We start from the raw sequence: 72,089 nt of genomic DNA on the forward strand, positions 1-72,089 counted from the left end.
AATTCCCTGGAACCAAGCCCCATATTGGGCTCCCTGCTCTGCAGAGGGCCTGCTTCTTCCCTTCCCTCTGATGGCTGCTCTGCCTATTTGTGATCTCTCTCTATCTCTCTGTCAAGTAAATAAATAAATAACATTGTTGCTATAAATTGTAGTTCAGACATCTTACTATATCTGTATTGATTAAAGCCCTTAGTCATCACTTCTTCCTGGTCTTTCTTTTGGGATGAATTCTTCTGTCTTGTCATTTGGAGGTCAAAAAATAAAGTAAAATAAGATAAAAATAGAAAAAAATTAAAAAAGGAAGCTAGGTGTGTTTTGGTTGCTTGTTAAGAGATGCTTGACAGAAAAAAAGAAAGAGTAAAAGAGAAAAAAATTAAAAATTTAAAAATTGTTCTTTCTGTATCCAAACAAAAGAAAACAAACCTGAGTAACAACAATAAAAAGCAAAGGAAGCTATATCCTGCTTCTCCTAGAGCTTAGGGTTTCAAGGACTCTATAATCAGTGGACTTGGTGTGGGTGAGAGGTTTGTGCTGGTCTTCTGGGGGAGGACATTGCAGTTCTGAGTCTCAGATGGATTTGCCCTCATAGAGATGTGTCCGAGGGGTGGGGGGTGGGGTCGGATTTGGTGTAGTGGCTCTCTCCACCTGGTGGCACTGTTTAGCTCATGAGGTTTGATCAGTGCTGGCAGGAGAGCGTGAAAATGTCTTTGACTCACTTTTTTGTCACTGGAGTGGGAAGTTCACACCACCACTCTTCAGGATGCACTCACAGTTGTGCAAACAATCACCCCTCCTGTGTCCCCAGCTTCTGTCAGATCCCTGCATTCACCCTGTCCTTGCCTGAGTTGTCCACCTGTCAAGTGACATAGCGCTCCTGTGTTTTATCTCAGAAATGGCCATGTTTCAAAACCCCAAACTTCAGAGACCCCCCATGGCATAGACCTGAACTGGTCTTCTGAGGGAGGGTCCCCCTAGGTTGTGGCCAGTGCAAGCTTGTCCCAGAAAATAGTCCCATGGCCACACAGCTGTTTGGAGTTTATGGTAAATCACAACACACAGCTGGCACTGGGTCTGCTACCCTCAGCCGGCATCTTTGTTCCTATACTGGTGAGCTGGGCAGCTAACTGGTGCCCACAGGGTCTGTTGCCTGTAGAAAGGCCATATGACTTCTAGCAGATGCACTCCAAGCAGGGTAAGTGCTTCTCTCTGTGGGACCTAGGGGATCATCAGACCATGCTGTCTGCTCCTGGGGCTCTGCCCTGCTTCCCCATTGGAGCACCACCAAGGATGACCCTGGCTATGACACTGACCTCCAAAACCTCAGACTTGGCACTCTGTTGTTTATAGAAAACTGGTGGTATTGAAACCCTCTCCTTTTTCTCAGTTAGTGGTTTTGAGGATCAGTTTTCTTGTGCAGTCCCCTTGCTTGTGTTTTCACTCTTCTTTTTATTTTTTCTTCACTCTTTCTCTCTCACTCTGTGATCAGCCCCCACCCCCATGCAATGCCCATTGCTCTTTTCTCCCACAAATCAACTTACCACTGTTCCTACCTTCCATGGGTTGTTTTTCTGCTTGTAGATGGGCAGCATTGTTCTCTAAGACTGCCAATCAATATCTTGGTTGTTCAAAAAGATTTGATATTTATGTAGTTGTGTTTGAGGGAAGAGACAAGCTATGCCATCAGCCATCTTAGCCTGCTCTCTCTTTTTTCTAGCTTTTTGTTCTGGGAATTTAATTTATTTGTTTAAAGTCTTTTATTTTTATTGATAAAAGTGTTTCAGATTATGGGATTTTCTATGATCATGGCTTTAAATGTATGTCATATATTCTGGTACATTGTTCTTAACTGTCGTTACGTTTTACAAAATTTTAATTTTAGTTTATTTTAAAAATTATTTATTTATTTATTTATTTAACATAGAGAGAGAGGGAGAGAGGAAGCACAAGCAGGGGGAATGGTAGGCAGGGGAGAAGAAGGCTCCCGCTCATCAAGGAACCTGATGTGGGGTTCAATCCCTGGACCTGGGATCATGACCTGAGCCGAAAGAAGATGCTCAACCAACTGAGCCACCCAGGCACCCCTTAGTTTTAGTTTATATTTCTCTTTTCATTCCCAAACGCTTCTTTGTTTTTACTGGAGTTAATAAGTTTTAATTTTATTCCCTTGTGAGCAGAAACTGTAATAGATCTTTTTTTAAAATTCAGTAATGGAAATTAGGAAAATAATAACATTTACACTCAAATATGCCACATCAATCCTCTTATACTATTATAGTTAATTATGAGACTGCTTGGCATTCAACTTGATATGCCTTGAAATTACCTTTCTCTTGGCCCCTTCTTGTTAGTCTTCAAATATCTGAATGTCTTAGATTTTTTATTATGCCCTGGACATTTGTTGATACCTTCGTTGCTTTACTCACAAGTGTGTATGCATTTGCCAGCTTCATGAGTCCTTTCATTTTTATGATTACTGCTGAGACACTTAATAACCCACTTATGATTCCCAGACTCATCTGTAATTAAACCCTTCTGATTGGATACACTGGGTTAATGATCCATTCTCCCTCATTATTTAAGCCTGTTTTAGGTCTTCTGAAAACTGGGCTTATACATAATAATATTCAAAACAACCTTTGTATTCTACAACTGATTCAGTTTTTTGTTATTTTGTTTAATTGAATAAATTTGACATGTAACATTGTATAAATTTGAGGTATACAATGTGTTACTTTGATACATTTACATGTTGTAGTATGATTGCTATTGTAGTAATATTTATCACATTATATAATCATAGTACAATATTATTATGTGCATTCATTAAACTGTACATTCGATCTTTATCACAAGGTTGCACCCTTAAACACTATCCATCTTATCCCCCATTCCACAGCCCCCAGTAACTACCATTTAACTGTCTCTCTCTCTCTCTCTTTTTTTTTTTTTTTACTGTTTTTGTTGTTGTTGTTTACTTTCTCTATTTTATGGGTTAGATTTTATTTTTTAGATTCCACATATAAGTGGTAACATATAGTACTTGTCTTTCTCTGTCTGACTTATCTCACTTAGCATGTAATATTTCTACTTTATGGAGTTTGCTAATATTTTCTTTGTGACTTGATATATGATTCACTCTGTGAATGATCCTTATACCTTGAGAAGGAGTTGTCTTTTCCATTATCATGGTGAAAAGTTTAATATATAGCCATAAGTTATACCTTATTGATTATGTTATTTAGCTCTTATATATTCATTTTTTATTTTTTATTTTTAAAGATTTTATTTATTTATTTGACAGAGAGAAATCACAAGTGGGCAGAGAGGCAGAGAGAGAGAGGAGGAAGCAGGCTCCCTGCTGAGCAGAGAGAGCCCGATGCGGGACTCGATCCCAGGACCCCGAGATCATGACCTGAGCCGAAGGCAGCGGCTTAACCCACTGAGCCACCCAGGCGCCCCTATATTCATTTTTTAAAAAAAGATTTTATTTATTTGACAGAGAGAGACCACAAAGAGGCAAAGAGGTAGGTAGAGAGAGAGGGGGGGGGGAAGCAGGTTCCCTACTGAGCCGAGAGCCCAACATGGGACTCCATCCCAGGGCCCTGAGATCATGACCTGAGCCGAAGGCAGAGGCTTAAATCTGAGCCACCTAGGAACACCCTTCATTTATTTTTGATTCACTGGATTTGTCTTGTTCTGAGTGGTATATTAAAGTCTTCCATTATTAGTGTGATTTTTATCTATGCCTTATTGCATCTCTTGTAATTATTGCTTTGTAAGTATGAGGTTTTTGTTGCACTATTTGTTTTGTAGATATTCATAATAGAAATAGCTTTATTGTGATTTGTGACTTTTAGCTGTATATATATACATATATATGTATATATATACACGTACATACATATGCACATATAGTGTATTTTATATATATATATATAAAATAGAACATTATTATTTAATACAAGTACAAAAATAAAAATGTATGCAGCCTTGCCATTTGCAACAACCTAGATGTGGCTAGAGATTAAGATGTTAAGAGAAACATGCCAGTCAGAGAAAGGCAAATATCATATGATTTCACTCATATGTGGAATTTAAAAAACAATACTAATGAGCAAAGGGATGAAAAAGAGAGAGAAGTTTAAACCATAAAACAGACTTTGAGTACAGAGAACAAACAGATGGTTACCAGAGGGGAAGTGGGTGAGAGGGTGGGTTAAACAGGTGATGAGGAGGGCACTTGGGTGGCTCAGTTGTTAAGAGTCTGCCTTCAGCTGAGGTCATGATCCCAGGGTCCTGGGATCAAGCCCCACATCAGGCTCCCTGCGGGCAGAAAGCCTGCCTCTCCCTCTCCTGCTCTCCATTCTTGTGCCCCCTCTTTCCCTCTGTCTCTCTCTGTCAAATAAAGGAATAAAATCTTAAAAAAATAGGTGATGAGGACTAAGGAGTGCACTTATGCATTGAGGACAAGGTGTTGTTTGGAAGTGTTGAATCACCATATTATACAAATGAAACTAAGGTTGCACTGTATGGTAACTGGAATGAAAGTAAAACCTTAAAAAAAAACTGTGTAGACTTTCTTAAAGCCCATTTAACTTTCTTTCTGCAATGCTTTTCTGTATCCCATCCACTTCATGTGGGTAATTCCAGCTTTACCTTTCTCATTAGTATTTATATGTCATACCTTTCCCTGACTCTCCTCCACAGTTTAAGCTTTCTATCTATTATAAATTCTTCATGAATAATATACAAACCCATCAAACCCATTACTGTATACACAGTAAGCTTCTACTCTGTGCCAACCATGAGGTCATGTATTAGGGAAGCTGTTGTAAATAAGAAAGCCAGGAACTGTCACCATGTATCTTTCTTTCCTAACATTTAATACTCTTTAACACACGTTTAATGATATTCAACATTTGTAGTATAATATTGTCTGGATTTTTCTTTTTAAGATTTTTATTTATTTACTTGACAGAGACCATAAGTAGGCAGAGAGGTAGGCAGAGAGAGAGGAGGAAGCAGACTCCCCGCTGAGCAGGGACCCAGATGCGGGGCTCAATCCAAGGACCCTGGGATCATGACTTGAGCCAATGGCAGAGGTTTTAATCTACTGAGCCACCCAGGTGCCCCTGTATGACTGTTTATTGTCCATATTTATTCATGAACAAAAGGACCATGTTAGTTTTGTTCACTGTTGAACCCTTCAGCACTTAATACAGCAGCTATCATACTGCTGGCAGTCAATAAGTATATATTAAATGAGTCTACAGATCCATCTATATTTATTTTTATATTTTATACTCCAGAGTAATGGAAATTAGTTATTATTATACACGTAAAAACTTTTTTTCCAGTTCAACTGTAAATTCTTTTTCACACAGGTGTTGTCTGAAATCCATTGTGAGGGAATATCATGAAAGATAGGGAGGGCTTCATATCCTATTCAGGCACACATTTCAGGTTTTTAACTTTTGAATAAGTGAGTTACTTTTTTTTCCTAAAGAGTTTTTTTTATTATTTATTTGACAGACAGATCACAAGTAGGCAGAGAGGCAGGCAGAGAATGAGAGGGAAGCAGGATCCCCATTGAGCAGAGAGCCTGATGCGGGGCTGCATCCCAGGACCCTGGGATCATGACCTGAGCCAAAGGCAGAGGCTTTAATCCACTGAGCCACCCAGGCGCCCCAAGTGAGTTACTTTTTATTTTCATATCTTGGGATTAGAAAGCTTGAAAGCAGGTACTCTCACATGGCTGGCCTGTGGCCCATTAGGGGTCCTGTGCTGAGGACGTGCTATTGGAGTCTGCAACAGCGATGGAAAGAACTAGAGTTAAGGGTTAGGCTTTTCATGACACTGAAACAAAAGCATTGTCTTTCCCCAGGAGGATTTTAGAAGAACAAAACATTTCACATCTTTAAAACCATCTAAAAGGGTATTTTTGATATACCTACTTTGAAAGGATGCCTGGAATCACTCCCCTTGTTCTTTGTTCTTATAATAACATTGTGGGTCGGTCACCTGTCTGCCGAAAAGCACAGAGCACTTCACAAGGACAGAGGCAGAGGGTCTCAGAACTCAGTCTGTATAAGCAGCAGCTTCCTCAGAACTGAAATGACCTCTTTCTGCCTCTGGGCCCCTGTGGTATTTAGCATCACTCCAGTGCAGATTCCTAGAGGTTAGGGAGCATATCTGCCACCTGTGACCATATACCCCCTGAGGATATATTTAGTTCCATCATGGAGGGGGCCAGGTAGAGTAGGGAGAAGGGTATCTTTATCATTTACCACCTTGATCCATTATTGTGAAAAACCTTTGCCAAGGTGAGCTACTGTTATAGAATGATGCTGGACACATGCCTTCTGGCATCTTGGTATAGGAGAAAGTTGAGATCAACTTTAGTGAAATGATCTTATCGGAAATGATATTTGCTTACTGGCCAGCCATCTCCATTAATGAGAGAAGTGTCCTAGTCTCTTGTCAGTGTAGTCCATTTTGTGTTCTGGGACCCAACATAGCACCCTTGAATCCAGCGAGTTATTGAAAAAATTTATTCTGGATCAGAAGAAGAGACAAGTGGGACTCCTGGGTGGCTCAGTTGGTTAAGCAGCTGCCTTCGGCTCAGGTCATGATCCCAGCATCCTGGGATCGAGTCCCGCATCGGGCTCCTTGCTCCGCGGGGAACCTGCTTCTCCCTCTGACTCTGCCTTCCACTCTGTCTGCCTGTGCTCGCTCTCGCTCGCTCTCTCTCTGACAAAAAAAAAAAAAAAAAGAGAGAAGAAGAGACAAGTGAAGGATCAGGATCACTCCAAGCCCCTCATGAACACATTTGATTAACAGGATAGTGTCATGTCTGAACATAGGACATACCTATAGATCTTTTCTTTTTTTTTTCCCCGTTTTTAAAAAAGATTTTATTTATTTGACTGAGAGAGAGAAAGATCACAAGCAGACAGAGAGGCAGGCAGAGAGAGGGGGGAAACAGGTGCCCCGCTGAGCAGAGAGCCCAATGCGGAGCTCGATCCCAGGACCCTGAGATCACGACCCAAGCTGAAGGCAGAGGCTTAACCCACTGAGCCATCCAGGGGTCCCCCTATAGATCATTTCACCTGGATGGACTTCCTTTGTGAAATTATGTTTGTTCTTATTCTATATGTAAAATATTGACTGTATACTACAGTAAAGGTGATTTGGCATTCAAAAAATGGTATTCCCAAAGACCATTTTCTTGAGGTCATTTACATAAAAATTGACACATGAACCTGGGACAGTGAGAGTACAGCGGGCTCCCTCACCTTCTACAAAAATGTTTATGCATTCACGAGTTTCTAATAAATGGGCTAAGAGGAAACAGAACTTTGAAACAGAAACAGTCAAGAGTTTTCTTCTAGACATGAGGAAATGTCAGGGTGATGCAAATAAGTTTCAAGGACAGATGGTTAAGGCCTGAAGCAGTTTAAGAGGTTTACCAGTTATCTATTGCCAGCTAACAAATTAACCCAGAACATAGCTTAAAACATTTATTATCTCCTAGTCTAAGGACAAGAATTTGGGAGCAGCTTAGTTGGATGATTCTTGCTTGTGAGATTGTGGTTGAGGTATTGGCTGAGGCTGCAGTCTTCAGAAGGTTTCCTTGATTTTAAGATGGTGCACTCCCATGGTTGTTGACAGGAGGCCGCCATTCTTTGTCATGTGGCCCTCTCTGTGTGTCTGCTTGGTGCTGTCATGACATGGTAGCCAGTTTTGTAAGACAGTGTAAGACACTCCTTCATTTCTGCAATAGCCTATGAATAGTATGACTATGAGTCATCCCTACTCAGTGTGGGAAAGGACTGCACAGAGTGTGACACCACTGGGGACCAACTACCACAAGAAGTTATGCCAGGTCCCAGCTTAGGAGAGTGTAGAACAAGCTGCACTTCATTGAAAGTAAGAAATGACTTATCAATTGGATGAAGAAATGGCTTGGGACAAGTATTAGATGGTCTTAGGGAACATTAGGAGTGGAGGGAAGGGCAGAATATGCAAAGGGGTCTTAAATCTCAGATGTAGAATATTTGGGAGATGTTAGAAAACTGCCTTTCTTACCGGAAACCTAGAAACTAAAGTATACTTGGGGAAGATTAGAATGGTCGTAGTGGGATGTGAACATCTCTTCCTGGGACATGCCCCAGGAATGACCATACTGCAGAAGACCTTGGAAGCCTAATGTGAGAGTGATTGAGTCTTTTTTCTTTTTAAGATTTTATTTATTTGACAGAGATCACAAGTAGGCAGAAAGGCAGGCAGACAGAGAGGAGGAAGCAGGTTCCCTGCCGAGCAGAGAGCCCAATGCGGGGCTTGACCCTGGGATCATGACCGGAGCGGAAGGCAGAGGCTTTAACCCACTGTGCTCTGGGATTGAGTCTTTTACTAGATGGGGAAGCAGGTTTTGAGAGGGAGCAAGCATTATACCAGACCTGGTAGCAAGGCCAACCTAAATCAGCTTCAGCTAGGTGGCCAAGAGAACAAAAGGCAGCGTGATTTTAAAACGAAGTATAACTTTATGTACGTATGTAGGTACATACGTATATAATTTCTGCACCCAAAGTGGGGCTCAAACTCACAACCCTGAGATCAAGAGTTGCATGTTCTTCCAACTGAGCCAGCCAGAAACTCCAAAATATAGCCTTTAATAGCATCAGTTCCACAGCATCTACTTTGAGGGGATAAGGGAGAGTAGCAGGGGGAGGAGTGAGATCTCCTGCTGGCCTCATGTGTGATGTCAGTATTTGGCTAGAGTTTAGGTCAAGTAAGACTCAAAAAAATCTTCATAGGTCTTGTATTATTTTACTTATCTATCCACCCAATATTTATTGATCGCTTACTTTATGCCTTGATTCGCTAGAGAAAAAACAAAATTGTTGAATTTTTAATTCATAAAATTATATGTTTCCCAAAAATCATTATCACAATACTGTGCCTCTGGAGCAAGTTACCACACTAGTCAAAGAGAAGGGAGCTAAAATTTGCTGGGAATGAAAGTCACACAGTTAACAAATGGTAAAACTGCAACTAAATTTTTCAGGTTGACCAGTCTGTTTATGCCCTTTGGATCACATCTCCAAAAAATGATTTATCCTAATTTTTCTTAAAATGATAGTACTCTCTCCTCTAATGCCTCACCAAGAAACTTTGGCTATTAGTTTCTGCTTTGCTTTGTTTTGTTTTGAGAGAGAGAGAGAGTGCAAGAGGGCAGGGGGAGGGGTGTTAGGGGCAGAAGGAGAAAGGGAGAGAGAATCTTAAGCAGCCTCCATGCCCAGCATGAAGCTTGATATGGGCCTCTTCTCATGCTGCTGAGATCATGACCTAAGCCAAAACCAAGAGTCAGATGTTTAACTGACTGAGCCATCCAGGTGCCCCAGTTATTGTGTCTTTTGAGAAGAGCCTTATTGTTCCAAAGGACACCTGAAGTAACCCTAAAGAAAATTACATTAAAATATTACCATACCTTACAAAAGTTAGACTTAAGTCTGCTTTTGTAAACATCTATTCTGGTGTTACATTGTAATAGTGAGGCTTCCTAGTAGATTGTGGGTACTTAAGCAAAAAAAAATTTTTTGTGTACACAAAAAAACCAGTTAAAAGACAGAGCTTTGATTATCAGACATAATTCTCAGTAAGATAATATATGTTGTTATGTATATATAATATATACTCAAAACAGAATATAATACTGTCTACAAGTAGATTGTCCGCATTGTTATGGGCTGGATTGTGTCTCCCAAATTCATATGCTGAAGCCCTAACCCCATGCACCTCAGAATGTGACAGTATTTGAAGATAAGTTCTTTAAAGAGGTAACTAGAGGAAATGAGGTCATTAGGGAGAGCCCTAATCCAATACAATTATTGTCCTTACAAGAAGAGGAGAGGAGGACAAGGGCAAGTGCAAAGGGAAGACCATGTGAAGACAGGAAGAAACAGCCAGAGGGGAGTCGAGAAGCCTCTGAAGGAATAACTCTGTTGATACCTTGATCTTGGCCCTCTAGCCTCCAGATCTGTGAGAAAATATATTCCTGTTATTGAAGTCGCCCAGTCTGTGGTACTTTGTTATAGCAACTCCAGCAAAATAATCCACACATTTCACAAACCAGGGGATTCAAAGTTGGAGAAGTAAAATGACGTGCACAGGTGTGTGACACTATTGGGCTCAAATGTGGGTTCATCTGACCAGAAAGCTGTCTCCTGCACCCCACCCCCAACAGAACATGCTCTGGGGAAATAATAAATAGTAACTATTGCTCCCCACTAATGAAGTAACTTTACATCCCTCCATCCCCTGCCACCCAAATGTTCTCCACAGTCCTTTGCAGAGCAAGTAAGGGATGCCTCCATGGTTTCCAACTTCCACTATGGACTATGAGAATTTGTTACCTTGTTTCCAAAACATGACTATAAAAGCTTCACACATTTCAGAGGATCCAAGAGAACATTTTTGTTCCTAAGATAAACAAACATGTTGACTGGAGTTTCATTTTTAGTGAAAGTGGAGCCCCAAACTCCCTATTGCCATGCCTTTAATGAGCTTGGAACGCACATGGATTTTATCAGGCAGAATGAACTCTGGGCAGGTCTGTTTACTGGAACAACCAGATCAATGTGCTGATCCAGCGGGTGTGCTGGACAAAGAAAAGCAGACTGTTTGGTTCCAGGCTGTGTGTTGAGGACACTCCCCCATGATTGGCCCAGACTTTGTCTCAACGTTGGTAATCCCTTCCTTCCCTGACATTCAACCCAGAACCAGAAATCAATGAAGCAATTAGATTGTAAATAGGGTAGGTAGCCACAGTGCCATATTGTGTTTATTATTGGCTGCCTTATAAATAAAGGAGACAAGGAGTGTTTCAAATTCAAAAGGGGCCAAATGATTTCCCATGCAAGGAGATGGTAGGCACCCATGTAGATAAGCTCTTACTCATGTAGGTGGTGCCCTTAGCATTTACTTTTCCATTTCTCCCTTCCCAGCTTCTGGTATTTGGTCTTACTTAATATTTATAGCTTTTAAAATTCATCTTTTTTTTTTTTTTTTTTTAAAAACCACCAAACCAAATTGATTGCCTAATGCCCTCTTATCCTTCATCCATGTGCTGTTGAAACTCTCCAACATCTCTAGACAGCACTTCTCTCTGAACTCCAGCCTTACATATTCAACAGTCTACTTAATATGTGTGCTCGGACATCTCATAAGCAACTCAACGTCATAGGTACAAATCAAATTCCTAATCTTTCTCCTTGAACCAGCCACATGGAGTCTCCTTATCTTAGTTAATGACAACTTCAGTTCATCAGGCTATGATCCTTGAAATTGTCTTGCCTCCTTGTGTACCCTCAAACCCAAGACCCAATGCACCAGGAAGATCATGCTGGCCCTACGTTCAAGGCATGTCCAAAACCTTCCCTCCACCGCCTCTGCACTTCTGGTCAAGTCCTTCATCTCCTAATTGGTCTCCCCACTCCCTTTGCCTTTGACAGTTGCTTTTCATCTGTAGCCCCAGGGGTCCTGGGAGCCTAAGTCAGATGAGGCTACTACCCATCTCAGTTCCAGGAGCTCCCAGGCTCATGCAGACTTGATACCACATCTACTATGGCCCATGTGTGTTTCCCTTTTTTCATTTCTTCTATGTCCTGGTCATGGAAGATGATCGCTAACATTTTCCTAGGCACATGAAGCTCCTTGCTGCTTCTCTGTCCGGCTGACAGAGTCCCTGGTAGCAGGGGTTTTGCTCTTTGTTATTCCTTTGCCTAGAATTCTCCTTCCCCATTCCATGATGACTCAAACTAGCTCACTAAGACTCACACGATAAAATGTTCCTTCCCCAGACACCCAAACACTTAGTGACATCCATCCTTCAAAGTCTGCTCAGATATAACCTGTGTGAGGCATTTTCTGACTACCTGATTAAAACACTCCCCGTCCCATTCCCTTTCCCTGTTTTTCCACCTCTACGGTGCTTCTCATCCTCTGACATGATACACAATTCACCTATTTTGGTTGCAGCTCTGTGAAGGAGTGGTTTGTGTCTCTTGTGCTGATTGACATATCCTCAACCACTATAAGCCTTGCATGCAGTGGGTGCTTAATAAATACTTGCTACATGAGTGAATTAATGTAATTCCACCTATGCAATTTCTCTTAGATAGGAAAGTCCCAACTGCCTGGGAAGAAAGGATACACCCATGGTGGCTTGAGAAAATTCCCTTTGAATTCATCTAAATCTAGTGGGTGTTGTTTTTGAAGTTCCCTCTGAAGATAAGGTAAAGTTTTCATTTCTATCAAATATGTATGATTTGGAGGCTCTTCCTTCACTAGGTTGATCTCCATTCTTTTAGACATTAAATATACCCCTTGATACATGGAAGCATTCAGCAGATAGAGACCAAAGTCCACCAAACCAAATTGATTGCCTTCATTTCCTTTCCCGGAACAAAGCAAAGTTACCCATTTTTGGTTGGTAGTTTTTGAGTCTCTTCTTCTTTGATAGTCTTTCTCTGCATTTTATTTGATTTCATTTTATTTTATTTTAGTTGCTTTTGAACTCTCAGGACTACCATTATAAGGATTAAGGGAAAAGAAAACTAATATTTTTAATCAGTCAAATCCTTCCTGCTGCTCCTATCCATCTTTTGGGTTATTTCAGATTGATGACTTTGAAGACACTCCCTTAGGATATGTGATAGGAATTCACTCTGCATTCTCAAGTCCCTAAGGGCAGAGTTCAAATTCTTTAGAAAGGAGATTCCCAATAGCAACTGGGCCCAGTCTGTATTCCTAGGAAGGAAGAGCCCAGAAGCCTTTCTCACCTAGTTCTCCCCAAATCCGGTTCACTGCTATGCTTGGTCAGGTGCAGAGCTCTGGGAGTCAGATTTGGAATCCTTCCCAGTGAAACTGTGCACCTTTCTTTGCCCTTTATGTCTGTGGAGCCCGTGGGAGCTAAGAGCTATCTGTGAGGGATGAGAATACCAAGGAAGGCTCTTCCCAAGGTGGTGAGCTCAGAGGCCAGAATTATAGCAACACCTCGAGCTGTACCTACAAAGAACCTTATGATTTAATTAGGTAAAGATTTAATTAGTGGAAAGGGCTCTCCAGACAGGGATAACTCTATAAAATACATTTTTGTAAAAAATTTATTTTTTATTTGAGAGGAGGGAGCACAAGCAGGAGGGAAGGGTCAGAGGGACAAGTAGACCCCTCACTGAGCACAGAGCCCATGGATGGGCTCCATTCCAGGACCCTGAGATCATGGCCTGAGGCAAAGTCCTAAGTTTAACTGACTGAGCCACCCAGATGCCCCTAAAATATTTTTTTAAAATTTTATTTATTTATGTGATGGACAGAGATCACAAGTAGGCAGAGAGGCAGGCAGAGACAGAGGAGGAAGCAGGCTCCCCGCTGAGCAGAGAGCCTAATATGGGGCTCCATCCCAGGACCCTGGGATCATGACCTGAGCCAAAGGCAGGGACTTTAATCCACTGAGCCACCCAGGTGACCCAACCCCTAAAATATTTTTAATGTGACTTAAAACTTTCCAATTTTGACTGATTAGAAAGCCATCTGAATTAATGAAATTTTAGAATTACAGAAAAAATTTTAAAACAAAATATTTGATCATATATTACAATAAACATAATATATAATTTTATATGATGTATAAAATATATATTTTATATAGTATATAATATAATGTACCATATATTAAAGATATATAATATTTAATATACCATACATATAATATATATTATAATATCACATATAATACTTGATCAAAATATTTGATCAAGTCCTTAAGTTAACAAAGGGACTCAATCAATGTTTATGGAATTAATTTAATGAATAGATAAAAAGTAGTTTTAAATTCACAATAGGACAGTCCTTTTATTTCAGAATTGCTGGCCTGGGTGATTACACTTGTCGGGAAATGGTGACATGGTCAGTTCTTATCTTCGAGGTGGCTAAAAAATTAGAGGAGGTCATAAAAATACATGTTTATAAAAAATAAAAAAAATTAGAGGAGGTCAAGGTTTTGCAATAGCTAAGAGGAGTTTCTAAAGAGTTCTTATCATTTCTAAGGATTTGGACAGCTGGAAAATGTTTGACCTGGGGAGGCTCTGTGATATGTGTTTGTGGAGGCAAGGTGGAAGTGTATCAGTTGCTGCAAAGGTCTGGGAAGGAGGCTTTTTCTACCTAAAGGGTCAGAACAGCTGGGAGGGCAAATCCAGAATGTTGCCCTAGGTCTGAGGGAATTGGTGTTGCTCATCAATGGCAGAGTTGCAACAGCTGGGAAGACCCAGAACTGGGGGTTTTAAAGAGGAAGAGAAACCAAGACCAAGTGGGGGGAAAGGTGCCTGTGGCATATCTCAGCCTGCCTTGCGTGGCATTTGTTTAGGACACGGGTGGCTCTTCCAGCCTTTCTTCTCTAGGAAGCTCTTGGTGCCAAGTTGCCTGTCATCCCTCTAGCCCTTCCTGGTGCTCTCATTTCCCTCCAGGAACTTATGTCTATAAAATGCCATTCACCTCTTTCACAACAATCCTGCTGGACCAGTTCAGTTTGTTAAAAATACAAAAACACCCACAAACAGCACTGGTAGAAGATGACGCCTTTATTAAAAATAACTATTAGGGATGTAAATAATGTACAGTAGTACTTCATGCTATGTGCAAAAGTTTTGTATAAATAGGGTTTCGGCCAATCAAACCACATTGAAATTTTCCTATAAGAGTTTGCTATTTCATTCAAAAGGTCTACGATATGTAGAAGCACCGTGCCAGGCTAAAGCAAACAGTTTTTGAAAATGCAAATAACTGTCAGTCTTATTACACCTACAATTTGTAGGTGTAAATATATATATTTTTAAGATTCTGTTTATTCATTTGAGAAAGATACAGACACAGAGAGAGAGAGAGAGAGAGAGAGAGAGAGCACAAGCAGGGGGAGAGGCAGAGTGAGAGGGAGAAGCAGACTCCCTGCAAAGCAGGGCTCAGAGCAGGGAGTCTGATGTGGGACTCAACTCCAGGACTCAGAGATCATGACCTGAGCAGAAGGCAGATAACCATCTGAGCCACCCTGGGTGTCTCAGGTTTGAATATTTTCAATCATTATAATATAATGAAATACATTAAAGGGAATAAAACAAATAAATGGTATAATTAATTAGTGTAAAGTGAACACCTGTGTAACCACCACTCAGAACATACCTGAACATCAGAAACCCCTATGGCCCTTCTCCTTCCCAAATGTAACAATAATCCTCAATTACCCTGACATATAGTACTGTTTAGTTTTTCTTGCTTTTAACCTTTTATACATCAAATCAGATAGTTTATGCTTTTTTGTATCTGGCTTCTTTCACTCCTCATTATGTTAGTGAGGTTTGTTAGTGTTGTATTTATCTGCAGTTCATTCATTTTCTTGGCTGAATAGTGTAACATAAATTCCAAAATCAACTCATCTATTTTACAGTTTTAACACTTAGATTGTTTCCAGTTTTGAGTTCTTATAAAATGGCTATTGCATGCACGGGTACATGCCCAGAAATGCATGGTACAAACGGAGAGCTGTAAGCTCTGGGAGTTGAATCCAAGACAAAGCACCCTCCTTATTGTCTTTCCTGGGAACCATGTGTCCCCATGGCAAAGTTATAAGATGGCAAAGTTATAAGATGCAAAGTTGGCAAAGTTCTGGCAAAGTTGGTAAAGTTATAAGATGCAAGCACATTGGATCCTTGAGTCACCACTTGGAAGGAGCTGCCTTGGTGCAGCCATTATGAAATCAATACAGAGTTCCCTCAAAAAATTATAGAACTTCCATATATCTGGCAATCTTACTGGTGAGTGTTTATCCAAAGAAAATGAAAACACAGTGCAAAAAGATAACTGTGTCTCCATATTCATTGCGGCATTATTTATAATAATTGAGACATGGAAGCAAGTTAGGTGTCCTTTGGTGAGTGAATGGATAAAGAAAATGTGTCATATCCGGGCGCCTGGGTGGCTCAGTGGGTTAAGCCGCTGCCTTCGGCTCAGGGTCCTAGGATCGAGTCCCGCATCGGGCTCTCTGCTCTGCAGGGAGCCTGCTTCCCTCTCTCTCTCTGCCTGCCTCTCCATCTACTTGTGATTTCTCTCTGTCAAATAAATACATAAAATCTTTAAAAAAAAGAAAATGTGTCATATATATACACAATTAAATATTACTCAGCGGTCAGAAAGAATGAAATCTTTGTGACAGCATGGGTGGACTTAGAGGGCATTTTGCTAAGTGAAATAAGTCAGACAGTGAAAGACAAATATTGTGTGATCTCACTTAGATGTGGAATCTAAACAAACAAACAAACAAACCCAAACAAACAAAAAACAAACAAGTTCACAGATACAGAGAACAGATTGGTGGTTGCAAGAGGTGGGGGTGGGTTGGGTTGGGAGAAAAGGGTGAATTTTTTTTCAGTTTAAATAAATTGAATAAAACCTTTTTTTTTTTTTTTAACGGGCTATAGGATACAAAAACTAACATATGGCCAGATGTAGGGGTAGAGCAAAATTTTGTATAGCCTAAATCTTACTAAATTTGAGGGCCTTCTTTAGAGAAAAAATAACCTATTAGAAAATTAGGTATAAAAATAAATATTTATTTGAAAAGAGAAATGCATCACAAACTATAAATCTTAAAAGGTCAACATATACCATAAACTTCAAGAAAAATCCACAAGAAAACATTTTTTTAAAGATTTTTTATTTATTTATTTGACAGACAGAGATTATAACTAGGCAGAGAGGGAGGAAGGGAAGCAGGCTCCCTGCCAAGCAGAGACCCTGATGTGGGGCTTGATCCCAGGACCCTGGGATCATGGCCTAAGCCAAAGGCAGAGGCTTTAACCCACTGAGCCACCCAGGTGCCCCTCACAAGAAAACATTTTAATAAACTGTCTGATATACCTCCCCACACTGTTTTCCAACATTTTTTAGCTGCATATCCTTTTCTTCCAATTTTACTGAGGTAGAGTTGACAATTAAAAATTGTGTATATCTAAGGTATACAACCTGATAATTTGATACATAGATACATTGTGAAATATTCACCCCCATCAAGGCAATTAACATCATTCATCATCTCACACAGTTACCCTGGTGTGGTGCCTGTGGCGAGAAATTGAAGCTCTACCCTCTTAGCAAATTTCAAGTATATGATACAATGTTGTTAATTATAGTTACATAGTTGTACAGGAGATCTGTGGAACTTAACTTATCTTGTGTAACTGAAACTTTGTGCCCCTTGAGCAACATCTCCCCTTTTCCCCACTACCAGCATACCCTTCACTTTTGTAATTAGGTGATATATCTTCCACAGAGGAATGGGAATGTACTACACGTTGCAGGTGAACTTGCTGTTTGCGATCCCGGTACAGGTTTTTGTCCTCACAGACATAGGAAATCCTATCTATTCTATTTAATGTGATTTCCTCCAGAAAGGTATGATGCATTTGTAATCATCTGTGCTGCATTTAGAGTACATTCCTGATAGGAGAGAACTCCCATTTTGATGGGGTGTAGTGGAGAGATTCAAAGGCTCTCTAGGACTCAACACTCCCAAGACGGTGTTTTATGATGTAAAAAATTGCCACAGACTAGCTTCTAGCTCTGTCCATCTCAAAACCTGTTGTTACTCCTTTGCTACTGGAATGCTTCCAGTGCTGGGGAAGGGAGGACTGTTCAGGTGGACACCAACCCGACAGACGGTGTAGGTGTGTCATTGGTAGCCCTTTGTACTGCTGGACGGCTAGGAATAACGTTATACATAGGAACTATCAAACCACATAAATACATCCCATGGGGTCAGAGCTAGCCAGGGGCCTGAGGGCTAAAACATAAAAGGATACCCATTTTTAAGGTCATGCAAATGCAAGGTTGGCCTCCCTAAATTTTGCTCCCTTGGTACTTCCCTTACCTCACCCTCATCTTGGCTCTGTGTCCATTAATCACAAACAAAATGTGTCTCCAACTTCACTTTCCTTGATTAAAAAGTTCACAGCCACTTCAAAGCTGCTCAGTATAATGGGGAGTTAGAGTTGAGACAATGGACTTAACTGGTAGTGATCAAAATATGTTATTTTGGGGCACCCATGTGGTTCAGTCAGTTAAGCATCTGCCTTTAGCTCAGGTCATAATCTCAGGGTCCTTTGGAGCCCGGATTTGGGATCCCAGAAAGCAGATCCCTTTGGGAGTCTGCTTCTCCCTCCCCCTCTGTTCTTCTCTGTTGCTCGTGCTCTTGCTCTCTCAAATAAATAAATGAAAAATATTTTAAAAATGTTATTTTGCAAAATTTACAATTCACATTGCCAGGGCCCTTAGGGCCTTGGAAGGGGCTCTCTGCAAGTGAGGGGCCCTGAGTTCATGTACCTAGCCTCTTGATAAATTGACTTCCCCATTCCCACGTGGTCATACTTCCAAGACTGAGTTTATCACACCAGCTTATTTTTGCTTTCAGGAAATCAGTTAAGAGCTTAGTCTCTGATCACTAAATTCTACATCTGAAAGTAATATTACACTGTATGTGTGTGTGTGTGTGTGTGTGTTTTTACACTGTATGTTAACTAACTGGAATTTAAATTAAAAACTGGAAGAAAAAAGAAAAGAAAAGAAAAAGAACTGGATCTCTGGAGCTAGACTATTTGGGTTTGCATCTTGTCACTGCCACTTTATGTGTTGGTGAACCCTGAGCACTTTTTCAATTTGTCCGTGCCTGAGATTTTCTCATCTGCAAAATGGATATAAGTAATGTTAAGACAAGAGGAATTAGTTCAGGCAGAGTGCTTACAGCAAAGTGTCTGGCCCATAAAGGCTCAAGATGTATTGGCTATTGCTGTTACTGCTACTGTTGTTTAGCATTAGTATTCAAGTTAGTAATATGTGCTGCTTCTCAAACCACACTGTGAACCCCGATGAGACCAACTAGACCTAGAGAGGCTTCACTGTCTTCTGAATGGACTGTTTGCTAAATGTAGGAGGAAGGCAGAGAGGAAGAAGTCAGAAGTAAATGGAATTCCCGACCCCGCTCCATTAATATTAATGTCACCAAATTTATTTAAGGAAAAGAAGAAATTTGTTCTATAAATTAATTTGCTGGCTCATGGCAAACCAAACGAGCATTAACACTGGACCTGACATCATTGTGCTCCCAGATGATAGCAGATAAATTATTTTAGCAGAAAAATCACAGGACGGGCTGTAGGCCGACTTTAAAAGTTGCCTTTTAATTCAGTCTCCTGCAGACACGTCCCCAGCACACTTCGTTTCCCCTTGGGTGGAGCACTCTGGTCAGCAAGGGGCCCCGGAGCACAGGCTGCGACCGAGAAGAGGAGGCGGGGAGCGAGGGGAGCAGGAGGAAGCTCAGGCTTCCCTGCCCGCGTGGGCGCAACAAGGCGGAACTGGCGGTGGAGTCGGTCCCAGCGCTGGGGGTGGGGGTGGGGATGCCGCCCTCGGCCACCCAGCTCCTCCAGGCGCCACGCCCCAGGACGGGTGTTCGGGGTCCTTCCCCGGAGCGGGCGTCCGCTGCCCTTGCGACTGCCCGCAGCCGCCGTCCGCGCTCCCCTCTAGTCCCGCGTAGCACCGCCTCCCGCCCGGGGCTGCAGGGGCCCGGCGCGCAGGCTGGGGGCGCTGTGGCCTCGGCGCGGGGACGGAGCGGATGGGCCGGCCCCGCCTCTTTCCCCTCCCCGCCCGCCCCCCACGCATAGTGTCGCCGGGAAGCCGGGAGGAGACCGAGCGCTCGAGCTCCACGGCGCTCGGCCCGCAGTCCTCTGCCCGCGCTGAGCAGAGCCAGGTGGCGCCGCCCGAGCCCGGAGCCGCGACCGTCCCCGACCGCCTTTGTCTGGGAGCGTGCGGCCTGGAAGCGCGGCTCTCGGGGTCCCGGCCCGCGGCCACAGCGCCCGGTGACAGCTCTTCCCTCCCGGAGGGCTCCGGGACGGAGGGGCGGTGGGGTCGGGCCCTGCTCGCCCGCGCCTGCACGCCCGAGCGCGCGCCCCGATGCCCCCGCAGCAGAGGGACCCCGCATTCCCCGGCAGCTGCGAGGCGCCGCCCGTTCCGCCGCGCCGGGAGCGCGGGGCGCGCGGGGGGCGCGGGCCCGGGGCGCCGGGGGGCCGGGGGCGCGCGGGCGGTGCCGAGGGGCGCGGCGTCAAGTGCGTGCTTGTCGGCGACGGCGCTGTGGGCAAGACCAGCCTGGTGGTGAGCTACACCACCAACGGCTACCCCACCGAGTACATCCCCACCGCCTTCGACAACTTCTCGGGTGAGCCGGGCCGGGTGGCGCTCCCGGCGCGGGGGCGCGTGGCCGCAGAGTCGGCCGGCGCGGAGCCGAGGGCCGGGGCGCCGCGAGGAGGGAGCGCGGCGCGGGGGTCGCGGGTCCCCGAGGAGGCTGCGGGGTCGGCCGGGTTCCGGCTGTCGGACGCGGACCCGGCGCGGAGCGCAGGACCTTTCCCGAGCCTCGGGGACGGGCCGCGCGCGGGGCCACCCGAGGGAGCGCGGGGCCACCCGAGGGAGCGCGGGGCAACGGGAATCCCGGGACCGGAGCCCGGCGGAGGGGGCGGGGGACGGGAGACCAGAGCCTGTGCGGAAAGAAACGAGACGGCAATTTAGTAACAATCAGGTGGAGTTCAGGTGGCCCGGTCAGTGGGCTGCGTAGGAAAGTTTCGTCAGGTCGTCGTTGCTGGCGCCGCTGCCGAGTTTCAGTGGGAAGGTGCCCCGCAGGTGCCATTACCTGGGGCCCCTGAGAGCCAGTGCCTTTCCTTTCCGTGGCTTCCCTCACAGGGGGCGTCTCCGCTTTGAAGAGCCACAGAGAGGGCAGGAAATAGTTGATTTAGTGAGAACAGCACCCAGGTCTCAGGTTTGGATTCCAGCTGGAGAGTACACGCGATTTCTTCTGGGTCCCCCTCCCGTGCTCCCACTTTCATGTCCCCCATTGGCTCCGTTTCTGATTCTTACTGTCTTTTCCGAGTCTCTCTGAGCTGTTTACAGCTCTTATGTATGGTGTGCTGTTATTTTTTGGTTGGTGGAAACAAAGATAAAGGATTTTTCAGGTCTTTTTGAAATTTCCTAAAGTTAAAACCCACAGAAGCTAATGCGAAGCACTCTGTCTTGCTCTTAAAGAACCAAAAAAAAAAAAAAAAAAAAAACCACAAACCCAACTTCTTGACCTCGAAAATCCCATGGCAAGGGCTTGCTTTCTTCCACTGTGTCTAAGGTACCCTTCATGAAACTGCTACACTAATGGGTTTCCACGCAGTTTTTTTTTTTTTTTTCCCCCTCCCAGCTGACTAGTGTAAATATTAAAAGCCACTTAGAAAGTTGTGCTGAGACCCACCTGCGTGATTAATTCAACTAGAAACCTCCAGGCTGTGCCCAGATGCAGGCCTCTGCCCCTTACCCCATCCCAGTGGAAAGGTGGGCAGGCTTTGTTCTGTGTTAATCCTCCCTTTGAGCTGACACTGTGAGATAAGCAGTGCCCTCTTCTATAAACAGGACAATGCAGGCAGCCTGTGTTTGCTCATGTTCTCAAAACAAGCTACAATTTTATCATAAACCATGAAGTCTTGGAACGTTTCCCAAGGGAAAACAGAATTATTTGTGAGGTTTTCCACTGAATTAAAACAGCAAGATTGGTTCCTATTTACACCCCCCAGTGTTGTTTTTAGGCTTTTTGAAACAAGTGTGATAGGAAAATAAATCTTCCGGGGCTGGGCAAAAAGGGTAGGCCTTTCTGGGGTGCGCCCTCAAACGGCTCAGGGATTGCAGCTTCAACCCTAGCCAGGCAGTGAATTGCTAGTCCTGGAGGGTTTGTAAACAAAAATGCCTCCATGGGGGTCTCCTTGTTTTAGGCAAGTCTTTAATTCATGAGGGGACCCAGAATAGCTGAAGGGTAGTTGCAGCTGAAACCATTATTTTCCTGAAAGGGGTTAAAAGACACCCCCTGATCCTTATTTTTGTCTTGTTTTTCAGCTGTGGTGTCTGTGGATGGGCGGCCTGTGAGACTCCAGCTCTGCGACACGGCTGGACAGGTTAGTGGCTCATCATGGCTCAGTGCTGGGAAGGGAAGTGGCCTTTGAGAGGCCTCAGAATAACCTCCATCCATAACTGGGTTGTTCTAAAGCCTCATGAAGTGGTCCCAGCCCTGCCCTTCTCAGAGGGTGGTGGGCAGGGGGCGAGAGCTCTGAGCTCCTAAAGCAGCTTTTGGCTCAGCTTTGCATGGTCAGGACTGGGGGACAACAAGGTCAAGATCAGGAGTTCTTAAAGGAGTTTCTGATCTTAATTACTGCCTTGTTTTTATTAAAGAGTGTCAATGATGCTTTGTGTTCATTTCTCAAAGTAAGCTGGTGATAGGATCATTTTATTAGAGGTCAACAAGAAAACTATTAAATTTACTCAAGAAAAAGATGGAGTTTTTTTAAAAAAAAGATTTTATTTATTTATTTTAGAGAGAGAGAGAGAAAAAGAGCATGGTGGCGGGGGGCAGAGGGAGAGGGAGAGAGAATCTTAAGCAGACCCCACAGTGAGCATGGAGCTGGACATGGGGGTCAATCCCAGAACCCTGAGATCATGACCCTGAGCTGAAATCAGGAGCCAGACACTCAGCCAACTGCACCATCCAGGCACCTGCCCCCCACCCCGTCCACCTGCAAGAGAAATGGATTGATGTCACTGGGTAACTATTTCCCTCCCTAAGCCGTGGTTGGAATCACTAGGGCCACCCCCTTCCTTTGAAGCAGAGAAGGAGTGGTCGAAGCTCCCTGAGCCGGGGGAGTGAATGAGCCTGGACGCAGTCTCTCCAAATCTTGTCTCAAGGGTCAGGCACTTGGATGACTCACCCAGGGAGGGATGGGTCCTGGGGTGTGCCCTGATGAGCTCCAAGGACTCCTCATTGGCCAATTGTCCCCTGGCACGGTGCTGGTCGCTGAGGTTTCCTTGTTCTCTGGGAGAACCCAGGGTGCCGTGTCTTGAGTTTGTCAGTTGGTCAGCATGGAGTCTTTCCTGTCCGCACTAGAGTTAGAGCAAATGTGGAGGGGCCCTCTGTAGGCGCGTGAAGCCACCTCACTTTCTGAGGCATTGTCACGTGGCCGTCTGTGTGTAAAAAGCCGGCTTTCCAGGATTCCCAAGCGTCTCATCCAGATGGCTTCCCTACCCTGGGATAGCAAATTCACAGGTTTATTTCTCAGAACTCAAGGTGCCACAAGACTGGGAAGCTTTGGTGCCCATCTCAGTGCTGGTTTGGCGGTGAGTGGTGGCCTTGCGTGTCCTGTCCCCTCTGTCCCGGAGCATCTCCACTTGCCCCTTCAGTGGCAGCAGAGAAAAGCAAACACACTGTGTATCTTCCTGCCTGTGGGAGGGAAAACTTAAAAAGAACACTGCTCTTCTAATATGGAATCTTTCCGAATACCCTTCTGGTATTTGTTATGAAAACTTAACTGCTTTGTATAAAGTAAGAATCTTTTTCCTACCACGTGTCTGACTTTCTGATCTTGGAAATGAGGTCAGAGTCCCCTGTCGATAAATGTAGGTGTTCCTGCTAATGCAAGAAGGGGTAGCTGAGCAGCCCAAGAATAAGACCGTGGACAGGAAGCCCAGGAGGCATGGTTCCTGGGGACCCTTGAGAGAAGAAGCAGGCATATCAGTGCATACCCTGCCCATGAATGGGGGTTCCCCTGTTAGTGGTTGACTCCTGTCACAGACATGGCTTCCTGATTTGGGCTTCGAGGCCTAGGGCCTGCATGGTGCCTGGCACTGAGCAGGGCTTAATCAGGGTTTATAATGCAGACATGTAATGGAGTGCTGGGTCCTGGGGAATGCCACCTTATGCCCTGGCCTGCCCCTCAGGAGACTTAAAGTTTGTAGGGAACATAAGCCAGTTGGTAGAACTTGTGAAAGAAAGCAGGGAAGTGCCATAAGGAGGAAGGCAGTGTGGACTTGGGGTGCAAGACAGGGTCTGGGAGAAAAACCACTGGGCCATTTTGAAAGGGCATAGGACTATCACCAGAAAAACTTTGTGGAAATGATCCTGAATTATTGAGGCAGAGTTCGATTTTTTCCTTAAGATGGTCTGTTTAAAAGTTGGGAAGCACAGGAAGAATTTTGGAGATACTTCCATGAAAAAAGTTTATAATAGGGAAATAAAAGGACTTTGGTGCAAGTTGTTAAGTTTTAGTTTATTTGGAAATTATTCTTCTGGCCTCCTGGTGATGTTCTCATTGAGTTTTACTGTATTTTTAAACTGCTGTATTAGTAAAGTATACCTTACTATGTAATGAATGAATAAACCAATTTCAAGAACTATGAAAAGTATACAACTGGTAAGATAAGATTGTTTTTTTCCTCTACTCCCCAAGTATCCATTAGGACTTATTTCGACTAATAGCAAAGCCAGTCAGAGTAGTAGTTCTTTCCTACCTTCCTTATTCCTTAGCCCAGATCTGATAAACAGCCTTTTAAGGGACTTGATTGGACACCTGTTATATTTCCCTAATGTTGACTCACTCAGTGAAACACCCTCCTCCTCCGGGCAGTCTCTGGGCAGTCCTCTGGATAGCCTTGTGGGCTTAAAGTGACTTTTGTAACTTGTTTCCAGCTCCAGGGGAGCATGAGCACAGGTAGTCCTCACTGGGGCCCAATTGCAGATTTCAGATGGAAGATCAGAGCAAGAATATGGCTCTACTGGCTATATTTAAATATATATATGTAAATATTTATACTTATATATGTTTATATATTATATTCATTTATATTTATTATATTTTATAATATATAATATATACATATATATTTATATTTATTTTATTTTTATATTTATATAAATATATATATATTTATATATACATATATATTTAAATATAGCCAGTAGAGCCATATTCTTGCTCTGAACTTCCATATATATGTGTGTGTGTGTATAAACTAGAAATTGCTCCGAGCTTCCGTGTGTGTGTGTGTGTGTGTGTACACACACACACACACATACACACTAGAAATTGCTTTTTGTGCCTTTAGGTTTTCTTGTTAGGGAGGTAGGTGAGCCCAGAAAATTTTAAAAGGAGTTTTTAACACTGGACTCACAGTCTTACTCAAGTGAAAATAGATCAGAGACTGAGGACTTGGAGAACATACCTTTGGCATAAGAGAAGGGGACCATCACTGAAATAGGAGAAGGTGACTATGGCATTGCCAGGAGAAGCTGAAAATTCTTCCACCTTTTGACCTATGAGGCACTTGGAAAAATCCATGCTAAAAAAACCAAAAACTCATATTGGAGCTTGACCAACACTACCATCCAGTGGCTTGTCTGCCATGCCCTGTCCCTGACTGAATTCCGTATGTCATCCCCACAGACCTGGCAGGTGCCTGCTGATCCCTGGGCCACAGACTACCTCTCCTGGAGGGGACATTCCAGTGGGCCTTGTCATGCACGTGCTTGCTGTGTTGATTTCAGCAAATAGCTAAGGTTTCTGGTCAGGCAGTGAGGAGGACGGCTTGATTTCTGCTGGGCTCCCTGAACCCTTTAGCCAGAATCTTAGAGGTCCAGGGAGCCTGATTTCCAAAGCCCTGTCACAAGGCCCAGCCCCTGAGCTTGCCTTTTTTTTTTATTGGTAATGTAACCCTAGCTCGCTGGGCAGGGCCAAGGGTGACTGGCTTCCAACAGTGAGCTGCTGCTGTCCGAGGGAGTTGACCTTCCGCAGGGCTCGGTTTTGTGCTTTCTCTGAGGCCTCAGAGAACAGAGGCAATGTTTTATAGCAAGATCTTCTTTGCTGGGCCATCATTGACCTGGTGGAGTTTCTGTGTTGATTCTTTCAGCACGAAGTTGGCACTATCTTTTTAACCATTGTGCATCGAAGTCTGACAAGTGGCATAGACAAAACACCTGAGCCTTTGAGCTGGTTGACTTTAGTGCTGTTAGTCCATTGTTACTGTGCAGTGGAAAAACGGAGCCTCCAAGAAAGAAAGTGCCTTCAAGTAAAACAGATCCAGGTTTCCTTTGTACCTGCAGAACAGCCACAGATGCAGAATCCTCTGCACTTAACTAGGAGTTGGTAAACGATCAGAGTATGCCAACGGTGTTCTGAGACCTGGATGACATTCCACTTTTTCATGTCGTTAGGAAGATACCTGTCATAGGACACTTGTGTGAGGCTGGCACCCACAGGTAGAAATTATATTTTACTTTATTCGTTTTTTATTTTTTAAAAGTTTTATTTTATTTATTTAATTTTAAAGGTTTTATTTATTTATTTGACAGAGATCACAAGTAGGCAGAGAGGCAGGCAGAGAGAGAGGGGGAAGCAGGCTCCCCACTGAGCAGAGAGCCTGATGTGGGGCTGGATCCCAAGACCCTGGGATCATGACCTGAGCCAAAGGCAGAGTCTTTAACCCATTGAGCCACCCAGATGCCCCTAAAAGTTTTATTTTTTAACTTTTTAAAAAATAATATTTGTACCTGATGTAGGGCTTGAACTCACAACCTTGAGATCAAGCATAGTATGTCTTCTGACTGAGCCAACCAGTTCCCCCTAGTCCCTGATAGAAATTTTAAATAGGGATGAGATGATGTAAATATTTTCCTATGAGAGAGTTGAGTGAAAACTTTCAGTTCAATGATTGGGTCATGGTAGGCGACTATGAAGAAATGCTGATTTGGAGACACACATTCCTACAGGGACTGAGGACAGCAGGTTTGTCTGTCTGTGGCCAAATCCCCAGGGCCTACACGGTGCCCAGAGGCCAGCATGCATCTCTGTTGAGTGGATGACCTTGGCAGGTATTTAGCAAAATGATGCTTCGTTGTTAGGATGAACTGTCATTATTCCATCCAGTTCTCGATACCCAGAGTAGGGTGGGTATGCCCGTTCTTGGGTCCTTTATCAGCCCAAAGCACGCTGCATGGAGGCCCCTGCTATTTGCGGGGAAAAAAGAAGGGAAAGGAAGTTCACAAAAGAAGAAAGGAGGGAGAACAAGAGATCAAGCAAAAACAAAGAGGTATATCGAGCAAGAATGAGAATGTGTCAGCCAATGTGACATTGCGAGTCACATTGTCTTAGGTGACTTTGAGAGGCATAGGCTCTCTGCACTGCCAAGGAGAAGCCCATCAGAGGTTGTCAGCTCCAATTCTGGGTCTGTCCTTGTGTCTGATTGACATCATTCAGTGGCCTGTGCCTGCCCTAAGTGTGTGTGGTGCAGATGGGACAAGGCTGTCGTGAGGACAGGCAGGGCTGGATTCTTCAAGAGAGAGCTGGGTTAGTCTGGGGATCTGGGGTCAGACGGAGACTTGGGGATCCTTGTGACTGCTGCCTTGATTTTAGAAGAGTAGCTAGATTCCAGATTTGGAAGAGTAAAGCTAGGTTACTCTAAGCTGAAGCCTCGAGAAAGGAAATTTGATTTTCATAATTCACCTACTATCAGTGCTTTTTCTGTGGTAAGTTGCCAGAGGGCCGTGGCACTGGTGCAAATGTCGAACGCCTGGGGCAGGTTTGGGGGCCTGGCGGTGCAGGAGCCCTGCACAGGTAAGCAGCAGCATCGCCTTCTGAGGCCCTGGCCTGTCCCTCCATAATCGGACCTGGCAGACCCTTTCAAGAAAAAACAGTAAAGTGGTCTCTTTGCCGATGAGATTCGATTGAAGAGGTAACTCTCGGCTGCTCTGATTGGTTGCAGGATGAGTTCGACAAACTCAGGCCTCTTTGCTACACCAACACGGACATCTTTCTTCTGTGCTTCAGTGTGGTGAGCCCCTCCTCCTTCCAGAACGTCAGTGAGAAGTGGGTGCCAGAGATTCGATGCCACTGTCCCAAAGCCCCCATCATCCTCGTGGGGACTCAGTCGGATCTCCGAGAAGACGTCAAGGTCCTCATCGAGCTGGACAAATGCAAAGAGAAGCCAGTGCCCGAAGAGGCGGCCAAGCTGTGTGCCGAGGAAATCAAAGCTGCCTCTTACATTGAGTGTTCAGCCTTGACTCAGAAAAACCTCAAGGAGGTCTTTGATGCTGCCATCGTCGCAGGTATCCAGTACTCGGACACTCAGCAGCAGCCAAAGAAGTCCAAAAGCAGGACTCCAGACAAAATGAAAAACCTCTCCAAGTCCTGGTGGAAAAAGTACTGCTGTTTCGTATGATGCCGGCCGGGCACCTGACGGGTGGACTTAGACGGCGTCCGCGGTAGAAGCTATATTAGCTGAAGGACCCCTGTCATCGTGTAGGAGCCGTAGAGACAACGTGCGCACGCACGTGTGTGTATGCGTGTGTGTATGCGTGTGTGTGTGTGCACGCGTGTGTATCATAGCTGGAGTCTCAATTTATGTCTTCTCTCTTGTCTTTGATATTCTTGTGTGTTTGAGCTTAGGGACGAGCTAATCATTAATTACGCAAGATGTTTTTGAAGTCAGTGGAGCATTTTTTGTTAACTCTGGAAACATAGAGCTCTAGACCTCTGCATTAATTTATATCTAATTTGAAAAAGATGCCTCAAATCTGGGTGTCAAGAATGAAATCTTTTTTTTTTTTTGCTGTGTTATAATGGACCGAAGAACACAAGAAGAAAATGGTGTGGTTAACCCTCGTCCCTTGACCAAGGGCTCCTTCCTGTGAGTGCGTTACGGCCCCTGGCCAACTATGGTGAAAATCACTCTTAGCTATGAGACTCCACACACTTTTAAAAAACTTTTTTAAGGAACTAAAATCTGAGGGGGGAAAAAAAAGAGAGACCTCTGCCTCCCAAGACCTCAAACCAGTCACTTTTGTCATAGGTGAATACCTGATTGCTTCCAATTGAATATCAACCTGCAGAGAATGTGCTACTGGACTCTGGCACTGGATACACCGGAAAGAAAAAGTTGTTCGTTGGGATTTTTCATTCTTAGACCAGTCGTGTTGACATCATACTAACATAGCCAACATGCCTTGTGGAGTAAAGCAAGTATTAGAAGCTCTTATGTTTCCTGTGGGGAGTGACTCGTGTTGAGATCAGAATGTGATATTTGCTTGTTTGTGTGCGTGCACCAAACTGCCTGAATCCCTGGTGGTTAGAACACTAGGGAACATCTATCGGAATTGTCTTAAAACTTCCATACTGTTTAACTTAGCCCACCTGCAGGGATGTGGACATGCTTGAAAGGCCTGCAGCAAGCATTTTAAGAGACAAGGTATACTTTTTTCCCCTTAAGTCAGCTGAAATGTACACACACACACACACACACACACATACATGCATATGGCTGTATTTGCTGCTGATTCAGACTTTTAAACAGTTAATGAAAAAAACCCAGCCACAAAAACAGATGTGAGGGAAGCTCAGCTTCCTCTTTTTCTTACTTTTTTGAACAGATCTCTTTCTGATTGTATCCCTTTCAGATATGATTTTAAGTATACCTTGACACAGTTTTGAGACCATCTTAAAACACGAACATCTCTTAAAACCCGTTTTAAACCTGAATGTCTCTTGAAACCTGTTAAAACCACCAGTTAAAGCCACAGATGCCTTTGAAGGACCTGGCAGAGACCAGGGCTAGGAGTCAGAGGGCCCCCCAGGGGGCGGGGGACCACAGCTCCCCTTCTTGGCTGCCTCCTTGCTGGGGGACAGCCAGGAAACCATGTACTTGTGAAACATTTGTGTTCTTCAAGGTGACAGTTTCTAGGGCTTCATCTTTCGGAGAAAAAAAATCCCCTATCAGCAGAGTAAGTTTTTCTTTACTTCATGACCGCTGTGATTCTGAGATGCCAAAAGGTGGCCTAACCTGTGACTTACAACGTCTGGTTGCGCTGGGTCAAGCAGAGTTACCAAAATCAACTCGGCAACTAGGGAAACTTCCGTAGAGCCGGTGGATAGAAGTCTTACCTTTCTGTCGGTCTTGTGTTGTCTTTTTTATATTTAAAAAAGCAAATTTGTGTTTTCCTATAGAAGAAGTAAAAGATTGAGTTCGGGGCTTCTTTGATTTCTGTTAGTAAATAAAATTAACTGGTTTCTCTGTTGAAAAACAAAAATACTTGTATTGGTCACTATTTATTTTTCTTCGGCTAGCCGTCCTAGTTTCCCAAAGCGTCTAGTTCTAGCCTGAGTGAGTAAGATGACGTCATGTGCCGAAATGCTCCAAACAGATGCTAAGCTGGGCTGCCCGGCTCACCTGCTTCCCAGGCTGGGCTCTGCCTGCTCTGGGTGCAGCGATAGGAGTGGCGGGAGAGCTACTGGGTGAGTAATTTTAAATAGTACTTTTGTGGGGCGCCTGGGTGGCTCAGTGGGTTAAGCTGCTGCCTTCGGCTCAGGTCATGATCTCAGGGTCCTGGGATCGAGCCCCGCATCGGGCTCTCTGCTCAGCGGGGAGCCTGCTTCCTCCTCTCTCTCTCTGCCTGCCTCTCTGCCTGCTTGTGATTTCTCTCTGTCATATAAATAAATAAAATCTTAAAAAAATAAATAAATAAATAGTACTTTTGTATTTAAGCAAAGGTCATGGAGTACCATGCAAATTAATTTTTAAGATAGAACACAAGACTTGAAAGACATTTCATGCACGCGACAGCATATGGGGCTGCTGTTGGTCCCCCCGTGGGGTGGGCCACTGGGGGAAAGCTGGCAGGGAACATGCCTATGTTAAGCGTTACTTAAGTGGTTTATTTTTAACCCAACTCGATAGAACCCCGTACCATTAGCGCAAAAAATCTAGAGGGTTGACCTTTAAACACAGCCATTTTTAGCATGTTGCTGCATTTTCTAGACTAGTAAAGGTATGATTGGTTGTACTTGAGGCTTTCCTCCATTTATCTTTCTTTGTGTGATTGGGCAGAAAAGTTCTTAAAAGTATGTGCTTGAGTTAAACATGAAGTTGATTCACTTCAAGGTGCAAACACTGTTAAACTTGCAGCTTGGTTTTGCAGACAGTTTTATGAGTGGTGCTTTAGGAAACGCCACTCTAGCTCACCTCCTACAGTGTAGGCCAGTCATAATTGGAAAAACCAATAGACTCCCAACCTGTTTTATCACTTTTTACCATGTATGTGGCAATGAGCCCTTTGCAATATTATTCTCTGTGCTTGACAGACTTCAGGAGAAGCCATCCAGGTATGACATGAGCCAAAACGAAGGCAAGGTCTTCTTCCCAGGCTGTCGTAACCTGGTGCCTTACCAAGTTGTGCATCTCTGTTTTCAAGTGTAAATGATGTTGAGTAGAATGTTGACCTTGAAAATGCTATAAGTGAGGTGGTATGAAATAAATTCTGACCTATGGATATAACTGCACTTGCTTTTTCTACCAAGGAATGTCAGTGGGAGTGAATAAAAGCTTAGCCGCATCAAAAGCAGCCTGGTTGGGAAGCGTCATGGCAGCCACCAGAGGCGTTTGGGGAAACATCCCTGACCAACGTTAAACGCTTCCTGAATATGGGGTTTTGAGAATTGGGGGTCACAGTCTGACATAAGCCCTCTCCGACTCTGGGTCTGTAGTGGATCGTGTGCTGGTGGCCCACGTGTGTCCCTGGCAGGAATGCTGTTCTTGGAGCCAAACACGGGGGCCCAGAGAAGCACTTAGAGTGTGATGATGGGTAGGTCACTAGATCTGAGCCTCAGTTTCCTTATGTGTGAAAGTACTGCTTTTCTTTCCAGGCTACTTGAATCCTGAATGAGAATCCATGGGCACATGTGGGGTCAGTGTCTGAGATCTCTAAAGGTGATGGAAGGGATTAGGCCATGAGCCTCGCCAGCTTTATCAGCAAGGCCAGCAAGGCCAGCAAGGCTCAGACGTCTCGGTCCCTGAGGGCTAGGGAGTGCCCGTGCGGTATATGTGCACTTGCGATCAGCCTTCTCATCACACCACCAGAATGTGGCCCTTACCCCAGGGAATGTGGCGCTGATGGCAGGACCATTCTGAGAGGCCAGATGTCATCATGCTTCCGCCCTTAAGCCTCAAGGGTGAAGGGCTCCTGGTCATCTAGGAAAGGATGGGCCTATTGCCCTCATTCCCCATGGTGCCTCTGTGGCCAGGCCTTGCCTCTCGTATCCACCGAACATTCAACCACTGTGCTGTGAAGAGAGCAGCTAAAATTACTGCTGCTGATACCCAGCTCACCGTCCTTGGCCTCCACTGGCAGCCTAATCCCAGCTCAGAGGACCCGGAAGTTTCTCTTCAACCACACCCTGCTTGCCTTCCCAGGATACATGGACAGAGCCCCAGTCCCTTTAGAAGGGGTCAGGGAATGCTTCATGGCGACATTTCCAAGACCTGAGGGAGGTGAGAGAATGACTAGTATCTGAGAGGAAAGTGTTCTGAAGGGGAAACAGCAGGCGCAAAGACCTTGAGGCAGAGCAAGTGTCTGTTATGTCCTGGAGGCCAGTGTGGACAAGACTAAAGTAGTGCAGGGAGAGGAGCAGGAGATGACCTAGAGGAGGGGAGAAGGTCAGGGAAAGGATGAGGTTAGAGAGGCCCCTGACATCAGGGAGGGGATGGTGTGGTGAAAGGGCCCGGGAGGAGAGGGCTGAGCTCCAGAGTCAGACCCTTTGAACTTGAATCTTAGCTCTGTCACTTACTGGTTGTGATTCCTTAAACAACTTAGATTTCTGTGTCTAAACTTGAGAATCTATAAAGGGAATAGGCCCGGCTCCTGCCTCAGTGGTCTGATGGGGCTGCAAATGTGAGCTGCTCAGTCAGTGTCTGCTCTGATAGGTCTTGTTGCCCAGTTCTGTTCACCTCTCTCACAGTAGGCTGCCTAGGTGATTTACATATGACTGGCCCCCAATGGCTCTTGTCTTCAGCCCTACTAATTTTTGTCAGCCTTATGCTTTATATGGATGATAGCACCTTTATTTTTCATTTCCACTCATTTTTATGTAATAAGAGCAAAACAAGAATTACTCCAGCAGTTGCATAGGCTGACTCTGGAATGGAGATGCTGCAGGGACTGTTGGGGGCTGGCCACGGGTGGGGAGGGCCCTGGGCCAACTCCCTCCGAAGGGGAAGGTGGAATTGAGCTTCTGAAGGTGGTGTGCTGAGTTGGACTGACACAACGAAGTAAGATTTGTGTGAAAGTCAGGGATCATGCGTCCAGGGCGTCTGGCCCTTGACTCTTTTCATGCAAGAAGTTTTTGCTTCAGATGAGCATGAGCAGCTATGTGAATCTAGAGCCATTTTTAGAATCCTTGTTGATCAGGCCAGCTCAGCCAACCAGTTTCCCCCCTGCAGTCCTGCCAGTACAACTGAGTCCCGAGGAGACCCAGTCCGCGTGTGGAAGAGGCATGTGGTCGAGAACCCAATGTTGATCTCCAACCTGATGTCTGTCATCTAAGGGGAAGCTGCGTTCCAGAGCAGAATATCCCTTTTCCATTCATTCGCCTCCCGAGGGTCCCACAGATACTTCCAAATGTGATGCCTTCTGTGAGTTTCCATTCGCGACTGCAGCGAATCCCACAAACTTAGTGGCTTAACATGATTGGATTTCTTACCTTACAGTTGTGGAAGTGAGAAATCTGAAATGGGTCTGGCTGGGCTGCAGTCAATGTGATGACAGGCCTGCGTTCCTTCCTGGAGACTCTCAGGGAGCCATCTTCTTGCTTCCCTTGGCTCTCGAGCCTGCCTCCATTCCTTGGCTCAGAGCCTCCCCCACTTTCAAAGCCAGCCATGGCTGGTCAAGTCTTTCTTCGAGGGCATCCCACTGACACTCTGCCACCTCTTCTTCCCTCCCACCCCCCACTTTGGGACCCTTATTATTATATGGGTTATGTATATTATATGATTTGGAGAGTCAGGGTAATTTCTCCCTGTCAAGGTCCATGGGTTAACAATTTTAATTCCATTTGCAACCTCAGTTCTGCTTTGCCGCATAACGCACCCCATCCCAGGATCTAAAGTGTAGGATGTGAATGGGCATCCTTGGGGGCCATTCTCCTGACCATACTCATGGCCCGGAGGTTAGTTCAGTGCTCCCCAGATCACTGGCGCCTCTGTATTTGTTTTCTTTGGGAATGTTCAGAACACAGCAGTCAGTGGCTGTCATAGTCAGATGTGTGCAGCGTTGGCAGGCCCCCCCGGGATGTAGCTGGCTGCTGAAGTCTTAGGTCATCCCTCGTGAGGGTAGAGTTACCGACTATTTCTGGTCCCATTGGCGAAAACACCCATCATGTGACATGGTAGAAATCTTTTCTTACCTTGATATCATTAAACATGCAAATCTCCTGTCTCTCTTTATTCTGCACCATAAGCAGCTTTGTTATGATTTTGCATCTCGGGGAGGTCCCCAAAGGGAGGGAACGCAGTGATCACACCCAAGGGCCTCAATCTCTCTTCCCAAGACCGCGTTCTCTCCCATTACCTTAACAGAGTGGTTTCTGATTAGGATTTGGCCTGAACTGGGGAGAAAATGTAGTAAAAATGGCAATGGGACTATTTTCCGTATTTGCCTAGTTTTGCAGAAACAGGCTCCATTTTTGCAGAGCTGTTTCTAGCATTTCCTCTCCCTCCAACAGTGGGAAGGGTAATGTTCATTTGGGTCCGGTGGCTGTGACTGTGGAAAGCATTTTCAAAAGGGTGTGGGTTCTGATAGTCCAAGCACACTGCTTTGGAGGGTTTAAACTGAAAGCACAAAAGGGACTTAGACATTTGAGAATAGCCCTTAGCACAGAAGCTTTCGGGAGTGGCGCGGGCCTCAGTCATACCTTGACAGATGCTGGATAATCATCGGTTAGGGCTTAACTTAAGACAAGTGCTGTATTGTACGTGGCTGGTGGAAGAGAAAGTCGTGTGCTTCAGGAGTAAATATCAAAACTGATGGTTTACCGTGGACATCAGGAAGCCTGACTACTCCTGCTTGTCATGGATTTAGAACATAGCTGACCCAGCCGGTGGAGGCTCAGTTCCACTTTGAGTCTGTTCCACTGTCTAAAGAGGTGTTTTTTAGGAACTTAGAACTCTGACACCTAAAACATCATCACCCCCAGCAGGAACAATGGAACAAGTTTGGCTTGCCTTACTTATTTAGCAAGTGTTTTCTTGGTAAACATTCAGAGAAATCACACCGACACCAAGTTACCGAACCCCAGACGTCTCCCTCCGCTTTGATCTTCTTGTTTCTCCCTCAGCTTACTACTTGTCATTCTGTAATGACATCTCTGGACAGATCACAGAGCTGGAAGGGCTGGACACAGGCTCTGGTTGCCTCTTCCTGCTCTCAACCAGACAGATAAGGGGATTTCCAACCCGTATATTTGATCCACAAAATTTACTTCCTTTGTCATTTTATTCAGGATCTAAGGGATGAAAGTGAGGTTGGGGCCATTGGGTAAGTAATAATTGCCTTTGTAACAACCTTCAATAATTATTAAGATCGTATTGCTGAGGGCTCACCGAGAGTTAGATACTCTCCTGTGTCCTGTGTCACCAGGCCTTAATTGAAACCACCTCACCTTTATCCTCAAAACCGATTGCCTGTTGTTGAAAGTCAGGGGTTTCTGTATCAAAAGGGAAAAAGTGGAGGGAATCAATTATTATTGGGGGAACCAGGTGGTGGGTATTAGGGCACGGATTGCATGGAGCACTGGGTGTGCTGCAAAAACAATAAATACTGTTACACTGAAAAAAAAAAAAGAAAAAAAATACTACTTTGTAATGGGAAATGAAATAATTATATAATCCTTAAAAATAACATTAAAGATAAATGATTTGTTGAGATAACTGAAATAAAGACAATGAAGTTGCATCTATTGACAAAAAAAGAATTATTTAGATAAAACAGTTCAAAATTTTCTTACACAGATGTTGGTAGAGGAGCTCAGGAAACAGAATGGGTTTATAAGAGAGAACTGAAATTTATGAGCGACCTTCACATATTGAGCATGTAAAATATTTTACCTATTACTGTAACCTGCCTAAATCTTCTCCTGACCAATGTTATGAATGGAAAATTGAATACATCTCTTCTAACCTCATACCTCCCATGGGGAGCGTGTATCGGATTGGTTGCTATTGTCCTCATTTATTAGAGAAACAAAAGGACTAACTGGCTAAGTAAGGAGCTCTGCATGAGTTAGTGGTAGAACCATTAATCAGTGGGTGTTATTTTAAGCCTGAATTTCCCTTTTCCATATCTGCTCTCATATAGAAGATACAGAGGGACCTTTAAAACCACCAGTAAGGAGGCACTAATTTAATGATCTATTTCTGTATAACAAGCCACCCCATCCCTTGGCTTAGGAGATAAAATAACAGCTGTTTTTTTTTTTTTTTTTTAAATTTCATTTATTTGAGTGAATGAGTGTGCAAGTACGCCAAGTGTGCAAGAGGGGGGGTGCGCAAGAGGGGGAGGGGCAGAGAGAGAAGCCAACTCCCCACTGAGCAGGGAGCCGGACATGGGACCCGATCCAATCCAGGGGTCTGGGATCACAAACTGAGCTGAAGGCAGTCGCTTAACCAACTGAGCCACCCAGGTGCCCAAAACAACAGCAGTTTATTCCTTCTTGTGATTCTGTGGGTTGACTGGGTTCTATCGAGGTCCCCCGCAGCTGGGAGCTCGACTGGGGTAGACTCTGTAAAGAAACCCCGGTCTCTGTCCTTGTCCCCTCTCAACTTCAGTGTCCAGCCTGAGTTTCTTACAACATGGAGACTGACTCCCAGGAGGGAGTGGGCGAGGAGAGAACACCCCGGTATGCAGCCCCGGCGTGCACAGACGGACCAGGCATGTTTGTGCTGTAGTTGCTAAGGCTCATGGGTCAAAGCAAGTCCCAGAGACAATGTGGGTGGCAGGTGGAAGTTGCTGCACGAGCATGTGAACCTGGGAAGGTATGTTTATTCGAGGATTCACATGGGAAAGGAAGACTCCGAGGCTGCCAGGGCTGGTGGGTCTGTTGGGCATGTCTGTTCCGCATGAAGAGAGGCGGATTGTAAATACAATGGTGCATGTGGAGAATGCAACTAGCCTAGCAGCCAGGACTTCCAGTGATGAAAGGTGTGTTTGTCATCTGTATTATTTCAGTGAGGGTCTGACTGTGGTCTGAACCCCTCACTGAATCTTCTTCCTTTGTGGAGAGAGCACACTGAGAATGGGTGAAACCGGCACCTTGCCGAGTGTACAGACAGCTGGATGGGAGGAATTTGGGTACTTCCGTTGTTTCCATCTGTTGTTTCCATATTTCTTTTTCCAGCAAAAGAGACAGATTTCAGCTGCATTTGGACAAGTGGATTGACATAGAGCACAGGGTATATGAAGCACTTTAAAAACCGGATATTAACAGTATCCCTGGTGCACCTGGGTGGCTCCGTCGATTACGTGTCTGCCTTCGGCTCAGGTCATGATCTCAAGGTCCTGGGAGGCTCCCTGCTCAGTAGGGGAGTCTGCTTCTCCCTCCCTTCTCCCTTCCCCATGTGCACGCTCTCTCTCTCTCAAAATAAATAAAATCTTAAAAGAAACTGTATCACCATTGCTACTGTGATTATGAATAGTAATATTCTACGCAGGACTGAAATTACTCTCAACCATCTGTTAAGTACCCGTTTCCCAAAGCAATAGAATGGGCTCCCAGAATGGCTGGTTTTATTCCCACGCTGCTCCTCTCCCCCGCCCCCGAAGGCATTTCCATAGGTACTTGGGTCCCAGGACGCTGTGAGGCCATCTGGTTTTGACTGTCATTATCCTTCTGCCAAGCCCTGTTCATGCTCCTGAGACCATAGTTTGCTTTTGTCTTGTGTGCAGTTTCTAGTGCCGGCATTGGGGATTTAAAGGAGAGTTTCGATTGCCGGCGGGCGGCACGCCCACAGGAGGGGCTGCATGGCACAGAGCCGAGAGGAATGCCCCGGGGTTACCAGGCTTCCAGAGTCCACATCCTGCCTTTGCCACTGACCAGCTCTATACATTTCGAGAAGGAGTTTACTTGGCCTTTCATTTCTTCAACCTCAACAGTAGGTGAAGCTATGAAATCTCCATTTTCCCCTTTTACCATTATTTTAAGATAATCACTCTTCAGCCTTGATTTCTACAGGCTTAGGAGGTTTTATCTTAAGCAAAATCAATGTCAAATTAAGTAATCAGTGATTTTCACTAAATTCCACGTATGGACAATTTTGACTTCAGCCCCTGGTTTATCTGGCCCATGTGCACGGGGGCAAAGGCCTCCTGGCAGCTTCTGCCCAGAGACATGGAAAGAGGAGGCCGCTGTGAGTCTCGGGAGCCTGGCTGGCTGAATCATGGGTAAATATCACTTTTTCCAGGAAGACAGAAAATCTCTCCCTTTCGGACGCATGAGCAGTGCAGTGAGTGGACTCTTCGTGAATCAAAGCCAGTTAAAGGCAAAGCAAAAGAAAAAGATAAAGGAAAAAGATGCAAGTAGAAGAAAATAAGGAGATTGGTTACGGTGAGTTTAGGCTGCGAGAGTTGGTAGGTCATTCTCTCTCTCAAGAAGAGAATTTACTAGGCACTGTGTGTGCATGCAGCTGTGATCCCGAATGCCCTTCAAGAACTTTCTTTGCTGGATACGGAAAGTCGTATGGAGATAAACATGCCCCCTCTTTGATCTGTTCCTACTGAGATTTCCCAAACTAATTAGTCTCTTTGGGGGAGACAGGGTTATCTCTTATTGACTCAATGACAATTAACTTTTTAACAACAGTAACCTTTAACCACAAATGTGCTACGATTTACACAATATCATAATAGCATCAACTGAAAAAGATGTGTCAGTCCTCAAATGCTTATTAATCAGGGACCTTTATCCCCAAAGAACTGTGTTGAATTCAGGTCCGCCAGGCCTTGAGTTTAATGATTTAATGCATAACTGATGTGGGAAATGTTATTCCTGTGCATGTGGGTGCTGTGGGATGGAGGATAAAGAATGAGAGAGGGAGCACCTGGGTGGCTCAGTGGGTTAATAAACCTCTGCCTTTGGCTCGGGTTGTGATCTCAGGGTCCTGGGATCGAGCCCCGCGTCGGGCTCTCTGCTCATCGGGGAGCCTTCCTCCACACTCTCTCTGCCTGCCTCTCTGCCTACTTGCGATCTCTCTCTGTCAAATAAATAAATAAAATCTTAAAAAAAAAGAATGAGTCGGGAGCTGTGTGTTTAGGAAGAAGTTGTGTTTAGAAACTACCATTAATAGCTGTTTATTTGGGTAATTTTAACTCATGAAATTAATATATTCTCATTATAAGAATATTGGAAAAACTAGAAAGGAGAAAAATAACCATAGCCCTATCACCCAATATTTGGTATTTTTATTCCAGTCTTTTATATACCTATGCCTCCCCTTCACCATCCCTTTCTGTCTTTCTAACTCCAACTATCATCAGACCCTTTCTTAAAAAAAAAGATTTTATTTATTTATGAGACACAGAGAGAGAATAAGCAAATAAGGGCAGAAGGAGAGGGAGAAGAAGACTCCCCACTGAACAGGGAGCCCAAATGTGGGGCCCGATCCCAGGACCCCGAGATCATAACCTAAGCCAAAGGCAGACACTTAACAGACTGAGCCACCCAGGTGCCCCTGCATCAAGGATTTAGGTAAGGGTCTAAAATGCCTTTAGTAGCAGAGCCCCTCTGAGGGGCGATAGTGTAAGAAGGGGTTCAGGTCAGGGCTCAGACCCCTGCTCTGCCACATCATAAGTGTGGAACCTTGCACAAATTACTTAATTCCTCTATACCTTAATTTCCTCAGCTGGGGAAAAAAAGAAGTCCTCCTTCAAAGAACAGCTTTGAGAACAAAACAAAGAACCAGGAAGGAGTTCTAGATTTAAAAAAAAAAAAAAATCTCGTGCTTCCTAACATTTGATGTGGTTGCCAGGCTTCTGAAAATTCACCAGATCCCGGAAGTTCTGAGGCCGAGAGCTGGCTCGGGATAGGATCATCAGTTTAGCTCAACTCGGTTTGAGGGTTCTAACCCAAGGTGTGGGATGGCAATCAGTAGGCGAAGTGTCACTGCTTCAGGGGAGACACTGTGCTGGTCAGTAAACCGAGCATAAACGGGAGGACCCGTGATGGGTCGTCCCAGGACAAGGCGCTTTCTTTCCTTCATGTGGTCATTGCCTTTCTGTCTTCTCTCTCCCTCTGTGTCATTTGAGGTCTTCCGGGAGGCAGACGAGGAGCAGGGGTTAGGAGTGTGTGAGGTTTACTGGGGAAGTGGTGGTTATGGATGATAAAAGGGAAGAAGCAGGCTGCATTGGGCCACCACAGATGGTGACACAGGTGGCACAGGCTTCGTCAATCTGAGGAGAAGCTCCAGAGCACTCATACCCTTCAAAGGGTCTCCACTTTGGGCAGGAGGAGCCCCATCCTTGTACCCAACCCTCTCAGTCAGCTGAAGACTGCCTGGGGAGAGCACGCCCACCACCCTCCACCCACTCCCTGCGAATGGCTGCTGGTGGCTGGGGCTGTCTTGTTCTGTGTTCTCCCAGCAGGGCTGCAAGTTCTTTTGGGGGTCGGGGAGGACGGGAGTGAAGGCCTGTGGCTGCCACACCAACTTAGTAAATCTGAGAGCTCTATGTGCTCAAAATTCAGTCATGAAAACAGCGACATGAATTGGACTCTAGTATGTACTCGATGGTATTTTAAATAATTGTACTTAAGCTTCAAAACAACCTTGAGTTAACTTTTATTTTCTACATCTCCCAGAGAGTTTAAGTAATTTGTCCAAGTTCAATGGCTGCAAAACGGCAGAGCCAGGGGAGTCAAGTGCATGAAATAAAATGATCATCAATGCAGGGCAGAAACTTCTCTTAAATTCTTACAGACATAGAAGATGTGAATTTAGCTTATCCAGATAATATAGGGATTTTGCCTTGGTCACAGCATGTGGTGGGAGGGAAAGAGTGGACATGGGCTATTGAGCTAATTACATTAACGTAAAACAGAGGACGAAGTGTGTGGTTAGAGTGGGACCTCATGGCCACCTGCCTCCAGATTACTGGCCTAGAGAACCTGGCTCAGACTATGCTAAGCCTTCAGAAAGTAAGTACAGGGGAACCGTGTATAATTAAGAGGCGCTGGGAACAAGGCCTTTCAGATTCCCAACTGTCCTTATCAAGCCAGAAACTGGAAGGACTGGCCCTGCTTTCATCCTTTCACAAAACAAAGAGGGCCTATTTAAGTTTATGGAAAGTCCACTGACGGGTGAGGGGAGAGGAAACTTCTTTCTCAAGACATCCATGGTGGAATTTTGGGAGATTCCCAGAAAGTAAAAGATGACCATCAAACTTGCGCTGTATTTCATTCAGCTCAATCCTGCTAGTCTAATAATGAGAAAAGACACCTAGATACCCGTGCCCTCAAGGGAGGGCAGAATGACCCCTTAATTCCCAGCAGGGGTTTCTGTCCAAACCTCCCTTCTGGAGAAGCAGAGAGAGTGAGCATATGCTCAGATCCTGGGGCTGCCCCAGAGAAGACCATGGCACTGGAGGGGCCGAGCTGGACTCAAGGCTGATTTGGGAGGTTGTCTCCAATCCAGGGTTACCATACAATATTTGGAACATACTTATACTAAAAAATTATTGGTTGTCTGTCTGAAATTAACATTTTTTTGACTTGGTGTTTTATCTATTATATGTATTTATTTATATTTCAAAATCCTATGTTTTACCTGGTGGCCCTAGTCTGGTTCTAATCTCCAGAACTGAAGAACAGAGCCAAAGTGTCAATCCAAATGGGCTGGATAGTAAGGTAGATTTTAATAGCCAGGCAATGAGATCAATTAGAGATTACAGATCAAAGCAGGAGCTTTTGAATTGTTGGAATCGTAAAAGTTATTGCCTAATTGAAACATACCGAGTGCTCTGTAACAGTGTTTGATGAAGGCAGGATAGTCACTACAAAAGTGTATCTAACCAGAGCCACTGTCATTACCACTGTATTACAGCTGAGGAAATCGAGGCAGTCAGAGTGCAGGGGACCTACCCTAGAACACACAAGTGACGGAAAGGGGACTTGAGCCAGAGGAGTCTGCTTTGTAGATCTTGGTTCTCCCTTTATTTCATTCGCTTATACAGATAGGTACTTAAAGGCCTTAGAAACTTCCTTCTAAAGACAATTTGTCCGTGCATGGGTTAGGGATGGGTTAGTGGAGAGAAAAATCAGACTTACCAGCTTCTTCCTTAATAGTCACTGATTAATAAAAGAAAGACATTGTTCTAGGAAGAGGGAGTTTTCAATAATAGCAATATGTGACGTGTTGCTTGTTTTAAAAACCTGGAAGTCATGAGTGCTCTCCTTTTGGTGTATTATTTCCAGAGGACCTCCTTTGTAAATCTGTTCACGGATTTGCCAAGATGTTCGGGAAGCACACGACGTGTACATTTCGTCCTGGGCTGTTTTCCGTTTGCTCTTCTAGATCCGGCTGCCCTTCTCAGCTTGGCTGTGCGGACTGGGGAGCTGACTTCTTCCTCTTTGTCACCTGGATCTCTACTTCCTGTTGGGTTTACCCGTTGGCAGGCGCTGGGGGAGCTGGGCGCTGGGGAGAGGCTGGAGGTTTCTTTGTTCCAAGCTCTGATTGGTGCTCCCCACTTGAACCTCCAGGCCTAGGGCTGGTAGCCTTTTGCTTCTGGCTTTGCCCTGAGGTCCTTACCACGGCTCACTGGCTTCCTTAGTCCTCTTCTGACTCTTCTAGATAGCGTGTCACTTAAATCTCTGGTCACCCCTTGAGGATGTCATCTCTTTCCTGCTGGGACACTGATTGATACCAAGCTTCATTATCTCTCCTATGATTGCTGCTTTTCAGATTGTTCACAAGAGCTGGGGGAAAAAAAAAACAACTTTTCAAACCAAAGACAAAAACACTGAGGTGATGGGATTTACTTGTGAGAAAATAAAACTCAAATGACATGCATGTTGACTGTGCCCCAAGGACGAAAGACGCTGTCACTGCTAGGATAGGAGCACTGACGAGGACCCATGGCAAAAACACTTCTCGTTTGTGTTTTATCAATGTAAGTGTCTTTTAGGTGTGTAGCTACATGCAGAGTATCCATTGCTGAACTACACAGTACACACATTTCTGTAAATATATATTTTATCTACATATACACATCTCATGTAAAGAAGACATCTACTAATTGATTAGGTTTAGCAAGGAAGAAAGGAAATCATGCAGGACAAATAACCACTCTCTTTACTCAAAGACTTTCTGAGCTTCTCTAAGAGAGATCATAGAGAACAAAGAAGGATATTCCAGGGAAGAACATTTCACTTCTGTGTGAGGGAAAACTTTATAACAGTGTGAGATCCAAAAAGAATTTACAGTTTCACTATATGTTTTGTTTTTAAAGATTTTATTTATTTGAGAGAGAGAGAGAACATGAGCAGGGGCGGGGCAGAGGGAGAAACAGACCCCCCAGTGAGTGGGGAGCCTGACACAGGGCTCGATCCAAAGGCAGATGCTTAACTAACTGAGCCACCCAGGCATCCCAGCTGTATGTTATTTCTTCATAAGGATCACTTGATTTTGGCTTTTGGTTATATAACCTATTGTGACCCTTAGAAGAAAATTTAATGAGTTTCATTACATGATGTAAATGATTTTTTTTTTAAAAAGTCCTTGATAACCTCTCTTTATGTAGCTCTCATTTTGTTGTTGTTGTTTTCTTGTATGCTGAGGGCTGAATTTTAAAGAGACTGAAAGAAAATGGATTCTTGGCAGAGATATCTAAGGGTTAACAGTCTTCTGCATTTTGGCAGTGGGTAGAGGGTGTGTGCAGTTATTAGAAAAAGAATAGCTCTCAATGTGTTAATGTAGCTGGGACAAAACAGCCTTGCTCATAGTAACCGTTATGTGTCTACTAGCATTATTACTAGTATTTTACTTTGACAACATCTTTTTACACGACTGTTGAAGGTTCAGTAGGCCTAGCCATGGCTCCCCCCAGAGCGGGATCAGCTCCACACCCCCAGCAACCAGCCCCCCACTACCCCCCGCCTCAACCCCAGGCCTCTCTGCAGCTTCTCTCACCTGCAGTCACAGAAAATGTCACCTGGTTTCTACTCCTGCAGAGACTCTGGAGAGACTGAAAAGGAAGGAGAGGACCTTGCTAGAACAGGCTGCGACAAAGCAGTTTCAGGGGATGGTGCTGGCCAGCTCCCCGATTTCTGCTTCTCAGCCCGAGGTTGTCCATGGTCAGCTGTCTACTGAAGACGGGCTGCGGCCCCACTACCCAGGCCACGAATGACACATACAGCCACAAAGCGGTCATACCGTGTCCTCGCACAGGCGCTTCGAGAGAAGGTGGAAATGAGGCCCAGGGAAAGCGAGCGAGCATCTGTTTCTAAACAAAAAGGACGTGTGTTTCTTCACCTGGCAGTTGCTGTAGATCCTTGAGCTGGCCCAGCAGACAAGTAGGCATCCATACCCTGCAACTAGATGGGAGATTTTAAACTTAATTATGCAATCAGTAAGTCAAATACCTCTGTTTCGTACTTTTTATTTCCTCAAAATATTTCAAGTCTTTGTAAGATTCTGATTAACTTGCTTGCCATTTTCACTGAATAGGAGGCTCTTTTTTTACGGTTGGTTCACTTAAGAAGGTAACCGTTACCAAAAATGTAATATTAATTCGTCTCTGTAGTTACAATTTTTAGATACAGAATTCATTGCAACAGGAAAGGTCTGGGAGGATTCTTAACAAAAAAAAAACTCAGAAAAAGTCATTCTTTTCCAACAGTGTACAAATCTTGCCTCCTTTTAGATATCGGTCCAAAATTAAATGAGAAACCAATAACATAAAAATAAAATGCAGTTGTTCCCCTGTGAGCTGGCTTTAGCCAGGAAGCTTGTTTCTTATTTAAGTCTCATGCAAAAATTCACCAAGTAGCAAGAAACCCTACGAGACAGAACACATAATATTAACTTATTTAGATTCACTATGACAAGTATTTGTTGATCATTCATTATGTACCAGGCGTGATCGTGGGCATTGTAAATTCAGAGATGACTGAGATGGCTGGATCCTTAAGAAGCTTGCAATTCCTACGCAAGACAGGAAGTTGGATGAGGCTTTCCTATACAAGGAGGGGAGTTCCAGGAGCGCCTGGGAGATGGAGCCTGGACAGAGCGCCCAAGGAGACTGGCGGTTCCTTCTGGAGGGAGCTGCCTCTTCTTTGCTTATGTACCTGTCTTTTCTGACAGACGAGGACTGCATGAAAAGAATGACAATGTCCGCTTTGTTGTATCCCTTCCAAAAGTACAGGGTTCAACTTAGGTTTTTATAGAAAAATAGGAAGACAGATGGGAGGCAGGAGGAAGGAAGGAAGGGAAAAAAGACAAATGTTAATAATAGAGGTGATTCTTGAGCCAAACATTAAAGGATGAATATGATTTTTCTAAATTGGAAAATAAAGAGGCAATAATTAATTCTGCCTGAAATGGGAAAATGTCAGCACAGATTTCATAAAAGAGATGACAGTTTAGCCAAACCTTGGAGGCCACCAGAGTTCTTGATTTGTGCTGTCCTCGGTGACCCATTCCCAAGAGTATGGAAAAGGGAGGAAAAGGAAGGCTTCCTAGAGAAGCCTGGCAAACACCTCATCAGCCAGATGATGAAGGCCAACATCACCACGTAAGTCACAGCGGTGGCAGGTGCCCTGGATACAATGCAATGAGAAGGACACTTGGCTTCTGTGGTCTTTCTCCCTAAAACCATAACCCCTGTCTAATCATGATACAAGCATGAGATAAACTCAAGTCAAAGCACATCCTACAAAATTCCTGACTGGGACTCCTTAAAACTCTCCAGGTCACCAAAAACAAGGGAAGTTTGAGAAACTGTCATAATGTAGAGAGTGCTAAAGACACGCCAACCAGATGAGGTATGGTATTGTCGGGGGGAGGAGGGCAGGAAAAGGTCATTAGGGGGAAACTAATGGAATCCAAATAACGTGTGGAAATTGGTTAAGGGTAATGTATGAAGGTTGGCTCCCTAGTTATGACAAATGTGGCGTATTAACCAATATGTTAATGATGGAATGGAGGAGGGTTTTGAAGAAACTCTGTGTACTCTTTGCAACTTGTCTGTAAGTTGAAAAATATTCTAAAGTAAAAGTTTATTGAAATTAACCAAGAAGAGGCACACGCTATTTCCAGTCACAGAACTGACCCAGGAACTCAGAGCTACCTGCTTGTGCTAGGTCCTGCTCTCAGATGCCGTCATTCAGTACTATTACGTGATTACTAAAATAAATGGAGTCTGTGTTTCCCTCGTCAAGAGCTTGTGGCCAGGAGTGCCCAAACAGCAAATAAATACACCAGCTGTAATTAGAGGGGAGAAAAGAAATCAAGTCAAACTGTGTATGCAAGTGGTCTGTAAAACAAGCACAAACGCTGTTCACGATCTTCCCTCCCACCCTCGTTTCTCTGGCCAGTACCAGAGGGGCCACACCTCACCCACATGGGTGTCCCATGGGGTGTCCAGGGATTTGAAGTTAAGGGCCACACGGGCTTGTATGACTTTGGGCTCCTTGTTGGCTAGGATTTGGAATTTATCTCTGCCTATCCTGGGTGAATACGACCCGTAGCCCAGGCTGGGCTGGACAGCATGAAGTCCCTTCTCATGTATAGGGCTTGTCTGAGTGTGCCTGGCCCAGGAGCACTCGAACAGAGATAATAGTATCTGTGTTGCAGCATGAAAAGCCGTTGGACCTCAATAGCACTGAGGCCAGGGAGGAGAGCAGCCTTGAATAACCCCAGGACCAAGCATGCTCTGCAGAGGTGGGCTCCCTGGGAAGGCTTGGTGGGGGAAGGGTGGGAGGTGGATGTGCTGTGGGGCTGTGAAGGGTCCCGTGTGCTCAGGGGAGGAGATTCCACCTGCTGAGTAGAGAAAACCGCTGAGGAAATAGCGAATGGAGGTCCCCTTGCTCTGGGCAGAAGAATCTCATGACGGTACTCATGGGAGACAGTGTGGTTAGAGATCGGAGCCTGAGAGCTATTACCCGCGGTCACTCCAATTACCATGAGCGTTTTGGAGGAGGAAGCAGTGCCAGGTGGCTCAAAGGTGAGGCGGAGGTTGTCAGTTCCAGCCCCGGAATGTGGGTATCTGGTGCGCACTGTCTGTTCTTGAGGTCTGCTGGGAAGCACTTTCCCAGAGGGGTACTGGGGTGCTTGCTCCTAGGAAACTGCTCCGGGTGAGCCAGGCTCTCCTTTTCTCATCTGATTTTTCCTGAAGCAGTGTATCCTCCTTATTTTCACTTCTCCTGCCTTCCAAGTAACCCCACCTTCGAGGGATCCAAGGGTCACTTCTGCCTTTGATGAATCACTGCTGGGCAAGGGGCCAAGACCTGGCGATTCTATGTTTACAAATGGCCTGGCTGCATCTGCTGGGCTAAACCGCAGTGTGTGGGGCCTGCCGGAGGCAGCATGTGCTTGCTCTGCCCCCTAGAATCTTTCGTTTGCTGGTGTGGACTCCTCATCAGCCTCCTCCCAGGCGCCGAGGGCTGCACTGGTTGGGATTTCTGTTTTAGGAAAGAAAGCCCTGGAGTTGGTTTCTTTGCCAGAAGGGTGCAGTCCGCTTCAATGGCAAGTGCTGTGAAAGGAGCACAGAAATTGGGCAATAAAGGGACGGGTACTTGAGGGAGAGGCAGTGATTGCCCTGGGTCTTCCTCGCAGGTGTGGCCCATGACATCTGGGAACGGGGCTCAGCCAGGTGCCTCTGCTCTGCAGAAAAAACTGTCCGCTCTTTTACGAAGGACTATATACGTAATAACCATATCACAGTTCTAGGTACTTGACTCCTTCACAGAGACTTTTTTTTTGGTATCTCTACACCCAACATGAAGCTTGAACACACGGCCCCGAGATCAAGAGCCACACTCTCTTCTGACTGAGCCAGCCAGGCACTCCTCTTTACTGAGCTTTTTATAGCCTCTGTGAGGTCCCTTTGCTAAGGGAGCATAGAATTGGTACAATGGAGAAGCACACTGTGTAACACGGGGATAAAAAGAAAGGAAGTATCAGCAGCTTGCTGTTGTGTTTCCAAATAACTCTTGTTTCTTTTGGCTGTGGCTTAATTTTGCTTTGTTTCAGAAAATGTTAGCCTATAAAATTCAATTTGGCTTTCCTCCGTCCTCGATTAGAAGTTAATGAATTTTGCTGGTATTTGATCTGGCCACAGGCTATTTCATTAGCCAAATAAAAGTTTCATTAATTTTAGCAATCTCATAATTATACCGGATGGCAGACTCTGGTGTAAGCCTGCAGTCAGTGTTCCCGTTCAGTTTCAGCTTTTCTATTTCCCCTGGAGATGGACAGCAGGTTCCATGCTAATTTACATAACTATATAGATATAGATTTAAAAACTCAGCATTTAAGTTTAGATCCTGTCATTGTTCTCCTCTCGGTTCTCAGGATAATCCACCAATGCTTCTCCATAGGGAGTGTCTGGCTCCGGAAGAGGGCAACCTGGGAGAGGGGGGACCAGAGGGAAGGGAGCAGGCAAGTAGACATTCAGACAAAACCCATTGGACACCTGGAGAATTTGACGCACTATGAGGAGAGAGACAAATCGTGGCTCCCTTGCCACTTCTTTTTCATAAAGGAAAGAATTTTAGATCCATTATATGAATATGTTTAAAATACAAAAAAATGTTTGCTCCTGCTGGTAGCTCTTAAGACAAGAAGAAAAAATGATTGTTTTCAACGGCATTTGAAGGGTACGCCTAAAACCAAATTTAACTATTGCTTTGCAGTTTTATTTATTTATTTATTTAAAAAGATTTTATTTGTTTATCTGAGTAAGAGAGAGAGCACAAGCAGGCAGAGTGGCAGGTTCCCTGGGAGCAAGTAGCCGGGTATGGGACTCGATCCCAAGACACTGGGATCATGACCTGAGCCAAAAGCAGCAGCTTACCCGGCTGAGACACCAAGGCGTCCCTGCTTTGCGGCTTAAAAACATTCAGAATCACAGCCGAACACGACCGCATGAGTGGCTCTCACAAATAGAATCTAGACCCAGGAGGTTATGTACTGTATGACTTATTCATGTAAACATTACTTCTATAAAAAACTAGGGACTAGAAAGTGGTGTTAGGAGAACAGAGTGGTTTTCACTCGGCACCATATTGGGGGGAGGGAATGCAGGAGGGCTCTGAGGTGCTGGTAACGTTCTGTTTCTGATGCTGGGTGATGGTTACATGAGCTGATTCACTTTGAATTAGGTCAGTTCAAGTTGTGCACATTTTTGTAAATAGTTCGCACTTCCAAAAGTTTATAAAAGGATATAACCTCCCACCAAAAGAGAACATATTCATATAAGTGATTTCATTTAATGTTTTTTTTAAATTAATTTATTTATTTGAGAGTGTGTGAGCAAGTGGGGGTGGAGTGGATGGGGGCAGACGGAATCTCGAGCAGACTCCCCGCTGAGCTAGGAGCCATAGTGGGGCTCGATCTCACAACTCTGAGATCATGACCCGAGCCGAAATCAGGAGATGGATGTCCAATCGACTGAGCCACCCAGGTGCCCTACAATTAACTTGTTGATAACAACCTACAAGGAAGGCATGTGGGGCGTTGGTTCCCCAGCCCCTGAGATGTTGTAGGTCTTGGAGAATTGCTTTCTGCTCCTGAACTGAGAGAGGCCTGACCCACCCGTCTTCTGATGTGGGTCTAGCACATTCCCTTCTCTGGACCTTACCTTTTAGTGTGGCTCATTGACTGCAGTGTGCCAGTGGCATCAGGGGAGATGAGAGGAAGCAGAGAAACCATTTTGACACTTTGATTAATAAGAAAACTGAGACAATTGAACCGATCGTTAATCTGTTCTGCAAGTGTGTACGACCTTTGTCTCTCTAACCTTACACTCAGAAGCTGTCATGGCTGAAGGTGTTTGCAAGTGTGTCAGAGAGAAGATCTGAGAGGACAGAGATTATTTCTACTCTGGGTTACCTCAGTAACAGATGTTTTTTTCCTTTGGGATAAGCTCTTACATCTCTGATCACTCCTTGCCAATGAATATCTTTTCTGACCATCTACTTGGGAGTGACCCTTTTTCTTCTCCTCTCTAGGAGCATGTATTTTTAGGCCTGTTACTGTTAATCTTCTACTCACTCAGAAACCGCTAGCCACAAACAAGGAAAGATGAACATACGTGCACTGAGGACTGAGGCTTCTCAGCGACCTCTGAAGTACAAGTTAAGGTAAAAAGGGTTTTCTTTATTTGTAGTTCATCAAATGAAGGGATTGAGCTTCCACTTGAATGTTCTGTTTTTGACTTTACAACTTCTGTATGGTTTTTAGTTAAATTTCTAGAGGACTGAACCCATGCTCCATTCCAAAACCTCACTAAAATGACTGTAAATGAGTGAATGAATGAATGAATGATATCAGCTCACAAGGGCAAGGAGACTAGTAGTGGTGAGCATAGAAGAAGAGAGACATCAGCCAAGTTCTGGCAGATGAAAGCAGAGCAATGACTGGTAACCGATCAATGGGGCAGAGAAAGCAGGAATCCTTCTCTGTCTGCAGAGAAGGAATGCAAACAGGAAGGCAGCAGATGCTACAGCAGAGTCCCAGAAGGGTTGGAGGCCCCCAGTACCTTAGAAGGTGGGATGACTGACGAGTGAGGTACAAAACGAGACTGGTTGAAAATTCATGCAAGCAACAAATAGAGACATCCTTCCCCATTCCCTACTCTGCCTGCTCCTTGGCCCACACAACAAGGAGAAGGAGAATTTATTCTGCAGGGAAATCCAGCCAGAGAGGCTTTGGACTTAGAGATATGAGCAGAGCTAGGGGTGAGGTGCCCTACTAAAAAGAGGGAAAATAAGTGAAATCCTATGTTCTGAGTGGGTGCAGCCCTAGAGAGATGTAGAGGTAGGAGAACATGAAGGGTTTCCAAGGGAATATTGGGGGTGGGGTGGGAATGACCACCCAGGGTGCTAGAGCTCAGCAGATTCTAGCTCCGATCAACTTTTTAAATGTCTCATTTCTAGCAAAAAGAGAGTGTCACCAGACATCTCAAGATAGTTTTTATGATGAGAAGCAAGAACCAAAACAGATGGGGAAAAGGGAATGTTAGAGGAAACAAGAGACAACACTGGAAGAAAGAAAAATCAAGAGATAAGAGGATTGTGTATCTCTGAAATAACAGTATGCCAGTAAAAAACAATGACAACAACAAAAAAGCCCCCCAAAATTCAAACAAACAAAAAATAAGAAACAACACAAAACCTTGGTATAAAATAAAGCTCTCGAAAATTAAAAAATATAGGAGTATAAATACAAATTAAAACAAATGTTTTTGCTATTACTGGAATAAAGGTATGAAAACCATCACTAAGCCCAAACCCGAAGGGAAAAGGAGCCACAGCATCTTCCAAATCTTTATAGCCATAGATTGAGGCAATTCAATGTCTGCTGTCTGTCTGATCCTACATGCACATTTAAAAAAAAAATTGCTACAACCCAGACTCACTAGCATTTATGTTACTTTCAGGTGACAACGTGTGGGGGCCAGGTCCTATCAGGGATGGGATATCACTGTAAGAATGGACACTAAGGCCGCATACTGACCTCCTCCTGGCAGGACCTCTGTCTGTTCCTCCAGGGCAATTGCTACTGTCCCTGTGGGTCAAGTGGAGAATGACATTCCACACGTAGTGGTCACCACTGCTCAGTCAAAATCACAACCAAGAAGACATCTGTCAAAATGTTTCACTTCAAGCCAAGTTCAGCCTCATGATAATGTGGACTTCAGCATCAAAAACATGTCCACCAGCATACTCGTTGTGGTAAGAATGACCTCTTCTCCTGTGCAAGCTGCCAGCTTCTCTACAAGGTGACATCCCTGAGCCAAACAAGCCAAATCAGAAATGGTAAGCCCTGGGGCTGCATAGCCACAGTTCTTTGCAAGGAGAAGATTGATCTGGTCAGAAGCTGGAAGAGGCAGCAAGTCTTGAATTCTGCTGATGATGCCAGCATTGGCGTGGTTTCTGGAAGGGCTCTCCTGATACAGGCAGGGATATGAGAGTGTCTGTAGTTCTGGGTGTCTGCAGACAGTTAACAAGAAGGCTGATGGAGGCAATGAGGTCAAAATGTTGTCCAGAAAACTCAGAGGCTAAAAGAACATTCTTTCCCACACCTGTCCCTAGGTCCCACTGAAGCAGAAGAACTAACTTGACACTGTGTGTCCTGATGGACAATTTAAGTTGTTTGAATAAGAGGAAAAAGTTACCTGATGAAACAGTGTATCACAAGAGCTGCAAAAGGACAAGAATGTTTGGTGGCAATTGTAAGTTTTTAGACTTTAAAATTGGTATTTAAAAATGGAAATGACCAAAAATAGGTCTCAGAATAGTAAGATGGGAGGAGTCAAGATGGTGGAGAAGTAGCAGGCTAAGACTACTTCAGCTAGCAGGAGATCAGCTAGATAGCTTATCTAAAGATTGCAAACACCTACAAATCCAATGAGAGATCGAAGAGAAGAAGAACAGCAATTCTAGAAACAGAAAAACAACCACTTTCTGAAAGGTAGGACTGGCAGAGAAGTGAATCCAAGGCGACGGGAAGATAGACCCTGGGGGGAGGGGCCGGCTCCCGGCAAGTGGCGGAGCAACGGAGCACAAAATCGGGACTTTTAAAAGTCTGTTCTGCTGAGGGACATCGCTCCAGAGGCTAAACCAGGGTGAGCCCACGTGGGGTCAGCGTGGCCTCAGATCCTGCAGGGTCACAGAAGGATCGGGGGTGTCTGAGTGTCGCAGAGCTTGCGGGTATTGGAACGGGAAAGCCGGCTACAGAGACAGAGCCGACAGTAAGCTCGAAGCTCGGGGTCACCTTGAACCGGTCGCAGGCTCGGTGAGCTCGGAGTGCGGCTGGAGGTCAGACAGACGGGAGTTACTGGGCGCTGTTCTTTGAGGGCGCACTGAGGAGTGGGGCCCCGGGCTCTCGGCTCCTCCAGGCCGGAGACCAGGAGGCCGCCATTTTCATTCCCGTCCTCTGGAACTCTACAGAAAGTGCTCAGGGAACAAAAGCTCCTGAAAGCAAAGCCGAGCAGATTACTCAGCCCCGCCCCTGGTAAAGGCGGGGCAATTCCGCCTGGGGCAAAGACTCTTGAGAATCACTACACCAGGCCCCTCCCCCAGAAAATCAACAAGAAATCCAGCCAAGACCAAGTTCACCTACAAACCAGTGCAGTTTCAATACCAAGGAGAGCATCAGAATTCCAGAGGAGGAGAAAACAAAGCATGGAACTCATGGCTTTCTCCCTATGATTCTTTAGTCCTGCAGTTAATTTAATTTTTTTTTCTTTTTCATTTTTTTCTCTTCTTCGGCTAAAATTTTTTAAACTTTTACCCTTTTCTTTTTTAACATTTTTAAACTAGTTTAATATATATATATATATATACATATATATATATATATATTCTTTTTTATACTTTTCTTTATTCATTTTCTTAATTCTTTTCTTTCTTTCCTCTTTCTTTCTTTCTTTCTTAACCTCTTTTTATCCCCTTTCTCCCCCCTCATGATTTGGGATCTCTTCTGATTTGGTTAAAGCATATTTTCCTGGGGTTGTTGCCACCCTTTTAGTATTTTACTTGCTCCTTCATATACTCTTATCTGGAAAAATGACAAGGCGGAAAAATTCACCACAAAAAAAAGAACAAGAGGCAGTACTGAAGGCTAGGGGCCTAATCAATACAGACATTGGTAATATGTCAGATCTAGAGTTCAGAATGACAATTCTCAAGATTCTAGCCGGGCTTGAAAAAGGTACAGAAGATATTAGAGAAACCCTCTCGGGAGATATAAAAGCCCTTTCTGGAGAAATAAAAGAACTAAAATCTAACCAAGTTGAAATAAAAAAGCTATTAATGAGGTGCAATAAAAAATGGAGGCTCTCACTGCTAGGATAAATGAGGCAGAAGAAAGAATTAGCGATATAGAAGACCAAATGACAGAGAATAAAGAAACTGAGCAAAAGAGGGATAAACAGCTACTGGACCATGAGGGGAGAATTCGAGAGATAAGTGACACCATAAGATGAAACAACGTTAGAATAACTGGGATTCCAGAAGAAGAAGAAAGAGAGAGGGGAGCAGAAGGTATACTGGAGAGAATTATTGGGGAGAATTTCCCCAATATGGCAAAGGGAGCAAGCATCAAAATTCAGGAGGTTCAGAGAATGCCCCTCAAAATCAATAAGAATAGGCCCACACCCCATCACCTAATAGTAAAATTTACAAGTCTTAGTGACAAAGAGAAAATCCTGAAAGCAGCCCAGGAAAAGAAGTCTGTAATATACAATGGTAAAAATATTAGATTGGCAGCAGACTTATCCACAGAGACCTGGCAGGCCAGAAAGAGCTGGCCTGATATATTCAGAGCACTAAACGAGAAAAACATGCAGCCAAGAATACTATATCCAGCTAGGCTATCATTGAAAATAGAAAGAGAGATTAAAAACTTCCAGGACAAACAAAAACTGAAAGAATTTGCAAACACCAAACCAGCTCTACAGGGAATACTGAAAGGGGTCCTCTAAGCAAAGAGAGAGCCTATAAATGGTAGATCAGAAAGGAACAGAGACCATATACAGTAACAGTCACCTTACAGGCAATACAATGGCACTAAATTCATATCTCTCAATAGTTACCCTGAATGTTAATGGGCTAAATGCCCCAATCAAAAGACACAGGGTATCAGAATGGATAAAAAACAAAACCCATCTATATGTTGCCTCCTAGAAACTCATTTTAAGCCCGAAGACACCTCCAGATTTAAAGTGAGGGGGTGGAAAAGAATTTACCATGCTAATGGACATCAGAAGAAAGCAGGAGAGGCCATCCTTATATCAGATCAATTAGATTTTAAGTCAAAGACTATAATAAGAGATGAGGAAGGACACTATATCATACTCAAAGGGTCTGTCCAACAAGAAGATCTAACAATTTTAAATGTCTTTCCTCCCAATGTGGGAGCAGCCAACTATATAAACCAATTAATAACAAAATCAAAGAGACACATCAACAATAATACAATAATACTAGGGGATTTTGACACTCCCCTTACTGAAATGGACAGGTCATCCAAGCAAAAGATCACCAAGGAAATAAAGGCCTTAAATGATACACTGGACCAGATGGACATCACAGATATATTCAGAACATTTCATCCCAAAGCAACAGAATACACATTCTTCTCTAGTGCACATGGAACATTCTCCAGAATAGATCACATCCTCGGTCCTAAATCAGGACTCAACTGGTATCAAAAGATTGGGATCATTCCCTGCATATTTTCAGACCACAATGCTCTGAAGCTAGAACTCAATCGCAAGAGGAATTTTGGAAAGAACCCAAGTACATGGAGACTAAACACCATCCTTCTAAAGAATGAATGGGTCAACCAGGAAATTAAAGAAGAATTGAAAAAAAATAATGGAAACAAGTGATAATAAAAACACAACGGTCCAAAATCTGTGGGACACAACAAAGGCAGTCCTGAGAGGAAAATCTATAGCAGTACAAGCCTTTCTCAAGAAACAAGAAAGGTCTCAGGTACACAAACTAACCCTACACTTAAAGGAGCTGGAGAAAGACCAAGAAAGAAACCCTAAGCCCAGCAGGAGAAGAGAAATCGTAAAGATCAGAGCAGAAATCAATGAAGTAGAAACCAAAAAAACAATAGAACAAATCAACGAAACTAAGAGCTGGTTCTTTGAAAGAATTAATAAAATTGATAAACCCCTGGCCAGACTTATCAAAAAGAAAAGAGAAAGGACCCAAATAAATAAAATCATGAATGAAAGAGGAGAGATCACAACTAACACCAAAGAAATACAAACAATTATAAGAACATACTACGAGCAACTCTACGCCAACAATTTTACAATCTGGAAGAAATGGATGCATTCCTAGAAACGTATAAACTACCACAACTGAATCAGGAAGAAATAGAAAGCCTGAACAGACTCATAACCAGTAAGGGGATTGAAACAGTCATCAAAAATCTCCAAACAAACAAAAGCCCAGGGCCAGACGGCTTCCCGGGGGAATTCTACCAAACATTTAAAGAAGAACTAATTCCTATTCTCCTGAAACTGTTCCGAAAAATAGAATGGAAGGAAAACTTCCAAACTGATTTTATGAGGCCAGCATCACCTTGATCCCCAAACCAGACAAGGATCCCATCAAAAAAGAGAGCTTAGACCAATATCCTTGATGAACACAGATGTGAAAATTCTCACCAAAATACTAGCCAATAGGATTCAACAGTACATTAAAAGGATCATTCACCACGACTGAGTGGGTTTTATTCCAGGGCTGCAAGGTTGGTTCAACATCCACAAATCAGTCAATGTGATACAACACATCAATAAAAGAAAGAACAGGAACCACGTGATACTCTCAATAGATGCTGAAAAAGCATTTGACAAAGTACAGCATCCCTTCCTGATCAAAACTCTTCAAAGTGTAGGGATAGAGGCACATACCTTAATATTATCAAAGCCATTAATGAAAAACCCACCGCAAATATCATTCTCAATGGAGAAAAACTGAAAGCTTTTCTGCTAAGGTTAGGAACACGGCAGGGATGTCCATTATCACCACCATTATTCCACATAGTACTAGAAGTCCTAGCCTCAGCAATCAGACAACAAAAGGAAATTAAAGGCACCCAAATCGGCAAAGAAGAAGTCAAACTATCACTCTTCGCAGATGATATGATGTGGAAAACCCAAAAGACTCCACTCCAAAACTGTTAGAACTTGTACAGGAATTCAGTAAAGTGTCAGGATATAAAATCAATGCTCAGAAATCAGTTGCATTTCTCTACACCAACAACAAGACAGAAGAAAGAGAAATTAAGGAGTCAATCCCATTTACAATTGCACCCAAAACCATAAGATACCCAGGAATAAACCTAACCAAAGAGGCAAAGAATCTATACTCAGAAAACTATAAAGTACTCATGAAAGAAATTGAGGAAGACACAAAGAAATGGAAAAATGTTCCATGCTCCTGGATTGGAAGAATAAATATTGTGAAAATGTCTATGTTACCTAAAGCAATCTACACATTTAATGCAATTCCCATCAAAGTACCATCCATCTTTTTCAAAGAAATGGAACAAATAATCCTAAAATTTATATGGAACCAGAAAAGACCTCGAATAGCCAAAGGGATGTTGAAAAAGAAAGCCAACGTTGGTGGCATTACAATTCCTGACTTCAAGCTCTATTACAAAGCTGTCATCATCAAGACAGCATGGTACTGGCACAAAAACAGACCCATAGATCAATGGAACAGAATAGAGAGCCCAGAAATAGACTCTCAACTCTATGGTCAACTAATCTTCGACAAAGCAGGCAAGAATGTCCAATGGAAAAAAGAAAGCCTCTTCAATAAATGGTGTTGGGAAAATTGGACAGCCACATGCAGAAAAATGAAATTGGACCATTTTCTTACACCACACACACAAAATAGACTCAAAATGGATGAAGGACCTCAATGTGAGAAAGGAATCCATCAAAATCCTTGAGGAGAACACAGGCAGCAACCTCTTCGACCTCAGCCGCAGCAACATCTTCCTAGGAACATCGCCAAAGGCAAGGGAAGCAAGGGCAAAAATGAACTATTCGGATTTTATCAAGATCAAAAGCTATTGCATAGCAAAGGAAACAGTTAACAAAACCAAAAGACAACTGACAGAATGGGAGAAGATATTTGCAACCGACATATCAGATAAAGGGCTAGTGTCCAAAATCTATAAAGAACTTAGCAAACTCAACACCCAAAGAACAAATAATCCAATCAAGAAATGGGCAGAGGACATGAACAGACATTTCTGCAAAGAAGACATCCAGGTGGTCAACAGACACATGAAAAAGTGCTCCATAACCCTCGGCATCAGGGAAATACAGATCAAAACCACAATGAGATATCACCTCACACCAGCCAGAATGGATAAAATTAACAAGTCAGGAAATGACAGATGCTGGCGAGGATGCGGAGAAAGGGGAACACTCTTACACTGTTGGTGGGAATGCAAGCTGGTGCAACCTCTCTGGAAAACAACATGGAGGTTCCTCAAAATGTTGAAAATAGAATTACCCTATGACCTAGCAATAGCACTGCTGGGTATTTACCCTAAAGATACAAACATAGTGATCCAAAGGGGCATGTGCACCCGAATGTTTATAGCAGCAATGTCCACAATAGCCAAACTATGGAAAGAACCTAGATGTCCATCAACAGATGAATGGATCAAGAAGATGTGGTATATATACACAATGAAATACTATGCAGCCATCAAAAGAAATGAAATCTTGCCATTTGCTACAACGTGGATGGAACTAGAGAGTATTATGCTTAGCGAAATAAGTCAAGCGGAGAAAGACAACTATCATATGATCTCCCTGATATGAGGAAGTGGTGATGCAACATGGGGGGTTTGGGGGGTAGGAGAAGAATAAATGAAACAAGATGGGATCAAGAGGGAGACAAACCATAAAAGACTCTTAATCTCACAAAACAAACTGAGGGTTGCTGGGGGGAGGGGGGTTGGGAGAAGGGGGGTGGGATTATGGACATTGGGGAGGGTATGTGCTATGGTGAGTGCTGTGAAGTGTGTAAACCTGGCGATTCACAGACCTGTACCCCTGGGGATAAAAATATATTATATGTTTATAAAAAATAAAAAATAAAAAAATTTTTAAAAAATTAAATAAATTAATTAATTAATGTAAAAAAAGAACAATAGTAAGATGGTTAAAGCGAAATTTACTGTGCAAAAGTAATCAAAGGAACTAATGTAAGAGAAAGGTGAGGAAGTGTCCCAGGAGCTAGAGGAAGAATGCAAAGAAATAAGTGAAAAAGATGGGAAAAGTAAATGATCAGACCACAAGGCCCACCAACCTCCTACTAAAGACATTCCTTGTGAGGATGAGGGAGAGTTTGTCAAAGCAACATTTAGATAAAAATCTCAGAAGTGGAAGACAGGAGGCATGAGGCCCACCACATGCCCAGCTCACCATGAGTGAAAAACTCCTTTACCAAACCACATCATCATGAATTTTTCAGGGGTAAGGATAAGGACAAGATCCTAAAGCTGCCCACAGAGGGGGAAAAAAGCTCCCTTACAGAGACTGAGAGTTTGGATGTGCTTTGACATTTCCACTGTCCCACTGGTGTCTAGAAGGCAGGGGCCCGAGTCCTCGAAATTCTGAGAGAAGATGATTTCCATCCTAGAATCCAATCTACAGTCCACCGGATACCATCAGATGATAAAGAGAATTTCAGGCAGGCAAGCTCTTAAAAATATGTATTTCTTTTGTGCCTTTTCTTCAGTCCTTAATCAAAACAAGAAGTAAACCAAGAAAAAATGATTTGGGAGTCAAGAAACAGAGGATCCCCAACAGGAGTGTCACAGAGAATCCCCAGCACGAGGTGGAAGGAGCCCAGGTATGTGGAGCGAGGCCTGGAGAACAGGCCATTCAGGTCGGCCATGGGGCAGCGCCGTGTTGCCCGTGCAGAGGGATATTGCCAAGAGAAACAAAAGGCTGAAACCAGACATGTTACCTGATGTATTTGTCTATACTGAGTGGAATTTTATAGATTTGCTCAGAGAATTTAAGAATCAGTAAGGGAGAGGGACAATGTAAACATGATCTAATATACTGTCTAATACGCTTGCTACTTCCAGAGAAACAATACATTGCACTACAAATAAATTATAATTATAGTACATTATACGGTTCAATCTTGAGCCATATTCACATGGTTGTTCCTAGTGGGACCATTAACTGTTCGCTGAGCCCTCGATTGTGAGCAGAAGTCCATCGAGAGGAGGCGCTGAGGGTGTGGAAGTGAAAGGGGGAGATGGTGAGAGAATGGAGCCAGATTCCAATCTCATGAATTAAGAAGTGAGTAGATGATGTTTAAAACTGCAACATTTAAATTTTTTAAAAAAATTTTAAGATTTAATTTATTTGACAGAAAGACAGAGAGAGCACAAGCAGGGGTAATGGGAGAGGGAGAAGCAGGCATCGCGCCGAGCAGAGAGCCCGATGTGGGGCTTGATCCCATGACCCTGGGATCATGACTCGAGCTGAAGGCAGACGCTTAGCAACTGAGCCACCCAGGTGCTCCAAAACTGCAACATTTTTAAGAAGCCTTGTAAGCACAGCATTTAAAAATATAGAGGCAAATTTCAGAAAAGAAAGCTGAAAGGGCTGCGTCTGATTGGGGGGCTCAGTGGATGAGGAGAATGTGCCAGGAGACCCTTCTTTTTCATCATAGGACCCGTGGTACCATTTGAATCTAGAAAGTTTGCATCCCTTGCTGTGATAAAAATACAAACTAAAAAATGAACCAAACTTAGATTCCTCCTCTGTGATTGCAGCCGAGTGATCCAGCCCTGCTCGCAGGTGCGTCTTGTGCGCTGTGGGACTGCTGACCACATCACATGGCAGAGACACCGGTCCCCGGGGGGCCAGTCATGTGTCAGGCCGCCCGAGAAGCTGGCCTACACCAGCCTTCTCAGGCTCCCCACAGACTTCCCGGAGGCCACTTCTTTCTTCTCCCAGAATCCGTGTGCTCCTGGGACAGATCTGCTTTGATGTCCCGACAGCCGAGGGTGTCATATACTGAGGTCAGGAAATAAGAATGTAGGGGGGTTGTCTGGATACCTGTGAATAATTCAGGCAAGACGCATGCCATTGTTTAATGGGGAGCATATTTGGGATTGAAGTTCCTGATAAATTGATACATTTGGAATTTATCTTGATCAAACCTGTTAGACTTCTGCTGGGCGTATGGTTCTGCCTGCTTGGTAGCCCAGTTCAAGAGCCTCCTGATGGAGCTCTTCCCCAGCTCTGGCGTGAACGTAGCCCCCCATGTAGATGACCCCAAGTCCCTTTGGTTGATCTCAGAACTCATACTCTCCTTGCTCAGTGGCTTTGAGTCCAAATAAGGACTGGACGGTCTTTTTCAGGCCATCCTTCATTTTCTGTGGCTCCTTTGCTTTAGGGTCTCTGCGAGGAGCCATCTGTGTTAGGTTAGCAATCAGAATTCTGTGTATTTAGACACGAGAGGCTGGCCCAGCTAGGCTCCCTCCCTACCCCATCTGGCTTTCCTGTGCTCATGTGGGGGCTGGGAAACAGACGCCAGACATTGAGCTGCCCATCCCTCACCCCATCCCTGAAGCTGCTTGTCCTTCAGGGCCATCTCCTGCGAGCCTGTCTCTGAGACAACCAGGCTTGGGTGAACAGAGGTGACTGCCGTGGTCCCATGTGTCACCTCTGGCTTCTCAGCCTCTTGCATAATACAGGTCTGGCCTTGATGGGATTGGAACTGGACTTGGAAATTCAGCTGTGAATCTGTGAGCTCCTGGGGAAAACCTTTCTGTGTGCGTGATTTTGTTTTGTTTTTTTAACAAATGTCAAATAAAATGAAAGATTGGATGGTTGATTTGTCCAGAATCAGTTCAGAGGATTTGCTCTTCATTTGGAACATCTAGAACAATGAGAGAAAAGGAGGCAATGTTCACAGTATGAATTAGTTCCTGGATTCTTGGCATTATTTTGCACGTATATGCAGAACTGGGCTGCTGGGCTGGGTCTGCTCTAAATGGTTGTTGACCTGTCTTGGAAAACTTCATGGTGACCCTGACAATCTGGACTTGGTCTTGATTTGGCTTTGCACTAGACAGAGGCATGAATTCTAATCAGTCCAGGAGCACACCCAGCCATGAGTAGGCACAGTCAGAAGAGGACATAGGTAGAGAGCTGCTCCTAGCCCTGAGGGCAGAGTGCTCTGGGGGCACTGAGCTCATCTGAACAACATTGATCAAGGCTCCCCATAGCCAGGCCCTGGGGTGTGCTCTTACAGGTATACATTCCTCATAGCTGCTATCAATAATGGAAATTTATATGACTCACTGGAGCTCCTAATTGGCAAAGCCTGGATTCAAACCCAGGTTTCCCAGGCACAAGCCTAAACTCTTAACGACCCTACCTCCCTCTCCTAGAAGCTAGTTATGTGATTGGGGGCAAGTCATTTCCTTCTCTGGACTTCTGGGGCTTTTTCCATCTACAAGGATAAGTTTTGACAAGAGAAACTCTGGCCCTCTTGTGCTCCAGAATGCATGCCCTGGGTGTGGCAGGAGCTTACACACAGTAGGCACTTAATATGTGCTGGGCTGAATGAGTGGATGATATATGAGGAAACAATTCTTTCTCACTAGCAGAAAGTCACTTACATGTGCCGGCAACGAGCTCCTGTTTGGAAGCCAGAGTTTCTCTTGTCAAAACTGCCATGGAAATATCAGGAATGGACTTGGTATTGCTATTCCATCAACTTCTCTCATGTGCGAGATTGCAAGTGTCCTGAGACCTGGCCCTCACTGTGTGTCTCACCCCACGTGTTCTCAAACTTCAGCAGGCATAAGAGGGTGTAAAATTGCAGATGCCTTGGCTTCACCCCTCAAGGGGTTCTGACTCAGGAAGTCTGGGCGGTGGCCTAGCAATCTGAATTTTCACACTCAAGAAAATCTTGGTGCTTTGTTCTGTGCTTCTCATTGTGGAACATTCTATGCTGGATAAGCGCTGGAAAAATCAATGACTCGATTCAATCCTGTGTTTCAGAAGACCCTGTCCTACCCCACACCTGTGAGTGGACGGTCAGGAGGGTCCAGTTCAGGACAGAAGCAAGGGAGTGCTGAGTCCCCAGGGCTCAGGTCCAGGTTGGGGGGCCCACGTTAAGTAGTAAGACAGACGGGAGGAACCCAAATAGTGCAGTACTAGGGAAACTGAATGGCGAAGAAGAGAAAATGACCAGAAAGGGAGCCAGTCTGTTTCTGCAGATGTACAGACGTGCCAAGTACATGGGCAGAGCAGATAATTACAAAGTGACATGGGAAACCACCTGTGACTATCTGACGTCCCGGGAATAGGGGGCACAGTGGGGAGAAGAGGTTGCTGATGTCAGCAGGGCCCGTGCCTGGGCGGTGTCTGCCCTCCATGGGTGGTGCTCCCGGCAGGTGTCTCCTTAACTGGGAAAGCTCACAGGCAACAGCCATGACTCTGGTGACGTATTTGAAAATGGTGAGGATTCTCCAAGGCCAACAGGTAGGGCAGTTGTTAACATTGACGAGATAGTTCTGGGCCAAAGTCAGCTCCTCTGAAAGGCCACGCATAGAATTAAGCAAAAATAACCACCTTAGAGTCAAATCACGAGAACACAAAGACCCTTTATCTCACTAGAAAGCCTACTGTGCAGCTCAAAGTCTCCCTTGTCTTCGGCTTGAAATAACCTGATGGGAAAGATGAGCTGCTCTCCTCTGGGAGAATGTTGGTGGCCCAGGGAGGCATGCCGCCAGCGTCAGGCTGGGCAAGACCTGAAGACCTGAGCTGCCCCCCGCCCCCTGTCCCTGCAGCATGCAATGAGAAAATGCTTATGTTGGGGTGCCCGGGACGGGGGTTAAGCATCTGACTCTTGGCTTCGGCTCAGCTCGTGATCTCAGGGTCATCAGATGGAGCCCTGTGCTGGGCTCCGTGCTGCTGAATGTAGAGTCTGCCGGAATTCTTTCGCCCTCTCCCTATGCTGCACACTGCCTCTCTCTCTCTCTAAATTGAAAAAAGAAAAAATAAAAAAGAAAAAAAAAAGAAAATGCTTAAGTAGATGAGAGAAATAGAGCAAGGAGCGAGAACGCTCGTGAGAACCACTGCCTCGTTCTATGTGGCCGTCGGTTCTGTGATTTGAGCAGGCTGGACGGAAAGGAAGGGGGGTTTGGTCATCTTTTATTATTTCATCCTCGTCTTTTGTTCTGATGGGACCTGCCCCACTAGCTGCCAAGGCTGCTTATTCCCTGTACTTTGGGGGAATTTAAGTGCATCTAAATGTTCTGTGTTACAGAGGATGGCAGGGGACCTTCATTTGAAGGGCAGGAGCAGCTCATCCACAGTCACCTGAAGACTCAGTGTCTCTGGGGGAGGAAGACAAGGGGCTGACGGGAAATCCTGAACCAAGCTTCTGTTTCAGAGATAGAAATCAGCTCCTCCCAGAGACAAGGAGACTTTGTTATTCCACTTAAAATTACATTCCCAGGATCCTGTGTGTGTGTGTCGGTGGGGGGGAGAAAGAGACACAAACACAAGGAGACATTCTAGAAGGTCACCACCATGGGAATGACTGATGTACTCTCATTTATTTTGGAACTCAAAAGTTCCATGAATTAGCATTCAGCACCGTGGACTTTTGACTGTCCCAGAGCCCGGATGAGTCATCCAGGATAAGAACTCAGTGACAGCTTCCAAGTTTCAGGGCCCCTTGAAGATCTCATTCCTCAGGAGTGAGGGCTCACTGAGGCCTGCCCTGTAGATGAGGGTGGGGATGAAGGAGAGGAAAGAATGACACTTTCTTCCACTCCCTTCACCCTTAAGGGCAAGGAAAGGTGCATAAGGGTCAACTCTTGGGTCTGTTTTCCTATCTCTCCCCCAGGGAGGATGAGGTTTCTCCTCCTTTCTCTTGCACGGGTCTGCTGACCCTTGATCTGTAGTGAGGGCCCCCATGCCTCAGTCAAGAGTACAGTCCTGGCATCAGACCAGTGGGTTCAAATTCCATCTCTGCTACTTTCTAGCTGGAGAAGTTTCTAAACTCTTCGTTTTGGGGGCCGGCGTGATGATGCCTCTACTTACCTCCCCAGCATGGGAGTGAGGGTCACTTGCATAAGCACGGAGCGAGCTGGAAGCCATGTCAGAGCCACACCTACCCCTCCATCAGCCTTTGGGCATCCCCAAAGCTTAGCCGTTGACCGAGGCCATCATACGTGGACCAGATGCTGGACACTGAGGACACCAAAAACAAGCCAGTAGGGTCTTGGTTGTCCATTAGCTCCCAGTCTGGTGAAGGGACAGATGGCCACTGGGCTTTGTTTTGCCCCATCACCACTTGGGCTTCACACTCACTGTACCCTCGATGTACCCAGGTTGGGGACAGTGTAATTTCCCAAGCCCCCTTGCCCCTGACCTTTCTGTTCTGTTGCCAAAGCTCCAAGGTCAGCCTCGGTAAGTGCTCCTCTCCTTGACACCCTCTGCACAACTATCGGGAGGCTCCAAGGGTTCCTCCTTCATGGACTTACCCTCCTTCATGGGGTCGTCCTGCTGCCGGTCCCTGCCACGTCCTGCTGCAGACCTGTCAGCTCAGCTGAGCATGCCCAGAGCCTCACGGGGAGGGGGTTGTCTCTTAGCCCTCAACATACCCGGTGACGCTTGTAGAGACACTGCTTTGAATACATCCCTTACCTGCTCCAAACCCTCCCAGGCATCCTTGCATCCCTGCGGCTGCATTTCTAAGACCGAGCTTGCCCTTTGCTGCCAGGACTGACCATCGTCTATCATATTCCGGGATGCCAGCCCCTACCTTTATAATCTATTCTACAGTCCAGAATCTGGGCAGGACTTCAGACTACTTAAAACCACTCCCTCCCTTACCCTTACCTCCCCACAGCTCATCCTTAGGACGCCATGCGACATTTATTTTACATGCTCAAGTTTCCTCTCTTCAAGATTCCTCCTTTTACAGTGTCAGTCCAGGCCTCCAGGAATTCTTGGAAGGACTGGAGAGGCTTATAACTTGGCCTCAAGAAGCACCCTCAGCCATCCATTCCTCCCTGTCCAGGTCTCTGGATTATGTCTTGGGTGCATTTCTCCATAGCTCACGTCTGGTCGTCTCTCCCCGCAGCTGCCTCGCCCTCCCCGGCAGACCCACTAGTCCTTCCCCATCTGTGAACGATGCTCAGTGCCAATGCTGATGCTCCTTTTCACTTGAATTCTGTTGTGTGCAGCCCAGACTTTGAAATACCCTCACGGTGGACTAGGGCAGCCTTCCTCCCACTGCATGACAGCAGGCCCCTTGGAATAAACCTGGGACCCTCCTGAGACCCTGCACAGAACCTCCACGAAAATGAGCCACGTAGCTGTGAACAGGGAGGAGCCCCCCACCACCCCACAGCTTCAAGAGCGGGCTCAGCCCCTGTGGCTCCAGCACAAGCCGCTGCTTTCCCAGAGACCACTCAATGCTGGACCTGGCTCAGGGTTTGTACTTTTTTTTGGTAGCACTTGCCACAGTGGTATTTAGAAAATTTCCCTCTATTACGAATAACTTAATTGTGACCCGCTTTTTCGAGGTCAAGAGCTGTTTTGTTGACCTTTGACCGCTCCCTCCTCCCGCCCACACCTAGCATGGGTCCTTGGAACCAGTTCTGGCTCCCTGAAAATACCAGTATAGAACCTGGTGTTAAGCGTGTCCCTTGCTTACTGCGAACAAGGACAGCACGAGCGTCTCAGAGAGGGGAGTCCAAGTCACGGGGAATTTATGAGGCTTTAGGGGTGGGTCTAAAAGAGTCTTTCAATATGGAGGGGGTGGGTGAGGGGTTTGGATCAAATTGGGTAAAGGTCATGGTATTAGAGTGCAGGTTTAGTGAATGCAGACCACGATGTGAGGGTTTTGAGGCAGGGGTTCCAGGGGTCTTGGGGTATACTTGTTGATGCTGTCAAAAAGTCTAATAGTTTAGTGTTCCTTTGAATGGGGTTTTATTTATTTATTTATTTATTTATTTATTTATTTATTTTTCTTTGAATGGGGTTTTAAGGACAATTCTTTGAAACAGTTATTTGGAACTTTTCTTTTCGTGGGTCAGAGTTTCCTGAAAGAGCAAAGTCCTGTTGATACCGACAGCAAGAAGCACAGGTACAGATCATCTGAGTTCTCAGAATGAAGGATCCCAGATGTGCCTGGGTCCTCCAGTCTTCTGGAATCACATTTGAAAGTGCAGATGACCAGTGCTCGCCCAGTTGTGCGATATTTCCAAGAGGTCCCGTGGGACGCTTGTGTTTGGGGGTGACCCCATCCCTGGCCCCAAGAGGTGGTTTATGCGGGGCACTTGCCACCACTCCCTCTCCCAATCTGGACCTGAGGGCCTTTCCCCTCTGCTCTACTGTAGACCTTCCCCAAACACCGCTCACACAAGCAGTAAGGAAAGCCAGCTCTGTGTGAGATGGTGGAGGGAAGAGCTCAGCTTCAAACCCAGTGAGCCTTGTCTGCTCCTGAGGTTTCCTGGCCACAGGCCACACTGGGTGGCCCATTACTCTGCAGTTTCTTCCTTAGCTCTCCCCGCCCCATTCCCCCCTGCTCTCGAGGGACCCAGACCTCCCTATCTCACTTTCCCCACAGCAAAAAAGGGAAATAGAAAAAAACAAAACAAAGCTAAACAATCTTGAGAACTTCAGGATTTGATTAGGCAGAACAATTTTATCTGCCTTTAGCGTCTCCCATCTCTAGTCTTACACAGCTTGAAAATAAAATGCCATGAAGGTGTGTCCCCAAAGAAAGATAGTCCCCACCCCAGAGGAATTCTGTTGTTATCACAACAAAGCACTCTTTCCTCCATCCCATCTGCCTAAATCCGAATTTCATCTGTGGTTCAAAAAATTCGGTTGAACCCCCGAGGAACTCATTTTGTAGGTCAGAATGGTCACACACTAACAATTTTAGATCGTCCGACATGAAACCATGTAAAATGCGAAGATAACAAATTAATTCAAATTGTTCCTGGGGATTCATTTTATACCTATGACCAAACAGAAAAAATTCTAGCAACAGGTTGAAAAGAATTTTTATTACTGTCCATATAAACTGTAAGGATAAGAAATACTTTCATGAGTGAAGAAGAGGGTTTAATGATGGTCAATATGGAGCATTCTGATTCCATCTCACCGCGAATTCCAGGGGGATGATGGTCCACGCTAGGAAATCAACTGGAAGTTGAAAACTGCTATCAGATTTCTGCTTTAACCAGGGTTCCTATGGAGGTCAGAAAGACAGGCGGACAGAACTGGAACCGCATCTGGGGGAGAACAGCACCTACAATGGCTTGCCCCCGGGGTCAGCAAGAAGAAGGAGAGACTAGCACAGACCCAGACTCTGCTCTGAGAGCTCTGCATGTATTAGCACCCAGGAGGGAGCAGGAAACGGGTGGAATGGGGGAGGGGAGGAAGAGGAGGGAGGAGAGATCCCACAGCAAGTGAGCTTGGAGGTGGGTTCAGCTCCAGGGTCCCAGGAGGTTAGGCACTGAAGCTGTTCGCTCTGTCCTTTGCCAAAGGCACAGACTCTGGCTCCTGGGGTTAGAGGGCAGGCTGTGGAAGACAACGTAATCCATATCAGGGAAAGAAACCTTTTTTTTTTGGAGTTTACCCCTACCCTGACGCTCGCAGTCAGATCAACACCCCTGGCTGCGGCAGGGGCCAGAGGTCGTGCACCACCCTCCCTTGTGAGCACAGGACAGAGCCCAGGAATTCTCCATCAAGATCCGAGAAACCTGCCTGTCACTGCTGTCTGGGGTAGACAAGGCACCACTCTCTGCTCACCCAGGTCTAGGCCGGCCTTGACTTTTCTGGAAAGTTAGGCAGACTCTCTTTGGCTCAGGGGTTTTATGGTGGGGCATAATCTTATTTCCTGTTCCAGGACTGGCCTCCTTCCCCAGTCCCAGTCTCCTGGTAGACTGCCCCATCAGAGGACTTGGAGAAGGGTTTGTACTCGCCACCCAGGAGTTCTGATGTGTAGCCCCTCCCCGCCCCTCACCGGCTCCTCTTTCAATCTTCCTGGCTCTGTGGGATCGTGAACTCAGGTCTTCTTGTTCCACTCCTTTCTGTCTGCTCCACTCCTTTCTGTCTGCTCCACACAGATGCTCTTCACCTCCAAAATATTTTTCAACTAAGTCTTTCTCTCTGCCACCCTCCCTCTGTCTCAGACTAGACACCTGTCATCGCTCACATGTCTGGGATAACTGGTCTACCTCTCATTCCGCTCCCTTCAAATTCATTTTCCAGTTACGTGAGTGATAGCTGTCTCTTCCATAGAACCTGTCAGGTTACTCCCTATTTAAAGCCTTAAGATTCTTCCCCTGCAAGCGTTTCACTGTGGCCTCCACAGCTGTCCTGCCTGGTGCCCACCCTCCATCTGTGCTCCAGGACAGGAACTGCTGATTGCCCCTCCACAGGCTCAGGGGCACCCCTCGCTGATCCCCTTGCTCTGGACTTTGTGTCCCTGGAACCACATGCTCTGGGCCTTCCTTGTCATCTGGCCTGACTGTCCTTTGGGTTGACTTCTCTGAGTCCCCTCCACCAGCGAGCTTTCCCCCATCTACTTTCAAGTCCCTTTCTCACAGCCTTTGCTGACTAATACACAAAAGATCTACTTATGTGCCTGTCTTCCAGACTGGGTGACAAACATCACTGGGGCCGGGGCCCTCGTCTGTTCATCCTTGCCTTCCCAGAACTTTGTGGTGCTTGTGGACCCTCCTTCCACGGTGTTGCAACCACGGTGTCCCTGAAGTGGACCCAGAATGGAGCCCGTCAGTTTCCGGTGCAACAATTGTCCTCCCAGTTCTCCACCTGCCCTTTGGTCTTTGACAGCTCAGTGCGGTCAATGTGCCTTGCTCCTGGGACAAAGAGGGCCCCAAATGCTGAAAGGGGACAGACTCCTGCCTCTTTCCTCCCACCACGGGAGATTCTCTTTCATCCTTGCTAAGCAGGTGGGGTGCGTGGAGAAATGAGATGAGAACCCGAAGAATGGAGAAGTGATCTGGTTGGAGAGACAGATAAATACTTATTTGCTGATTATGCAGTTGAAAAAAAGCTCTTTTGTCAGGTCACACGAGGCCATGATTAAATTTATATATACACGAGCAGTAAACGTCTGCTGAGGAAAGGAACGATGTCTCCAGTGCTTTGGATTAAATCCACTTCGTTTTCCTTTCGGCTCCATTCACTCCCTTCTCCAGCGCTGCCATCTTATTTTGCCCATTTGCCTGGTGATGAATAGCATCTGTCACTTCCTTGGGTAAGTCACCTCAAGGGTGAGTCCTTGAGGACTTCCTTGGGTAAGTCCCTCCCGGGACCTTAGTCTCCTCACCTATAAGTTAAGAGTGTAGACTAGATGAGAGCCAAGAATTTCCTAGCTCTGATGTTCTGAAAGCCACACTTGCATTTTCTATCAATACTTTGTAAAGCTTCCCTGGCCTTATCCCTCATGTCCAGTCCTGGACAGAGCCCTGGAATTATTCCCCCTTGAGCGCTTGCTCTGCTCCCAGGACAAGCTAGAAAACTTCCCTACCTGAGAAGGGGTGGTTAGTCAATGGGAGCACTTGGGAAGTGCCGCAGACTAAACATTTCTATCCCCCAACAATTCAAATATTGAAATCTTAACTCCCAAGATGATGATATGAGGAAGTTGCACCTTCAGGAGGTGATGAGGTCTTGGGGGTAGAATCCTCACAAATAGAATCGTACTTTTGTAAAAGAGACCCAAGAAAGTTTCCTTGGCCCTTTCAACAAGTGAGGTTATAGTGAGAAGAAAACAGTCTATGGGATGTGGCTCTTGCCAGACATTGAATCTGCTGGCATCTTGACCTTGGACTTCTCAGCCTCCAGAACTGTGAGAAATGAGTCTCTGTTCTTTATAGGTTACCCAGTTTATGGTATTTTGTCATAGCAACCCACGTGAATGAAGACAGAGAGGTATAGAGCCATTGAAGTCTGTCCTACAATGGCACATTTTCTTTCTTTCTCTTCTTCACCATCACCTTGGCTGACAGCTTGTTCATTCATTTAATAAATATTGAAGTGCTTGCCATGTGCCAGGTTCCAAGCTAAGTACTAGGAATATGGAGTGTTGTAAAGAAGCTGGCACCATGTTTGAGAAGCCCACTGTTCAGCGGGGCCTATGGGTATGGAAACAAGTGTCTCAGAATAGTGCGGTAAGTGATCAAGGAGGTAAGTGTGAAGCCTCTCAGGGGTGCAGAAAATGGGTCTGACCAGAAGCCACTTGGGAAGGATAGGAGAAAAGAAGTGTTGGAGCAGGGTTCTGAAAGATAAGCCAGAAGACTCAGGTCAAAACGGTAAGGGAGTGGGTTTGCTCTGACCTATAGAATAGCTTGGTGTGTTGAGGGCCTGCTGTCACTGGGCAGAGCTGGATTTAAGGTAAAGGGGGGGGGGGGGTCGGTAGTGGATGAGCCTGAGGGTTGAGGGTTGGGAAGGACTTTGGGTATCCTACTTAGGAGTTCACATTTCATCCTAGAGGCAAGAGGAGACCACCGCCCATTTTAACACAGCTCTGAATTTTGGTGGCATGTTGGGAAGAGGCCAGGGGTGGGGGGATCTCCTCTGAATGTCTAGATGGGACAAAAGAGTCAAGGGGAGGGACTTGGGAGCTTCCTTCAAGAAAACCCGCTCACTGGAGTGGGTTAAGGCTGAGTAAGGATCAAGAATAACTCTGAGGGGTGCCTGTGTGGCTCAGTCGTTAAACCTCTGCCTTCAGCTCAGGTCATGGTCCCAGGGTCCTGGGATCAAGCCCCACATTGGACTCCCTGCTCATCGGGAAGCCTGCTTCTCCCTCTCCCATTCCTCCTTGCTCATGTTCCCTCTCTCTGTCAAATAAATAAATAAAATAAAATAAAATAAAAAGAATAACTCCGAGGTTTCTAGTTTTAACAGTTGAGTGAAAGGAAAAAGGGAATGTAGAAGTGGATATTATTCAAAGTGACCTGTTGAAGTGCCCCATGAGAAGAGTCCTTGTTTCTAGCAATATTTCCCTGTGTTCCTCCCTCCTGGAAACCCTTCCCTGTGGGCCTAATTTGGTGTCTTGGTCATGGTCTCATGCCTGGTTTCTGTGTTGCTGCTGAGCCCTTTTGAAGAGAGGTTTCAGTGAACTTCCCCATAAACACTGACCTTGGATGTCCTTGATTGTGAGGCCTCCAGCTCCTGCCTGGCCCTGTCTTACTCTTCCTTGTTTCCTGCTTTGGCTTCCAGGGGATCCTAGCCCAGGGCCTTTGCTTGTTCAGATTAATATTCATAGGAGAATAAGAAGAAAATCATTTTGACATGTTAGGCTGGAAGTGTCTGTGGGCTATCTACACAGAGATTTCCAGAGGGCAGTGGGAAAGAGTATAGGAGGTTAAGGAATGCTATTTGGAAGCCAACAATTGCTCAGAAGGAGTGTAAGTGGGAATGAAGAAAAAAGAGGAAGGTGACTGAAGATTGACTTTTAAGTGATGCCAGTGTGAGGTGGATAGGGCCTAAAAACCAGGAAGGAGAATGAAAGAGTCACTAGGGT

General features: G+C 45.1%; 1 protein-coding gene across 1 annotated transcript; it reads left to right on the forward strand.

Moving 5' to 3' along the window:
* Positions 1-19,737: 19,737 nt before the first annotated feature.
* On the forward strand, positions 19,738-28,888 carry RHOU (ras homolog family member U). Its single transcript, XM_059170512.1, has 3 exons — positions 19,738-20,314; positions 22,021-22,079; positions 27,709-28,888. The coding sequence occupies exons 1-3, from the start codon at positions 20,053-20,055 to the stop codon at positions 28,162-28,164; spliced, it is 777 nt and encodes a 258-aa protein (XP_059026495.1). The 5' UTR covers positions 19,738-20,052; the 3' UTR covers positions 28,165-28,888.
* The last annotated feature ends 43,201 nt before the right edge of the window (positions 28,889-72,089 follow it).

The sequence above is a fragment of the Mustela lutreola genome, chromosome 4, assembly GCF_030435805.1.
Source record: "Mustela lutreola isolate mMusLut2 chromosome 4, mMusLut2.pri, whole genome shotgun sequence".
Classification (NCBI taxonomy): domain Eukaryota; kingdom Metazoa; phylum Chordata; class Mammalia; order Carnivora; family Mustelidae; genus Mustela; species Mustela lutreola.

Excerpts from the sequence above, each read along its gene's own strand:
- RHOU (XM_059170512.1), top strand. The coding sequence starts at position 20,053 with ATGCCCCCGCAGCAGAGGGACCCCGCATTCCCCGGCAGCTGCGAGGCG. Across the intron at positions 20,315-22,020 it reads CGCCTTCGACAACTTCTCGG|CTGTGGTGTCTGTGGATGGG; the intron begins GTGAGCCGGGCC and ends CTTGTTTTTCAG. Across the intron at positions 22,080-27,708 it reads TCTGCGACACGGCTGGACAG|GATGAGTTCGACAAACTCAG; the intron begins GTTAGTGGCTCA and ends GATTGGTTGCAG.